We start from the raw sequence: 72,089 nt of genomic DNA on the forward strand, positions 1-72,089 counted from the left end.
GATTTTCTATTCCTTTCCCAGCCGGTTGACACTGAGCCAATGATAACCGCTCATTAACTGTGCAGCTCCCAATCACTTGTGTGACCCAGACTGTGTTTCCAGTCCCTTGATGACTCTATCAGGCAGGGCGGAATCATAAGCCTTGCGAAAGTCGTGAGAGATGCTGTTTGTTGGTTTCCCAGAGCTCCTTCCTTTGAAAGATGTGGAGAAGTTTTTGCTGTAGTCAATCCAGATCTTGAAGAAAACTTTTATTGAGAACAGGTTTCTGTAAAATGGAACTTGAAGACCCTGTAAAAGTAAAACTTATAGACACATTTTCCTTTTCTGGTCACTTTGAGCTCATTCTGTGGCCGTATCTGATATAGGAAAATGTTCTCTAGTTGTGAGTTTCTTCTCAAGCTCTCAGGAGCATATAGATTCAATTTTTGGTAATTTTAAGTTATTTACATTTTATTAAACCATGGCTGATACATCAGTAAACTGGTTTGAGTGAAGCATTAGCCTGTGGCCCAGCAGAGTGAGAATTTCCATCAGTCAATACAAAGATGCTGATAGGTTGTCAGGATAGCCGGTCCTGTTGTCAGTTGCACCTAGAGCTGGTTCCACATTCCCCGGCAAGATCGTTTACCTCTATCTCAATGTCATCACCTGAAAAGTGAAGATAACGACACCGATTTTACCTAATGCGACGGGTTTTCCAGAATCAAATGAGGTAAAATATATATAGGTTGTTTTAATACCCTGAAACACCTAACTATATCAATGTAAGATATTTTACAGTGATAATAAACTAAACAGTTTCGCTTTTCAGATTCTGAAAATTATAATTTCTACTTTGTAGTTGATTAATATATTGTGAGCTATATTGCCAATAAATTAAGATTGCTTTTCATGGATATAAATTGGATCATGGAGAAATGAAAGCACTTATTTTGATAATTCAAGATAAAAAGTACCTCCATCCAAATTCTCCAAATTTCTTGTATTTGAAATCGTCTTGGAGGACCGAAGAACTGTCGTTTTGGTGTTACACTTCTGTTAAGAATACATATGTGAAGTTAAATGTTTTCGTATTATTAAATCGTACTGTGAAGAAATTTTAAATTTGTATTATTTTTTGGTCCAGTTAATGGGTGTGTGTAGCTATACCCAGAGAAACAATTTTCCTTTGAAGTGATCAGGAGGCATAAATTAATGTTATTGCTCAGATCTCATTTATTTCCCAACATCACCTTGGAAGAAACTACTCTTAGAATAGGTGAAAAGCAAATGGGGGGTGGTGGAATTAAATTTTTACTTTCTTATGACCTTTCCTACTTTTTCCTTTATATCTCATATTGCCTAAACAAGCTGAAGGGTGATAGGAATTATTTTGGGGGGAGGGGAGAGGTGGAGGTGTGGGGGACTTTAACAATGTCATCCATTAAGTGTATTACCCACTTTAAAAATGCAAAATCAGACTTTCCTAAAACTCTCAGAAATCCACATATGCTGAAAAAATATGCCTGACATCAACCTGGGATTTTTTTTCTATATAACACATCGTTGCAGTCAGACCACTGAGGAGTCAGTAATCTCAAAAATGATAGAACTTTACAGATTATTAAAATTGTTTTCCTTCTATTTTAGAGAAATAATTGATGATTTCAAATCAAAGTATTTAGTGAACAGAATAATATCTATAGCAATATGAAACTCTATGATGCTGCCTCGCGAGGGCCTTTCAGCGAACATGTTACTCATAGTGCTTCTTTGAATTTTTTGGTGGAACTTTCATAATTTAGTGTTATATATGGCAGAACAGAAATGAGACAGACAAGCACCTTCTTCCTGTTCCGTGAAATTTATTCCTCATCCCATCCTAGCAGCACTGTGGGTGAATATGTTTACAGTAATTATAAACATCAAATAATCTGAAGCAATTTTAAAGATTTAGAGATTTCCTGAGCATCCAGAAGCATGTTCTGATAGTGTATGATATTCTAGGTGATATAGAAATGTATGTAAGCAGATAAACTTATCTTTGCACCTGGAACTTTATAATTTCAAGTGGCAGGGAGAAAAGAGTCAGGTAGGTGACAGGAAAACAGAACATTTACATTGAATGTATTTCCTCATAGATGTGTCAGGGTAAACACGTTTTTCTTTCATTTTTAGGGAGTGGAGAAGATTGTGGGCAGACAGGAAGGCTGGTCAGGGGGCGGACACACCCTCAGTCCTAGAGCTATCCCCGCCATCGCTAAGCAAAGGGAGGCAATACTCGGATTATGGATGTTTCTGCTAGTTGTTTTTAAAAGTATTTTTTTTCTAATTACTACCTGAATAATTAGAGGGAAAATAAGTTTCTCTTGGTCTCCTCCCAGATTCTGAGGCTGGTCACTACATAGGGTGCTGAGAGCTGGATGCAGGATCTAACAGCTGTCACACTGGACCCAACTTCGCCCTCCTTGGCTGCAGTACTCAGATTCCCACGTGTCACCAGCCAGGGAAAACTGGGATTGCCAATTGGAGAGGCTACACGTGGCCTCTCCATCTGACTTGGCTTCCTCACTGGGTGGCAGCTACAGGGTAGTTGAACTTCTTGTATCATCGCCCACTGCTCCAAGTGTAAGTGTTCCAATTACAAGGAGGAAGTCGCATCTCCTTTTCTGACTTAGTCTTGGGAGTTGGGTGATGTCATTTCCACCACATTTGTTTGGTTGTGAGTCACAGGCCCACCCGGATTCAAGAAGAGGGGAAGTAGAGTCCACTTCTTAAAGAGACACATTGTACATGAGCAAGTGGGATGGGAAATGTTGTTATGACCATCTTTGGAAAATATAATCTACTGCAGAGCTTACGTAACTTTTTCTCTTCTTTATATGCACTCACTTTTGAGGTAATCTCTTTCAGTCCTATAAATTTAATTATAAAGTGGTGACTCTCAAATTTATATCTCCAGTCTTGACTTCTACCTTGAGCTGTACATATGATTATTCAACCATCTACTTAACATCTCCACTGGATCAACTATCTACCTGACATCTTCCTGGCCTCTACCTACTGGATGCCAGTAGCATCCCCTGCCCTCTCACCTATCGTGATAATCAAAAATGTCTCCACATATTGCCAAATGTCCCTTGGGGGCAAAATTGTCTCCAGTTGAGAACCATTGGTCTAAAGTGATTTTGATTGACTGGTAATGATGTTCTACTCACTAATAATAAAAAATTTTAACAGCAATTCACTTGCCCTGCTTAAAGTTTGTTTTTTGGGTTGTTTCAAATCCAGAAACGCACTCATGGATAACTGATTTTAGAGAGTCCTGTTAGTAACGATTGTTTTTAAAAATGGAGGCCGCCAGCATGATTTTCCTCGCTAGTGTGAATGAAGCTGCTGGGTAAGAGAAAGACATACATGTGCACTGTTACAATTAGTGTGTCTGTTTTAGGCTGCATATCAATTTACAGAGCCTTGACCCATGTGTATTGAAAATAAGAGAAAGACTTACTTTAGGAACAAGAATTCAGCAATGAATTGTAGGATATTTTTGTCAAGGTAAATTAATCCTTCTTTTGCACTAATCCTTTTGTTTCAATACATTCTCCTTGAGCTTTCATAGAAAATGTCCTACATGTTTGGATTATCCCTACTATCTTCTTTTACTGTAAAATCCATAAACTAAAGGGAATCAGTTTTCATGCTGTCTTTCAAAACCCCAGGCACCATGGTTCAGAATTATTTTTGTTGCTTCTCTGATGATAATGATGACACCACATAACCACAGGCCAGATATAAACAGTGAAGTGACAATTATATTCTGCATACAATAGAATGGGTCACTGGCTGCTTTTGGCTTCACTGGAGGCCTCCGTAGTCATATAAGAGTGTGCACAGAGGGTGCCCTGTGAAGCCACTTGCAGAGTTTCTGGAAAGAGTTGTACTTTTCCAAGGGATAGAAGCAGAAGGAAGTCCTCGCTCATTATTCTTAAGTATGCTTCCTCCTTCCATGTCAAAGGAGAAATAGAATTGTTTTAATTTGATGATTCTTTCAGCGGTTTGTTGGGGCAGAGTTCCCATTTCTTTCTGCAGCAAAAATTAAAAAAGCAAATCTCAAGGCAGGTATGGTGGTGTAGTGGTGAAGTTCACATGCTCGGCTTTGGAACTAGGGTTCTCGGGTTGGGTTCCAGGGTGTGGACCTAGCACTGCTCTTCAACCCATGCTGTGGCGGCATCGCCATACAAAATGGAGGAATATTGCCACAGATGTTAGCTCAGTGACGATCTTCCTTACCAAAAAAAACAAAGCAATTCTCTGTTATGTACTTTACATATGAATATGAATTATATATACACACGCATAATATACATAACTGATATACTATATATATATGTAATTTTTTTTCCTTATTAGGTGTATGTGTCTTTAGTCAAGTTAATCTTTTACATATCTCAGTTTGCTTATCTGTAAAATAGAGATCATGATGAGATTTACCTCATATAGTTGTTTTGAGTGTGGCATGATATAATATATAGATACTCAGAATATTACACACAGTCTATGCACTCAGTAAGCCAAGCTATTGTTAATATTACAGTTTCTCTCTCTCTCTCTCTCTCTCACATATACAAACATGTAACTATCATACTTTTTATTTCTACAACAAGTCTTACTTATGTGCCAGAATTACACAAGTTGGCATTAGACAAGTCAGCCTTGGTCCTGCTCTCAGGGAGCACACATTCCAATGAGGAAGACTGACCAAAACCAATTTCACAGACAAATCAAAATAACTGCAATTCATAATAAGAGCCAAGAAGGAAATTGGTAGGTAAGCAGGGTAGAGAATAAGAAGGGGGGTTGGGGAGAGGCACCTGCAGGTGGGCGGTGAGGGAATGCCTCTCTGGAAAGGTGGTGCTGGGACGGGACTGCAGGCTGGTGAGGTTTAGCCCCAGGAAGTGAGGGAAGAGCACAGGTAAGATAGATGTGCCTGTCGGAAGGCAGGTGACATGTCTTCCTTTGCCTTGATTCTCCATATCCCTTTTTCCAACACACGAGGACATGGGACTTCCAAACGTATGCTGCCGCTCTTTACTGCTTGACTTAATTAGGGACGAACTGTAGGTGGTGAGCACCTCCAGACCACAGGTTTTTACTTAGGTTTTGAGTCAGTTTGAGTTAAGGTTCCTGAAAGTCATTTGGGGTATGAAAATGAAATCAGGTATCTGTAATAACAAAACCAGTAATTTAGAAATATGCTAAGCCCGACAAAATTCTCTCCTGGCTGGCAGCTGCAGCCACCTGGGTCTCTAGAGGCATATCTTACTTACTGAAGTGTGATTTTTAATTTTAAACCAAGAAAAACAAAACAACTCCAATGACTTTGAGTTTTCAAAAGAAAAGGTTGTGGTTTTTTTTGAATAAAAATAAAAGTAAATGTATGCATAAAGAGTACAGAAATTTATGAGAACAAAAACTCACCCTCCCTTTTCACACCACCACTTCTGTCTCCAGTACTCTCTTCAACAGGAACCATTCAGCTTCTTATATTTTTTTGTAAAAAAATATAATTGCATCTATCAGTACAGACATCATGTGCTTGTATATGTATGTATATATATATTTTTCGAAGTTTTCACAAATGGGGTTGTTTTATAAACACTGATATATACCTTGCTTTTTCTCTGAATCAAGTGGCTTAAAGACCTGTTTGAGTTCATAGGAATGTACTTTTTAAAAAAATGACTGCATAATGTCCTGTATGATGAGAATATCACAATACTGTTTACCATACTCTTACAGACTTTGGATTATTTTCCTGCATATTCTTGCTATATATAATTCTATAAAGAACACTCTAATCAGTGGCAACATTATTTTTGCAGTAGTATCAATTCCTAATAGTGGAATTGCTGAGTCAAAAGATGTTTGTTTATTGTTGATTTTGATCATTATTACTAAATTACACTAAAAACAATTTAAAACAATTCAAATTTCCATCAATAGAGTCAGAACTCCTTATAATCTATCTCTCCACGGTGGCATTAACACTGGGTATGTTAAACCTTAAGAATTTTGTCAGTCTGGTAGATGAAAACACGCGAGTTGCATTTCTTTAATTATGAGTCAGATTGAGAATCTTTCTGCAGATTATTGGCCACTTTGTCCTTATATCTGTGAATCTCCCATTTACATCGATTGCTCATTTTTCTATTAGTTTTTTTTTGTTTTTTTCTTGCTAATTTATACAAACATTAGGTAAATTAGAAAGTTAGCTTTTTGACTACCAAAATATGGTGCAATTGTTTCTTCTTTTTACCATTGATCTGTTAACTTTATTTATATTTTTTGGCATTTTCCTTAACAGTTTCTCAGTTTTGCGTCATGTTTAGGAAGGCCTTTCACATTACAAAATTAAACAAATATTTCCCCATGTTTTCTCTTAATACTTTTATGGTTTCATTTTATAATTTGAAATCTTTGATCCATCTGGAATTTATTTTGACATAAAGAGTCATTTTCTTTTCAAAATGTTGAGGCAGTTGTCACCACACTATTTATTAAATAATATGTAAATGAGTCATTTTTATTCTAGTAAAGTGTATTGGCTCAGATTTTGGCATCAGAATAAATGAATCCTAACCCTGGTGTGCCCGCCCTCTCCTCGTCTGCAATACGGGGCTAATACTGCACAGCCGCCTGTCTTCTCTGACACCACGGCTGCCATGCTGTTTCACTAGAGGACTCAGCATGTTCAGTGTCTCTACCTGCCTCCCAGGGTTGAATCTACTTATTGGGGGGCTTACAGGGTGCCACGACACCGTGGTTGTCATCTCTTCCTGTTGGCACCCACCAAGACACCCAGATTTTATCAGGTTTCTGATTGTTGACCTACTTAGATCCTTTTCAAGCCTGAATGGTCTTCCTTCTCTCACATACTGTCGGCTCTCCCTCTCTCAGCTACTTTTGAATCCCTCTCCTTGAGCAGGACAAACTTCTCTGCTCTCCTGAGCCTCTCGGGCAGGACCATGGGGAACTTCCTGCTGCTATCTCAGGCTCCTTTTGCCCAGAACTTCTGTGCAACCATCTTTGTTGTGGTGTCCTCTGACAAGTTGGGGCCTGGGAACACTCTGTGAGGCTCTCTGGCTCCCTGACCTCTACCCCAGAAGCACCCCCTCTCAGATCCACTAAACCTGTCAGGAGGCTCCCGCATTATCAACCCTCCTCCTGTTCAGATGCCCAGAGCAACTCAAACACCATTGTCTCCTCTTGCACTCTCCTCTTCTCTCCCTCAAAGTGGCAAACTGCATCTAGTTTGGGGTGGGTGGGTCAGAAAAACTGGTTCTGACTGAAAAATACTTATCATTCCAGATCTTTTTGTCCTCTGCCCGGATCACAGACTTTGAAACTCCAAAGCCAAGGATTTGACTCTTTTGTTCTCTTCTCCAAAAATCAACCCTGCCCTACGGCGATGGATATCTCAAAGTCTTTGAATAGGGAAGGGACACAGATTAAGAAAGAATTACTGAGGAGAAAGCACATTAGTTGATATATTAGAATACTATTGCTCTATGCCACTATTGTGTTCAATACTATAGAGAAAACCAGCTATCAAGACTTAGAAGTAAAAGATTAAACAAAGCAAAATTTATTGCTTTTCCAGGTTCAACAAAACAATTTTAGGGGTTTCATAATCACCAGTATAGAAAACATCAACATAGAAAGTTTGCCAAACTAGATGGAGGTTAGCCAATTGGTGGATGTTATTATACACACTGCTAAGTAGCTTCATTAACAGCAGTTCCTACTCTGTCTCGCCTCCCAAAAAGTTATGAATTCCTAACTATCACTTGGTCCACAGAAAATCTCTACCAGATCTAGTAGAAAAGCCCCCAGATATCCCATTTGCATGATCTAGTCCTCCTTTCCCCAAAATTGTATAAAAAAATGTTAACATCTGGGTCTAAATTTCTATTAAATTAGAGCTAATTTCTGAACTAATAGAAGTACCCCTCCCCCCATAATTTCATGCAACTCTGGAACTCTCCCAACATTTAAGATATTATGGTCTCTCATAGTCCAAATTTTTTACTGGGAGAAAGCAATTGAAGGACTGCCTTAATTATTCACATTTATTTTTCCTTTCATATTTTGAAGATTCTAGATTCTGGCAGTAACGAATTTCACTTGAGCTGGGTTATCAAAATAATTTGCAAGAACAAATTAGGGCCATAAAATTCAATAAAAAGTATTTAAAATTATTTTGTAGTTCATCAAGGATTTTCACTTAGAATTATTCTGCGTTATGAAAGTAACAACTTTTAACTGTTTGAAAATATCTCAGTCACTAGAAGTAAGGTTTATTTTAGGTTTCCCAAAGCCAAGAAAACATTAGCATGATGTTCCACCCATAATTTTGGGAGTAGGTCTATATAATTTTTGAATTTAAATGTGGATCCCTAACTACAGTTAGAGCTACTAAACTGGTCCTGAGTGGGTTGAGTTAGTATTCAAACGGTACCCTAGAGGAGGACGCTTTTATCTCTGAGCTGTCATAGATAAGCAACAAATCAAAGCGCTCTTCCTGATGAAAATTTATTTTTAACTTGAAAGAACATATCATACTGGCCACTCACTCACCGACTGAGTTTTGCTGGTTCGTGGAATCCTTGCTACAAAATTAACCAAATTACTCTTGCTCAGAATACAGGGTAAGTTGAGTCCATTTTGGACTTAGTCCAAGGAAATTTATTTAGTGTGAATACCAGAGAAAAACCTCTTTGAAAACTTTTCACCTATATGTGGTGTCTTAGTAGACAGGGCTCCACAGGATAGTGTCACAGAAAGTTTCCAGTGAGGTAATTTGATTTGTTAAATTAAATCATTAAATTTATTCCTCTTGCGCCTTGGGGCAGTAAGGATGGAGGTGGGGACATGGAGAAAAAAGAACATAGTCAATTTTAGTGCTTATTTTAAAGTCTGATGGATGAGGCTTTAGCCACAGATCTTAGATTTATCCAAGTGGCTTTTGCAATTCAAGAAAACTATCAGAGAGAGAGGACTCATTGTCACTGCAGATTCATTCATGTTGTCACAGAAAAGGACATTGTATGAAGTTTTGGTTTGGAGGAACCAGTATGAAAATCATGCTACCGGTTATCTGTAATCAGATTGTGCTGTTCTTATAAAGTGATGACACTACTCACTCAAATGACAATGCTTAAGAGTTCACTAAGTTTTCCCAGATGGCAGGGAACACACACATGTTATAGAAAAGTTTCCATGAAAACTCTAAATTGATTCTTTGTGTCCCATTTATCCTTAACAAGTTGAAAGGATTTCTAGATATTTATGCCTAGAAAAAAACATTTAAGCTTAAAAAAATTCAACTCTGTCAAATGAGAATTGCTCAATTCCCATAATTCAGTGAAGGAACTCAGGAAATGAAAACGCAGAATGTGTCGAGTAGGGTTGGTGTTTCACGGAGTTTCTAAGTAATAACCGTATAAATTCTGTTCGCAAAAATGGAAAAGCTAATGGTGAGAAATAGACGGATGACTGCATTACATATTTTTTAGTCTTCTGTAATATTTTTAGTTTGTTTTCAAAAACTCATATTGTTCAGTACAAAATACATTTATAGAGTCAGGAAGATGACAAACTTCATAACAAATTTATGATGAAAAGTAACAGTAGCCCAACTATTTCAAATCTTCAGTAATTTTGCTGTTGTCGCTATGATTGTGACAAAGAAAGTACCAAAGTACACAGAAAGTACCAAATCCCATTAGTCACCTAGTCCTCTGCTACTTTTTAAAAACGCTTTTGGCTGATGCACAAGTCCCAATTCTGATACAAAAATTACATCAATTAGCAGGTTTGCTAGCTTTTTGTAGAAATTATGATCATTTTTTTCCCTAATTCATCCTTTTTTAAACCACAAAATAATAGACTTGATTTATATTGTACAATATATTTTTTGAGAGATTTAAGTGTTGAATGTAACTTATTTATCTGTGGCTATTATGAAGGGCGGGGAAGAGAAATCATAAAAAAAGTTTATTGGCAATCAAGCTGAGGACACGGGCGGGACACGTCTGGGCCCGAGTCACATCCTGTGTAATTCACTGTGAGAATTCCCGTCGAGTTCCGTGGGGCAGCAATTAGACACAGGGAAACAGATCAGTGCCTTCCGAACTTAACATTTCTATAGTCATTTCTCCCACCACACACACTCTTTTGAGTAGTTATTTGCAGGTTTACCAGTGAGAACTTTAATTATTTGAATACGTTAAATTAAATATTCGGTTAAGATAGTTAATACTAAATAAAGCTGTTGAGGTCTGCCTTACATGCGTGACTCCTTTTCTGACTTTCATAACCATTCAGAAGACTCTTGCTCATTCAAAGAACTTTCACTGTCTAAAATTTAGTTTGCTATGTAAAATACAGAAAAATCTTAAAAATGGAGTAAGTTTAGGAAGACAAACAGGAAGAGTGTAGGCAAAGAAACCTCCCTCTGCCTACTTGAATGAAAGAATGAACGAGCTAGTACATCATCTTGATTGACCGGGTCTGTCAGGTGCTGTGCAAGGTACCAGATACTACCAGCCCTCAAGGATCCCGCAGTCGAATAAGATACAGCAGCGTAAACAACGAATATTTATGCTAGGTGAAAAAATAGAGGTATTAATAAAGTGCTATGAGAACATGAAATGGGAGTGATAATTCTGACTTTGTGATGCTTAGGTTTGGGTTTGGATCTGAGAAGGTCAGAGTAGGTAACATTTTAGCTAATTTTGAAGGATGAGTAGAATTTTCCAGAAAGAATGTTTGAGGAAGAGCATTCCTGGCAGAGGGAAGCAGATGAGCAAATGGATAGTGGCAGGAAAGTTCATAGTGTGTGTAGGGGGATTCTCATTGGTGTGGCCATTTAGAGGCTCAAGTATGAAGTGTGGAGGGAGTGAGAGAGGAATAGAACACTGAGGCATGGGTGCTGTAGGGCCTGAAAGGCAGGTGGAGGCCAGATGAGGAGGTTCTATGCTGAGCAGTTTTTCCTCTATTCTCTAAGCACTTTTCCTATTTTGGGTCATGGATTTCTTTGAGCAGCAGTTTGCAAACTTTATTGCATATTAGCATCATACCCCATAGGACCTCTGGGAATGAGACTCAGGCCTCCATATTTTTATAAAGTCTCCAGATGCTTTCAAAGTAAAACAGCGATTCTCAAAGTGTGGTCCCAGGATCAGCACCACTGGTATCAACTGGGAGCGTCCTAGAAATGCAAATTCTCAGCCCCAAATCCAGACTTACTAAATTCGAAACTATGGTGGGACCCAGAAACCTGTGTTTTAATAAACTCTCCAGGAGATTTTGTTGTGTGCTAAAGTTTGAGAATCACTCCTATAGGAAATCTAATGAAAGCTGTTAATGTGCGTTCCAGGAAAATGCACTGCATATTTAATTTTACATGTAATTTTAGATGGTGTATGGAAATCCCCACCTGTCTCATTCCATTTTCTACCCCCTCCCCCCACCCCAGCCCCCGCCTGGAGTCCAGATTAAGAATTCCTCCCCTGGACAGTGAGAGACACTGACAATGTTTAAGTAAAAGAAGAACAAGATGAACTTTGGTTGTAGAATGATGGCTGCTGTAGCAGAAAAGATGGAGTGGAATGGGAGAAGCTGCAGAGGGGAGGCCTCAAAGGGAAGGTTTGGAGGCAAATTGTGATGATTACTGGACACATATAGGAAGATATACCAAAATAGGTCTGGAATTTAGTTGAGGGGTGTAGGCTAACGGCTCTATAAAAGGTAGGTGTAGATCAAGGTTTCTTATCCTCTCACTATTGACATTTTGGGCTGGCTGATTGTTCATTTTGGAGGGCTGTCCTGTCTACTGTAGGATGTTTAAAGGCATAACCGTCCTCTACCCACTAGATGCCAGTAGCCAACATCCCCTGCAGTTGTCACAACCAAAAATCCCTCCAGACATAGCTTCATGTCTCCTGGCAGCAAAATCACACCCTACTGAGAACTGCTGGTATAGATGAAAGCTGGAGAGTGGATGAGATCATTATTGACTGAGTGGAGGCGCTGGTGGTGGAAGAGGAGGACCCAGCAAGAGATTGAGAAAATGTTCATAAAGATTGAGAGAAAATGGCATCAAAAGAGCCTCGAAAGGGCTGAGCTCCCAGAAAGTGGTTGGATGCCAAACACTACCCAGGAGAATGAGAATGGAGAAGTCTTTGGATTTGGTGATGCAGCGTATGGTGAAACAGACCCAAAAGAGCCATTGAAGACTGGAAAGCGACGTTGTAGGCTGTGAAGGGTAAACAAGACAAAGGGAGACTGATCTAGATTACTTCTTTAAAGGATTGGCTAGGGAGGCATAGAGAGGAGAGAGAGGCAAAAAGGATGGAGAGACGGCTTATTGTAGGACAGGAGATATTTGCAAACACAGCGGACAAGACAGGAAAGTGTCAGTAATTCCCAATAAATACAGAACTTCAGGCGGACCCAGAATCTTTTCTTCACTAAGTGCTCAAAATACAGAGAATATTAATTACAAAGGTGAGCATGAGACTATAAATCATAGCAGCAACACACTGAATAATTGCAACAAGTACAGGTGTCCCCTATTTTACGATAATGGTATATATATTAATTGTTACAAGACAAAATTAGTAAATTGGGGAGTGCATTTCATCTATAATACAAAGACGTCATGTTTATGTGATTTTGCCTCTGGATTGGGTCGCTTAAATAGTGGCGATGAATTTCTTTTCTCTTTTCTGGCTGTTCCCTTCACCCCTTTCTTTTGCTTCTCCAGAGCAAGCATGGGGGCAGGAGACTCACACACCACCGGGAACAAGCTTTATTTGGTTTGCCTTGGGACGGGAATCACTTTACAGTAACGCATCTCTTCAAAGGAATTCAAGGGAGAGAAAGGCTTTACAATAGTGTATTATTTTGCCAGTAACTTCCTTGCTGCACAAACAGTATCTACAAATCAAGAAATCATTCTTCTAAACATTTTAACTTATGTGCGTCTGTGTGTGTGTGTGTGTGTTGCTTCAGCTTCTGGGTTCCCGTGATGACTGTATACCTTGGCTGTATGGCCTTGGGCATCTTATTTATTCTTCCTAGATTTCAAGCCCATCATTTGCACAATGAGCAGGTGGGACGCAATAAGCTCTGAGATTGTTTCTGGCTTTAAAATTCTATAATTATCTGATTTCCTTTCTGCATTATCTTTGTTTGGTAAGAGCTTGCCTTAATCTGATCCATTCCTGAGCAAAATCTCTCAGATTGACTTGAAGCTCCAATTTTTACTTTGGTTCTCATACCTTTTTATTTATTAGGTCGTAAGTAGTGAGCCCTGAATGCTTGAGAACTTGCCCAAGTTCATGCAGGTAGCTGTCGGGTGTAGACAGAGTGAACAGGAGAATTCAGGCTTCCCAATTCTCCACTGCAGACTAAATCCAGGAGAACAAGTCACCTGTGGAAATGGAGAATCTTGGCATGCCTGCCCTTTCTTCAAAAGACCTCAAAGCGTTTTCCAAATGTGTTGAATGAATCCTTTCCTTTGGAGTCCCATTTGTAAACAACTGGATTGGTAGGTTTTAAGCACATTAATGGAGAGTAACATGCAAGTTTCTTCTACCGCTGGATACTGTAGCTGTGACAAAAGGAATCCACCATTTACAGCAGTAAATTGATTGCCCAGAGATTGCGTTTAAATGTATTAGTATGTCTGTGTCAACAATCTTAACTTTTAAACATCCACTGTGTTTGTTGAGCTCAGAGATTTGAAGGTTGGAAAGTGTAACAGTAAACTCATCTGGAATTCCCTCGTGCTTGTGACTGATCCTCAGCGTGGGGGTAGGACTATCACAGGGGAGTGACTGGCTGGACAATGGGTTGCCCTACAGACTGTAGGTTTTCTTGGGATTAGGAGTGGACAAAGTTTCACTTCTGTGTTGGAACTTTAATTTAAACGGGACCTTTTTTTTTCAACCTGAGATATAAACTGCATTCCTACACCAAGTTGCACCTAGCAAGGAAGGGCCTCACTGATTTTTTAAGGTAATGGTTATCATTCTTTGTATGCCAGTCCATCCACTGAAACTGAGTGAACTGTTTTTAGTTATATGACTTTGTTCCTCATAGCACACTGGCTCTTAGGTATTATAGCTGTGCAAACTGAGTCCAAGGCCTTAGCCGGCTTATGTTCCCATGGCAAATGAGAAGTAGGATTGCTTTGAGATAGAAAACAAGTTGTGACACTGTTCTCCACTCTGTCCTTTGAACGTGGCTGGGAAGGGGAAAGCAGGAGAAAATAGGACAGAGGGATGAAGAAAGCTATGTAGGTGGCTAAGGGGGACCAAAGAGGTGTTTGCTTTTGCTGAGAAATGGTGATATAAAGGTGCCAGAGAAGACCTGGAGAAGTGTCCTGCTCATCAACCTCTCAAGCAGGACCAGGACTTGAGTGACTGCTATTCCAGCGCTGCCTTTTATGGCCTTTGGTCAGTTCTGTTGCTATGACTTATCAACACTGGCTGGAGTCAGAATTTTGGAGAACTACGTAACTATTTTGCGTGAATGTTATCATCTGGAAAATCTGGGATGTTCTGATGTCTGGGGGATGAACTAACATAACCACAGCTTCATACCCTCTCTGCTGTGTCAAAGGGATGGGCGTGCCCTTTATTCTAGTCAGCAAACTTTCTTCACCTTCTTATTTATCATTTTTTTTCTGCTTTTTTTTAATCCGAAATAATTTTTCTTATGCGAACCCCACATTTTCTTCAAAACACAGTTCCAGATCTTTATTCTACATAAAGCCTTTGATGACTGAAGAGAATGCCCAGATCTCTTTATTTTTTACCTCTCCAGCCCTGATGTCGTTAGTTCATACCAGCGAGTTATCGTTGTCTTCCGGCTGTCTACTGTGTCACGAAAATATCTTCTGATTCCCCAAGTGGGGCCTGATCTTTCTGCTTCTCGTTCATCTCCTATAATATCCAGCATGGTGCTGGGCCCCAAATACTTCCGGAATGAATCATTCCATGCTGAAGACTGTGAAAAGATACAAAGAAAATCACCCTGAAGCTCCTCTGGCGAAAGGTCAATTGGAATTTATGACAAACGTCAGTACCCGAGGACGAGATACGACTGTTGTTCCCAGATACAAAAGGGAGATGACACCAGCACAGAGAAATGTGCAGCAATTGTTCTGTATTCTTAACAGCCCGTGTATAATCCTAAATGATACACACGGGTTGGCACAGTGTGCTCAGTCTGATTCCAGGGATATCTCGGGCTTATTTAACAATGCTCCTCTTAGAACAACATTAGCATACTAATCTATATCCCTGGCCCTGAACCACATTCCTAGGTATCTTTTAACTAGATGGATTGAGACTATGGCCCTAGATAACCAGGATAATATTTAGCATGATGGCCTAGGATGTTAAGAGGGTAGTATCAGAGGGAAAACTCACGGATTTAAATCATTTTTCCTTTTTTAGGGTTCTTACCAACAACACACACAGTGAAAAATCCTCTGAAGTTGAAATATCTCTTTCTTTTCCCTTGCTCGTGCTGCGTTATCACTCCTGTGCACTTCACTGAGCTCGAAAATTGCAAAAGAAAGACACAGCTTCCCCACCCCCAGCTCCTAAACTACTCTGTTTATAGTTGGTTTGCCTCCCTGGATCTTATGTTTTAACACATGCTCTAGCGTTCAGATTGCAAACACAGCGGAGGGATGTTTAAATCCTAAAAACAAACTGTTTTCATTGCAATGTGCAAAACAGCATTCCACGAAGACATTTCAATTAATATTAGCTGAGTGAGGGGAGTCCTCGCTCCGTGGCCTGTTCAGTGTTTGGCCTCTCTGCTGAGACTGCCAACCAGGGTGCTGCCAATTAATGCCAGCTGTGATCTATTGTTTGCTTCTGACACCTGGGAAGTCCCAGATCATCAGGATCCTGCAAACAGCAGCTGGCTTCACGGAGGCTGCCAGACTTCAGGGATTCTGAGATCTCTCAGCGAAGGTAGGGGGCCGTCTTGTTTTAGTTAAGGGAATAGTCCGGAATAGCCAGCTTAAAATCCAAGATGACTTACATTGAACAACCCCCAAATTTGAGGAGAATCAGCCCAAGCCTGTAAGCCTGATATCTTACTCTGGGTCCCCACAGGGCAGTCTTTTAAAAAGTAAACAAATGTTCCTAATCCTTTCTTATAAAGTCCCAACAAGTCCCTGTGATGCTGTAAATGTATTTTCAGGACTCCGTCTATCTCCAGGAGGTGCTCGACTTGGGCCGGTTGCGCTATAATTTAATTTTACGTCTTGAAAAATGTGTATGTCCTCCCTTTGTCGAAAATGCTTTCCATTACTAGGTTTCCTCTGATTTTCTTACTGATAAAACCCAAGAACCAACATTTATTGAGGGCTTATTACGTGCTAGGCACTAAACCCTTTACAACTTTTATCCTTTCATTTCATTTATCTCTAACAAGCATGCTTCAATGCAGCAGTTACGTAGGTCAAGCGGAGGAAAAGTCAGTCAGGTGCGAGGGTTTCTTTTTTAACCTTCACGTACTGTTGTTCTTAAACGATAATCACGTTTTACTCTGAACTTGGGTTCACTTCGACAGGGAACTTCAGCCGGTGACTCTGCCTGACTGTATTTCACTGTCATAGGCCGTTTGGGGAGTTGTCTCTCCTCCTCCTCATTTGGTGGTTTAGGGAGGGTTCTGATATTTCCTCTTAGGCCTTTTGAATTATACATGTCTGAAGGGCAGAAACTGCCTGTCTGTCTCCTATCTGTGCCTGCCCCACAGTTTGTAAACCTTAACAAAGCCCTGTAGGAATAGCAGACAACACTGGAGACGACTGCTGGGAGAGAGAATGATGAGAGGGCTGGTAACCGGACAGGTACCGCAGACCCCAAAATAGGACTAGGGATTTTGTCTCCTGATGCCCTCTTTTCATATGGATGAAAAGATCCTGAATCCTTTCACATGGATGCCCTTCAAAGCTGGCTGGTAGCCCTCCTTCTGTTCTGGGCTCCTAGGCCACCATGCTGAAGCCTGCTTATTGTGTTAAATACAGTTACTTTCTAGTTTGGATCATTGGAGGCTCAGATGAAGCCATTTGCACTTGATTTATTCAGTACATGATTCCATGTCTCAAGAAGTGAAAATCCAGTGAAATAAGCCACTGCTCCTGCTCTCATTAACAATTTGATCCAAATCCACTCAAAATGCTCACTCTTAAAGTCTTCAGATGATGATGATAACATGATTTGTTTGCTGAGGTCTGTTAGTTCAATTGGGTAATTATAAATAGAATTTAGAAACTCTTTCCAAATAATACTCTATTTGTTATAAATCAGTCTAAAATTTCCAAAGGAGTTGAAACTTACTTTACATTAAGGAAATATACAAATAATATAAATAGGAGAGCACTTCTGGGTTCAATGTGCAAAATTGCAGAGTCATTGCATGTATTTCTTTGAAATAAGGTGTGTAAAATCAAGAAAATGGGAAAGAAAAATTAGGAAAAGTTAGCCTAGATTATTTCTTCCAGACAGTTTAATTTCTGTGAGGTATTTGATACATTTCATCTTGACCAGCTTGTCTGGAAATCTAGAACAACGCCCTCTCCGGTCCAGACTCGGTGGACTATCTGAACGGAAGAATAGGTGTTGGCAGTGAGCTATGTCACTTTGGTCAGGGTTTGATCCAAGGCAGAATTAAAACCATACTTTGCTCTACCCCCCATACAGTCATCAGTACTGGAAGTATGCTTCTATAAACAACAGGCCGTCGTCACTTCTTCCTTTGTTCTTTAGATCTTTGGAAATCAAGTCAATTCTCAGAGGCCCTGTATAATTTTTATAGCCTAAAGAACAAATCAGAAGTGTCTCTACTATCCCTATCCAGCTTTGACGCTGTTAGATCCAGAAGAGGCCTCAGCATCACATAACATCCGTACCAGAAAACTCTCCTTACATTAACTATAATTGTTCTAAGTGTCGATGTTTTTCTTCTGCTGTATTTTATCGCATGAAGTGGAACACTAGGATTTTAAACAAACCAAGTAGCCACTGTGTTAAGGTAAATGTGGCTTGATGCACATTCTTCTGGTGAAAGATCTATTGAGGGGTAGAATAATGTTTCGGGATGCTAGCCAAGCCAAATCTTAAGACCTTTCTGGTTTTGACCACTGCTGGCGAGCTGATGGCTTCTTGAAATAAAACAAAAGTGTTTTATACCTGATAGGAATTACTGAGCATGTCAAGCATGGGTTCAAAAGGTATTTTCACTTCAACTGAAAAAAGTTGTGCAGGGAACATAGGCAAGCCTCGAATATGGCTATTTTTAACAGAAAATGCTCTGACTTTCTTTTTGAAGATGCTGATACAACGTCTGACACTGTTGGTGATGAGTGGTGTGTAACAGCCGTTTCAGCGCGGAGCTATCAAATAGTGAAAGGGAATCTTCTGAATACAAGTCCCAGGACCCCAGAGCAGCTCTTCACAGCCCCCCTTCCCGAGGCAGTGGGAGATGAGGAACTGAAAGGTCTGGGGAGAAGTGACTGTCTGAACAGTGAGGGAGGAGAGAGGCCCCAAAGAAGGCAATTGAGGGTTCAAGTCACATGGTTGGAATTTGATACAACGTGAGGAATGCCAGCTTAATTCTAATTTAGACTAATTTCTCCTAACAGCCTTTTTCTTTCGCACAGAGTTCGGTTTGGATAAAGGAAGCATGGCTCTGAGGATGCAGTTTCTCAGTGAGTCTAAAAGGCAAGTTCTGTAATCAAAAAGAGGATGTCAGCAGGGAGGCCTAATAAGACGTTTTCTTAAACCAAACTCCCTTTTTCCTTTTCATTAGGCTTTCTTGAGGCATTCGGCTAATTAATGATAATAAATAGTTATTGAGCACCACTAATATTCTAAATCCTTCAGTGTCATGCATTTGGAAGGAAAAGGGACCAATAGATAGATAAATGTAGGAAGTGTGCATGTGTGCATGTGTGTGTATGCACAGCAATATGCCCTAACACCAGGAATGATGGTTGTAAGCTAGCAGACCCACGTAAAAGATGGCATGGCTTAAGTCACAGACAGATGGAACCTTCACTCCGTGTGATTGTGGAGAGATCTCCTCACACAGAATAGGTGTAAGAATAATCATTTCCACATCTGTATTTGGACTTTGGTCCCATCCCTTAAATCAGAGTTATAAATCCTGTGAAGCTGGATTAATCTTATTTTATGGATGGTTGTAAAGAGAAAGGCTGTCCTTCAGTTTTACTTATGGAAAAACAAGAGACCTTTGCAAAATGGAGATGTGAGAAGGGATGTTCAGAGGGCATGGTACCCCAGAGACACCCTGGGTTTGCTCTTGTTATCTAGAGCGTAGAATGAAGGAGTCTCATGGAAGCAGGGGGTAATAACAACAGCTTAGCCTTTGGGGTCAGGCAGCTCTGAACTTGGATTCTGGCTTTACACTAACTAGCTTTGTGACTTTGGGCACACTACTCAACCTCTCTGAGCCCCAGGTTTCATTTGTAAAAATGGAGATAATACCCAGATTAGAGAATTGTTTTGGGAATTAGGGATGATTATGTCAAGTACATAGTATTTGGCATTTAATAATTGGTAGCAGTTATTATTGGTATTATTGTTCAATTGCAAAGCTGAACAGGCCTCAGAAACCACAACTAGACAGCTCACATGAGATCATGATGGAGCACTCTCTTTTGAAAAAGCACCTACTGATTAAAGCCTGTGAGAGGAATTATGGATGAATGTTTTGTAATGGCACAGGGCCTAACTTCTCCCAGATTAAACTTCATTTGGTGGCTCTCATTGGTACGTGTTGGTTGCACTTTAACGTTCTTCCTTTTCCCAGGGGAGAATCTTACCTCTGGAATATAACTTACCTGCATTTATTAAAAAGGCACATGCTTCAAGTTTTGCATGTGGTCACTTGCAAAGTTCCCTTTTGCTTTGTGACTCTCTTCCTGACTTACTGGGAGATCTCTCTCAGATTCTCTCAGACCACAGGGAAACCTGCTAATTTAAAAGTAACCTCAAAACTAAAGGTTTGAAGATCTGATGTATAACGTGGTGTCTATAGTTGATAACACTGTATTGGATACTTGAAATTTGCTGAGTAGAACTTAAATGTTCTCACCAAAAAAAACCAGTGAATATGTGAGGTGATGAATGTGTTAATTAACTCGATGAGGGGAGTCCTTTTACAATGTGTAAGTATGTCAGATCATCACGCTGTACACTTTAAGTATCTTACAGTTTTATTCATCAATCATACCTGAATAAAGCTAGGGGAAAAAACCAAATTCATGATGTAAAGCCTAATGCAAAGAGGCAGACACATGTCTATTAGAGAATGCTGGGCACAATAGATTCACACTTGTGTGGTTGTAACATTTTCGCTAATTTTTTTCTCCAAGCAGCCTCAAAAAGCATGTTAACAAGACTACTTGAAATAAATACTCTGCTATTAGAGTCTACGCAGACAGGCTCCCTCCCTTCCTTTCCACTGGCTCGCTCTCTTCCTTTCCACCGAGCTGGAGCTGCGCGCTGGAGTTCCTCGAAGACGCGATGCGCTCCCTCCTTAACCAGTACCATCCCTCAAATCATTGCCACTGGCGGCAGGCCAGGGCAACTTCTCCTGGACTTCTTAGAAGATCTTGTGCTGTGTTTTGCTTTTATTAGTTCTTACCACTCTAATTTCTCTCACCGTCACATTTTCATTGGTTTAAGCTCTCAGTAGTCTTGCTTTCTTGCCAACTTAAAAAAATAAATAAATAAAACCAAGCTAGTGTAGGGGTGGGTTTTCTCCAACTCACGGCACTAATTATATAATCACCACTCAAAACTCAATGCAGTAAGTCTAATTTGTTTTTAAACACAGGCAACTCCTGAGCCTTTGCATTTGGAAATGTCTTTCTGTCCGTTTGTTGGATTTAGAACAAACTACCTATGCAAATGAGGAGGGAGCCTGGTGCCCTTAGCCTTCAGCTGCCCACACCCTCAACTGCCTCTCAACAATTCAACCCTAGAGTTCTTGTGAAGAAGCCTGCTGTGAAAGTTAATGGTTATAAAAAGCACTTATTTACATCTGTTTCAGTGTAGCCCTGAAGAGTGCAATTAATTAAGAAGTTTCTGGTGTGGTAAGAATAATCATAGAGGAGGAATGCAAACACATGATTTCCAAAGAGAATTTTATTCCATATGGAATTTTTCCCCTAACTAAGAATTAATTGCAACTTTAAAGAAGGTTTGATTGTGTCTATGAAAAACATTTTAACTACTGAGGAATTCTAAATGACTTCAATTTAAAATTTTCTTTCTTTACATTGTTAGAGTTAAGAGCGGAGTGCTTTGATCAAGCTCTGAGTTAGAGAATTTATAGAGAAGAGGGAAGAGGCTAACCTTCAGATGTCTTCTGTGGTGAAATGCTGAAGTTAAAAATTTTAAATGTTTGCAGACTAAAGACATATTCATCTGTGAGGCCTGAAAGGATAAACAAAATGTGACATGTTTTATTTTGTTACTTAACCCTTGTTTAAAAAAGCACAACAAAAAATGTATATAAATCATATTTTTATGCCTTTCTGAAAACATGGACATGGATTTTTGGTGATTATCCTCCCTGGAGTGGCATCACGCCGTATGGTATGGAATGGTTAGTATATATTCAAATAGCTTTAATTTCGGTATGGCAGTTTCTTAAAGCTGAAAGCATTTAAATACATACAACGTAAATTCGGTGAAGGGATATCCTTTCTTTCTGCTGCCATGTGCTACACATTCCAATACTTTGCTGTAGCCCAGAAATGAATAATGCAAAGAGAGGGAGAGGGAAAAACAAAAGGCACGGCTGAAAGCAAGCTCGGCTGGGAAACGATGCCCATTGCTGCGTAGGAGCGGAATAAGAACGTGACACCTTGGAGAAGGGAAAGGAATACAAGCAAGTCGGGTGCAAGCAGAGAACCTATTTGGATCAAATGCAGTTACAACAGTTGCTGGAAAAAACATTTCAATCAATAACAAAGAGCTCTTATCACATGCAACTTTAATTTGATTGGCACAGCATTTCCATTCTATGCTAATGAATTACGGATGATGAGAAGGGCTGTTGCCTTCTGAGTGTGATTGAACATTCGGCAATCAGTTACTTAAATGCCAGACTGTCTGAAATATTAAAGGAAGTTGTTGCTATTTTGGAAATGAAAGTAAACAAACTGGAAATCTTGAATTAATTGAGAAAAGGATACACGTTGATAAGTAGGATTTGGCAAGTTATTACTTCTCTGAGGGGCTGTCAGGGCAGGTAGCCCATTCTCTGGGGAATCAGAGCGTCCCTGCAAAGCTAACTGAAGAACACGTTCTCTTAAGTGAATCCTGTCTTTCTGTTGACTAGCGTTATACAATTATTGACTATTACTCTTGGGGAAAAAAAAGCTGGTCCTAGAATGTAATTAGATCACTCTCAAGTATGCAACACTTTGGCAATACATGTTTAAAGGGAGATAACCATCTACTAAAATATTGGAAATAATCCTCAAAGTAGCAGCTACATTCAAATGATTACGACTGAGTACGGTACTCAAGTCATTGCAAAACAAAAATACCAAAGAAAAAAACGCAAAACACCTGCTAGGAAGTTACTGAATTTTCACATTTTTCTCATTAAAAAGACAAACTATTTGGAGCTTCAGAATTTTGACTAAGTTTCTCTTGGGTCTCCAGCCACCTAAAGATTTCTAAGTTTATGTTTTATCTTCCTTTCCATTTTTCTTTTACTTGTCCTTAGCATTTTCTTCCAGACATTTTTTTTCTTTAATTTTAGAACATTATGTCTAAAATATCTGATCTTTGAAAAAAACACAAATTCTGTTCTGATGCTTGCTGAGACATGGTCAGCTTGGGTACTTAGGTAACGGCAGAGACTATCAATTTCCAAATATTTTTTATGCTGTAAAAATTGATTTGTTAACACCACCTCACACCTATTAGGATGGCTACTATCACAGAAACAGAAAATCACAGGCATTGGGGAGGCTGTAGAGAAATAGGGACCCTTGTGCACTGTTGATGGGAATGTAAAATGGTGCAGCCATTGTGGACAGCAGTATGACAGTTCCTCAAAAATTTAAAAATAGAATTACCATATGATCCAGAAAATCCCCTTCTGGGTATCCACCAAAAAGAGTTGAAAGCAGAATCTTAAACAGATATTTGTACATCCATGTTCATAGTAGCATTACGTCCAATAGCCAAAAGATGTAAGCAACACCTGTGTCCATTGGTTGAAGGATAAACAAAATGTGGTATATACATATAATGAAATACGATCAGCCTTAAAAAGGAAAGAAATTCTGACACATGCTACAATGTGAATGAACCTTGAGGACGTTATGCTAAATGAAATAGTCACAAAAGGACAAATATTGTATGATTCCACTTATATGTGGTACCTAGGGTAGTGAAATTCATAGGCAGAAAGCAGAATGGTGGTTGCCAGGGGCTTCGGGGAGAGGGGAATGAGGAGTTATTGTTTTTGGGTGAAAAGTTTCAATTTGGGAAGAGGAAAAATGTCCTGGAGATGGATGATGGTGATGGTTGCACAACATTGTGGATATACTTAATGCCATTGAACTGTGCACTTAAAAATGGTTATGATGATAAATTTTATCTTTTATAGTTTACCACAATTAAAAATAAAATTTAAACAAAGGTGTAAAAAAAATGATTTATTACTATGTTGCATATGACTAGGTTTGCTGATTAAAGCGATGCCTGCTGTACTTCTTAGAATGGTGTTACTGGATCAACACAGTTTGTTGAGAATTATTAGGCACTTCCACAACATCCACAGAGAAAGCGTCAAATAGATTTAGATTCCTCTGTTGGAACAGAGGTGGCAGTAAATGCCCAAAGTCTATTAACATGAGGGTGCCTCTTCTTAAAACACAGACCAGTAAATTCTAAGTAAATTCTGCAGGGTAATTGAGAGTGAGAGCAAAAGCCTGGAGTGTTTCAGGAGTAGCCAGCGGACTGGGGGCTGGAGCAGGGTGAAGGGGGAGGGAGGAGAGTATTTAAGATGAAGTCAGAGTGAACTGGGGACCTTGGCTGGTTCTTTGCATGATATGGGGTGGGGGTCATCTCAGGGCTTTGAGCAGAGGAGCATCATGTATGTTAAATGTACACAAACTGTTCTCTGTGGGAGATGAAATGGACATGCAGAAATGGAATTTCACAGGAGGTGCCAGATTACTTTTAGTTGGGGAAATCATGGAACAAAGACCTAATGCAAAGCTACAGAGGAAAAGTAAATCTATTCCTTTTCACATTGGAGCGTGCTTGAGAAATCTCTAAATGGCAAAAACTGAAACAAGAGATTCTCTGCCAGTATTACTCTGTACTATTAATTTGTTTGTAGATGTTGGTAAATCAACCTTCATTTACTGAGTCCTGTGTGAGCGCAGAGTCTTTCAGCACTTACGGGTCTGCAGTGACCCCAGAGGTGGATCTCAGCATGCCTGGGACGCCTGTGCACAGGTTTCCCCTGTAATGTTTGAAGCGCCTTGGAATTTATCTGAAAAAGAAGAGAGTTTCCCTAAAGAGTTCGAGATAAAATTACTGGCCATAGCCTTTTGTAGTTCAGCGTTTAACTTTTAGAATAATTAATTTGATGATTGATATTAAAACACTGAGCCTTTGCTGCTTAATGGTTTAGGTCCCTTTAAGGAGACATCTCATTATGTGCCCTCAGTTGTCACATGAGACATGGTTCTACTTTTGAGCCTAGGAGACAGCTTATGTGACCACAGATGACACACTTGGTCCCCTGACGGATGGGACTGAATGTGGTCAAACAAATGATGTAAATGGCTTGGGCCTAAAGATTCTAGAGTTCTTGAAAGAGCAGAATCAATCCTGCCTTCTATCTCCTTAAGAAAAATTTCTATATTTATAATAATGCTTTCCTCAAACTAAGCTGACTGTAGAGAGTGGCGGAGTAGCATAATGTATCAAATAAAGCATGCATGCAAGAGTGAGCGCATACACAATAAGAACAACAAATAAATTCTAAACACGAGCCTCAAGTAAGCTAAAATTCGTAATATGGTAAAAAATCAACCACTTTCAAATTTGAAATGCCTTGTCAATGATGTTTTTTCTTTAACCCCCAAATGTTCACATAAGATGTTCTGCCACAAAGTGAAAGTTTTATGAGTAGACAGGAGTAGAACTTAATTGTATATTTCATTGCTATATTCAAATAGCTTCTTTGACACTTATATCATGCTTTTCTATGCATGGCTAACATAACTGAAAATATGCTAGCTCTGGTGGATAAATTGAGTTAAACTTTCTTAAATATTGGAAAATTTTTTCAAAACTTTCCAACTATTAACTGTTCCGTCCTCTCCCTTCCTGAATGTAAAATCTCTACTTGGTGCAAATTTAGTGTTTAAATATATATGCTAATTTTGTGTTTTAATTGAAACATTTTCTCTTTGGAAAAAAAAAAATACTTGGTTAGTGATTGACTAATTGTAAAAGTATGTCCCAAAATAGAAATAACCCAAGTTTTGGACATTTAAGGAAGATAGGCTTTGTCTCTTCACCCTAAACATAATTCTATTATTTTTCCTGAAGTTTTCTTTGTGCATTTCTATGGATTAAATCTATTTTGTTTAAAAATTTATCTGAAAAATTCTAAAAGCCACAACAATAAAAACTACCCAGGATTACACAGTTTAAGAAACAACATAAATTTACAAGTGAAAGCCTCCTGCCCTGCCCCCCATTCCTCTGCTTTGCTAATTCTGCGCACACAGGTGACTCGCTGTTGAGCGATGCTTTTCCACCTTTTCCTATGTGTTTATGAACATTTCTGTGTATCCGTGTCTACCAAACAGGTAATCGTGCCATTCGTTGGTCCAGCAACTTACTTTTTTCTCCATATAAACTGCGTCATTGGCTCTCTTTCTAGATCAGTGCATTTAATACTATTCCAGATGTCAAAGTCTGGAGGCCTGCTGAGGAAAATGATCTGAAGATGGATTTTGTTTGGTCTGAGCCATATTATGTGTTTGAAAAAAATTGAATCTGAATCTTTTTTGGTGACAGATCCCTGTTCCTATTAGGTGTACTCAACTCTGCATTATCATATCTGTTTAGTGATCTGAAGCATTTACATTTGTGATTCTCAAATGTTATTCTATTATATTGTTGTCTCTCATTGATTTAACCCTCCCCGTGATGGAACTTTAAGTTGGCCCCCAACATTTGTTTTTATGAAAAGCAATGCTTCTCTCACCATCTTTAAGTATCTATTCTGTTACTTCTTTAGTATGGAGTTTTAGAAGTGAGACTGCTGGCCTGAGGAGTATTGCACATTTCAATCTTCCATAGACACTACAAACAGCCCTATAACAAAAAAGCCCCAGTGTGTGCTCCCAGGAAAAGTCCATAAGAGTCAAATTTCCCCACAGTCTTCACTAATGAGTTGTATCAACTTGGTAATTTTTTTCCAATCTGAAAGGTGAAAAAATTATGGTTTTAATTAATATTTCTTAAACTACGAGTGAAGTTGACTGTGCATATGGTTATTGATGTGCGTATATATATTCTGTGAATTACATATTCCTATGCTACACCTGTATTTCATTTGGATTGTTTGAAATGTGAAAAATTAACTCTTTGCTGAAGTATTGAAGATATCTTCTCTTAGTTCCTTTGGCATAAAAAAGATTGAAGTTTTTGGCATATAAGAGCTTAAAATTTTTATGTAATTTAATTTCTCATGTTGCTTTAAAAAAACTTCTTTGTCTTAGCAAACTTGAAGGGGAATTCATATTCACATACGTTGTTGTTGGGAATGTAAATAATAGTAAATGTAAGCAATGGTAAAAAGTTTGACCAAAAAACCCATCCCACCATATATATGTATACAGCAGTGTTTGCTGCAGCATTAGGTATAAGAAAAACCACAAGATGTTTGCTTCTTCAGTATTCAGCAAACATTTATCCAACACTTTTCTGTGTGCAAAGCACATTTTAAAGTTTGAAACTGACCATCCAAATTTTCCCTAAGATAGCCTTAATAAATATCATGTGTCATGGAAGCTAGTATTCTTTAGGAATTTTCATTTTCAGTGTGTTTTCTGGAAACAACAGAAAACATACCATAACATCACCTCTCCTGCTGCATTGTCGTATTCGGCAACGTTGGGATTCAGAGTCGCTTGCTGAGGATTAGAGAGAATGCAAATTAAATCTCCTTCTCTCTCTTTTTGCGTCTCCTACTTTTACACATTTGACCTATGACTAGAACTGATTTTGTTTAATTCTACTTTTTAGTTTGTGGTAAAATTTTCAATATTAGTTTACCTAAACTAGCTATCTTATTTGTAATTGAAATTTCAACCACTGTAAATAATACGATGTGGCTTTATTTCGAGGATGACACAATGGCCTAGATTAATATAGCAATGGTTACAGAAGTTTTGCTGAGTTTTCAGCTTGGGAAACTTTATAAATCTTGCTCCAAATGATTATGGAGGTCGTTGTGGGTTTGAGGTGGTGCTCGTTCGTCTCCGCTGGGAATTCTGACCCATGGAGCCCACACATAAAGAATCAAATGTACAAAAAGCACCACTTTTAAGTATACGGTCGAGTCCTCTCTACCTTGCAATCCAGGACTCTCTTGACATACTGGATTTGGGATTTCCTGTCTTGACCTTCGGACCCACACGCTCAGGTTTGCCTTTTGAGGTCTTGCAGCCTATAACACAGACTCTGAAACTGTGTGCTGAACTGGCTGCATGGAGAGGACTGAAGGCTAAACTCACATGCTCTGTCTGAGCAGAGCAGAGAGGCAGAGCTGTGCCCACCAAAGCAGGCCTTCTTCCTCCAGAGAGACGTGAAGGACAGGGGGGCCCCATGCCCGAGTGCAGGAACGGAGAGAATCCGGAAGATCGGCTCCTGGGTGTGCAGGAAGTTAAAGAAGCAGCCAGGCTGCCCCGTTCCTGCTTTGGAGGCACATAGCCCTGCCCATTGGTAAAGAACCCAGGAAATAGAAGGCTCTCGGCAACTGGATTAGCAACTCATCCTTGTGAATATAGGAATGAATAGGAGAGTAGAGTGGGTCTGAGAGAAACTGGAAATGCCCTGTCAGTGATCATCCATGTGGACGGAGAGGGTAGAAGCCTTATTTCTCTGAGCTGAAGCTGATCCGTATGGAGAAGAGTGGAGATATTTGCTTTCACAGCATCTGCAAGGATGTCATACTCTTTACATTCATATTTTACACTTTCAGTTGAACACTGACACAATTAGCAAGCGAGATAGTAATCTACAAGTATCTCTGGAACGCTCTACTAAAGTTTTACCATGTTGACTCTTACACTTTGCAAATTGTTTTCAATTGCCTTAATAGAGAGAACGAATGTGGAAATCTTGACTGTATATTTTAATTAACTGGCAATTGTGTATTTCTTACTGCATGCAGGTAATTATATGCTAGAGGCACTGGGGACAAAATTGGAGTATGACTGGGCTCTGGCTGGATAGAGGTCACAGTGGAATATGATGGTTAATTGTGAAGTTTTCACATTATACTGCCTGTCTGCTGATTCTCCCACTTCGTGTCTCTAAGCATCAGTTTCTTTGCTGTGAAATGGAACAATAATAAAGTTATATAACGATGAAATTAGGTAGTGCAGATAAAGCATTTGGCATAGCACCTGGAACTGGGTAAGTGCTCACTAACTGTTTGCAATTACCGTCACTGTTATGACCCTGACTACTGTACGACTACTGCTATTCCTGTCCAATAGAGTAACTAACTGCTCGTTAACCTCCAGCTCACCCTCCTGAGAAATACAGTCAGAGCTGTCAACTGCTGTAAAAGTTGCCACGTGACCCTGCAATCCCGACCGCAACTGATTGAACCAGGAATTGCTACCCATAGCCAATACTTCTGAATTGTTATCTTTATGACTTACTTTTGAAAAGTAGAGCTTTTGCCAGCCTGAAGAGACTGAAGTCCATTCACAGTTACGGCATTGAGGACTTGGTTGCCTAGAGCACCACGTGGCTATGTAATTATTTGCTACACTGATCCCACCCACATGCTCAGGGTTCATGGTTCTGACACTGAACTGAAGCTAGTGTATGCCTTCCTCACAGGAACTTACGCCCAGCGTACCCCATGTCCAACCCACCAGTTCAATGACCTATCTCCCAGGCTTTGCCTTAATAGATATATTCCTTAGTTTTGTGAGAGTGTGACGCACATGGGGTGGCGGTGATGGGATTATGGCCTATCATTTGAGAACTACCTCCTTTGCCTAGGAAAGCCAGGTAGAACAGTGGATTCCAATGTTTGCGTATGTGCAGGGGAGATGGCACAGAGAATAAATGTATCAGAATTACCTCCGCTCCCAAGAAGACATCCTGAAAATATCACTTAGATAGAAAGCCAGTGAACTACTCAGTTGAGTCGCTTTACACTCCTCCTTATTAAAGTTTAAGATTTCTTCCAACATGGGAAGTATAATTGTACTGACGTAGTGAGTTATGAGTCTTTATTATTTAGGATAAAGCTAGGCCGCTGAAATATAGAGATCCTATAATGCAGTGGCTTAAAAACGAGGAATTTTATTTATTCCTCACATAAGAGTTCTAGCATGGCAGGAAAGCTCTGCTCCTCATATTCACTCAAGGACGCGGGTTCTCTCAACGTCATTTTTATGATGGCTCCCAGGGCACTGTCGTCATCTGCATGGTCTATGCTGGATCACTCAACATCCCTGTTTAGGCTGGTGGCAAGGGGAATAAGAACATGGAGGAGGCAGCTCAATGCCTTAAGGACCAGTTCCATAAGTGGCACAGATCACTTCTCTTTAATTCCATTGGTGAGAACTTAGTACATGGCTCTTCTTAACTGCAAGAGAGGCTGGAAAATGTAATCTACCTGGGCAGTCATGTGTCTAAAATGAAGGGGAGACGGAATTTTTGGTGGACAACTAGCAATCTCACCATTGAGTCCTTCTTGAGAAACATGAGGTATCCATTATCATGTCTGTGACCAAAACACTGTCTCTGGCCAAACCACTGTCACAAAAATTGAGCTATCATCGAGTTCTTAGATAACAAAAGTTTATGATTTATTAAGATCAGAACTTTATACTCCATTTGTTTATATAAATATTCTCATAAATATATCTTGATTAAATTCTCAGAGTGATATTGCAATAAACATGTTGTAAGAATGGAACATGATGTGAGAAAGAATAACAGTTGGCTTTTAGGCAATTGTTAGTACGAGGCATGTAGGTCTCTGATTTGTGATCCTTGGGATTTTGTGCCAGCACTGCTGTTATCTGCATGACTTTGTCCAGTGCATTTAACCTTTTTGGACTGCATTCTCCAATTTCTCTAAAGTTTTAACACTGCAGTGCTGTCCTATTAATTCTACCTTCAAAATATATCTTAAAACCATCTACTCCCATTTCGTAACCACCTTGGTCCCATCTCCTTCCAGAGTCTATCAGTCCAATTCGCTTTCCTTCTCCAGCTGCACCTCAGGTTGTCCTTCTCGGATTTATCCCCACTGATGTTTTTCCAGTTCCAAGAACACTCTAAGCTCCTCTTTCTCAGAACCTCTGCATCCATTGCTCCCTCCGGCTGTATCTCTCTCCTCTGTCCTTTGCACCATATCCTCCTCATCTTTCTGGGCTCAGCTTTGATGTCACCTCTTTAGAGAGGTGCCCTTGATCATTCTGTCTAAAGCAGATTTCTTTCAACTTTATTTAGTTCAAGCGCAATTTAGTTTCTTCAATCATATCTGGTCATTATCTTCTTTAGTCATTTGTTTATTTATTTTCTTTCTGTTTCTCTTGTTGTACCATCAGCTTTCACTAAACTGTTAGCTCTATTAAGAGAAGGGAAATGTCTGTAATATCCATCCTTTTAACTCCATCACCTAGCACACTGCCCTGCGCCTGGTAGGTCCTCAAGAAATATTTGTGGAATAAATGAATACAGGATTTTACAAATGTATGATCTGACAATTAGTTAATTAAAACATAATTTAGTGTAATTAAAAAATAAATTTATACTTTAAATTTTATAGGGAAGATATTTTAAAGAATATGTCAGTAAGCCCTATTTTAAGAAAAAAATTATTTCACAATAAGAATTCCCTTTTTTAATTTTGTCTACTTTGTTATTTCACGTTTACTCTTCTATCTATCTTTAAATATTCTGTGATTCAAGTACTTTCTCAATCCAGTTGAGAAGGGGGATTTTGGGGAGGGGATTCATTATTCTTAGTCCTTCATTTTGTTTTGTATAATTTTAATCATGACAGTCTTTATCAAATCCATGCTTATTTAAATATTTATTTCCTTTTGCATATGTTGGGATTGAATATGTTGTTTTAATTAGCGGCATGGCTTTCTTGTTGCTAGATGTATTGCTTTGGCATTTGACCAAAAGCAAAACAGAATCAGTGCAGTGTAATCTATGGTGAGGGAGCTGAATCTCGTTGGGCAATGGCGTCTCATCAGTTTAGGCTAAGGGGTGGCCTAGTCAGCACAGTGTGTGTCGTAGCAAATGCAACTGTGTGCTCCCTAGCAGTCAGAGCTGCCGTTTCTGCTTCTCAGAAGAAACTTTTTTGCTTGGCTTTCAATCATACTTTAAGTAGATGACAGTGAAATAAAGTTGGAGGGAAAAAGAACAACTGTCAAAGGAACACACTACTTTAACAAGTTTCTCTTCTGAATGCTTTATAAGTGGAATATCAAACTTCTCAGGCTCTGTAATGAGAGTTCATCACATAAATGCACAGAGAGAATAAATGAATCATGCAGTTGCCATGTAGGAAAAATGGCAAATGTCATGAGAGTTGACTGGGAATGGTAGTTCATGTATATGGCTGGCTCATTTTATCATGGTAAATTCTCATTGTATTTTATTTATTAACTTACTATTTCACACTTAGATGCTGATTTCCCTTTAACAAATTCCTTATCTATTGAGTTCTCTCTATGCCCAAGACGTAATGGAGATTCTTTTTCAAATAGGCAATAATGTCAGTTACATTCTTGTGACAGATACGAATACCATATTATAATCTTTAAAAGGAAGTTCTGAATCTGTAATATAAATAATGTCTTTAAAGCCAACTTTGTGTCTATAAACCGTTTACCTCAATTTTTTTCTTCAGTATTCTGGTCTTTTCTTTGGTTTTATTTTTTGGGCCTCTTTTTAAAGTAAGGCAGTTGAAAGCTGAGAGGTGAGAGGAAAAGGCGGAATTACCTCATCAGGGCTCAAACACAACTCAACCTTTACCCAGCAATGAGATTCTATTGGTTTGACTTGGTAGGAAAATATATCCATATAAAAGGGCAAAAGGTACACCAGAACCTCATCATAACGCTCTTCTCCCTAGGGTGTAATTTAGTGCAAGGTGTGGTCCTGCAAAGCTTCCTGCTAACACTGTACCAAAATGTCATTTGGCACGGAGTCCCACAGATATGAAACACCCCCGAAGGCAAGGAAGCCTCACCACAGCCATTTATAGATTTACCCTAAACTTTAGATTTTGGGGAGATATTTTTTAGTACCTATGTGCATATCACTAAACGGTCTATATGTTACGTGAGAAACATTCTTACTCAGGAAATTTGTTAAAAGCAGATTAATTTTTATAAGACAATGGCCTTAGGTTTCTATATGTAATGTGTCTACAGACCTTTTCTGTTAAAGTCCCTGCTTTGTTTCCTTCTGAGTAATGTGACAGAAGGGTCTATTGTAAAACTTTTTGCAAATGTGAAAGTCATGGATTTCACCACAGATTTAGGAAGGGAGCTTACTTTAAGTTTTTAAGGCATAAAGGGCTTTTTTTCTGTTTTAAAAAACATATCTAGGAAAGAAAAGAAGGAGATTAGTGCCTAGGACACAAAAATCACTTAAGGTTTTAGGCTTCAAAATAAAACGGTAAAACAAAATTATTAAAAATAGCTTATTGGCAAACTCAGCTAAGATTTACCACCCCACCCTACATCATCATAGTATACATCTGGGTAATTGTAACATTCTTTTCATATGGAAAGAAAATCAACCACATTGGAGAGTAAGTCTAATTGAAAAATATTTCAGGACAATATGTTTATTATTTATTATTCGTTTACAATAGCAATTACAGCCCACATTTATAAACGTGTAGCTTGCAAAATGCCATTTGGATGTAACATGGTGAAATTTAAAAACCACAAAATCCTTTGCTTTGTAACACATTCACAGTAACTACAAAGCTAAACTATGGCTTAGGGTGTCCCACTGTCACCAATGTGTGAGAAAATACGAGGTCTGGGAAATCTTTAGGCAACAAATCCAGTGAGTTCAATTTTTATTGAGGATGGCATTTTTTCCCTAAAACTTTCATAGTAAAACAACTGTTACTATCTTAGTGATTGTTTTTCTAAGTGTTGAGAATTTGGGCTGAGAGAGTTTGAAGACAACTGTAGGACGTTTCCTCCTCTCAGATGGTGCTTAATTGTGTGAATTTTTGGTCCATTTTTACTGTATAAAATATATGTACATATTTGTGTAATTAATATAAATTCTATAATTATATTTTTATTTAAATTATAATGTAATCGTATGTATATTTAACTTCTCTTTCTCGTGTTTACATACATAAGTGAATATTACAGTTGCTCTTCTGAATCACTTCCTCTTTATTGACTAGTTGGTACGCTTGGGCCTCCTAATAAACGGAGAAAGGAGGAATAATCCTCCCCAAGTCAAGCGGCATTCGAGGACAGCCTGTAGCTCTCCGCACTCACCCACACCATCATGCCGATGTTAACTGTGCAGCTACTGCCTGCGTTGCTGCATCGTGTGTAACTTCCGGGACTCTACAGTTGTTCAACAAGCACATCCCCACAGCCTGACATAAAGAGTACACACCCCACAGTATAAGGACGTTCAGAGACAATGGGAAGAATTGAACTGGAACTCCACAGACTGGCATTGTGGATACTCTTGGGTGGTAACTGAGCAACCGTGAAAAGTATTTCATGGTTAGTCAGGGTGAGGCCAGGAGGAGCTTGTCACTGCCTTTGAGTTTGTCAAGAAAAGCTTCAGGAACAGACAGACATTTAGGGAGGGAGTGGAGTCACTAAGTTTGCAGAGAGAGGTGTAAGGCATGTGGTCAAGAGAATGGCTTATTGATGTAAGAGAAAGAAGATGAGACAAAACAGGCAAGAAATAGGTTTGCTTCCTGAGAGGCGCATGCTACCAGCACGGGGAGTCTTCTCTCTGAGCTGCTCTGGGCAAAAGAGACTGTTGACAGAAAAATAACCTCAGCAGGGCTGTCAAGGACCAGAGAGAAGTGTACCTAGACGGGAAAGGGCCCATTGATACAATCTAGTTCATACGACTGGAAGGAGGAGATAGTCAAGATGTGGAGAAAGATGGGAAAGGCTTTAGAAAAGACCAGAAGAGCATTGAAGTAGTTTGAACACCAAACAAGTAACGCAGGAGCCAAAGCTCAAGGGAGAAAAAGGTGTATTCAGATGCTCCTTTTACAAGGAGAAAGTGATTTTATTTTTCATCAGAACGTGTGTGAACTCTCGTGATTTGGGCTTTGAGGAGTTAATTGGAAAGAACTGCTAACATGTTGTCCTTGTGATTCAGGATAGGCCACAGGGAGTCTATAATGCCTCTAGAAGCTGTAATCTGCTTAACTGAGTAAGGACTACCTGCCTGAGGGCCATAGCTGTTATCAGAGCCAAAAACACATCTGAGGGCCCACTGGCCGATTGGCCCAGGTCTAGGTACTATGCAGCCAAGTTTTTAGGACGCACTTTTCAAAATCATATCAACATCTTTCTGAGGCATAGCAATCATCTAATCTGCCTGCAGAATTATGTTACTGTGAAAAGTGATGTCTTAAAACCCATAAATTTGCGACATTAGAATAAGTCGTTTTTGATATCCTTTACAAGCTAAAAAGTACTCAGGCCTGTTGACAAAGCAAAGAAATGGTGTCAAAAATAATTTTAAAACCTTTTGACCTATAAGGTTTAAAAGAATTAGGCACAGATTCTTTGCTTTAAGCCTCTTGGTGACAAGAAATATGGTACTCTGCCAGACTATTTGATTGACAGTAGCGTTTGTAGTTTCAGCTGCTAATACAGTATGCTTCTTGTATATTCTGAGTGGGTAAATATAGAAGGCTATTTGTCACCTGGGTTGATGGATTACAAATAAGTGAGACAATGTGGTTAGAGTTCTGAAACACAAATGGAAAGTCAAAAACCTTATATTATTTACAATGTAATGCCCATAATTTAAGATTTGTTATTCCTCTTACATCAATAGAAATGGTTGGGTTTTTAAATAAATGTGTTACTCATTTTTAATCATCTCTTTCCATTACATAGTTATTTGCTACAAGAATGCATCAATTAAGTGTACCAAAAAACTGATTAGAATGAAGGACTTATTATAGATAGCTGCATTTATTTTTAAATATCATGATTCAAGTATCTTAAAATTTTTCCACTCGTAAGACCTATGACTAATGACATGTTTCTCCACCCAAATAAAGCTTGTTGTTTTCAGACCTAATTAGTGTTTGAGCTTGTTGTATGCACTTATGCTTAGAATAGAGGTGTTTCTGAAAAATCTTTCTTGGTCAATAGCCCTCTAATAATATTGATTTCTCTTTGTACAACATTTTGAATTTGCTAAAGTGTTACAAGTGGTATAACTTAATTTCAAAATGGTATCATGAATGGTTCAGTAATTAATATTTTCAAAGAATCGTGCTCCTCAAGATGAAAAGACTATTAAGGTGATATTACTGAGTCTTTGGACTTAGAAAAGAAAATTTGCTTTGGAAAGCACACTATTACCTTTCAAGACAAGAAGCAAAATTGGCATTTTTAGCATGCTACTCTTATCTTTATTTGCTGATAAAGAAAGAATCCAGAGTTTTTCAAAACTTTAAATGAAAGGCTATGGTGCAGTTCACATTACCCAATCTTAAAAGAAAAAAACTGTACGTAGACGGGAACAAAATAGAAACAATAGTTCTGACATTTTATTTTAGAACTTTAAAAAAATATTACTATTCTAAACAAAACACAACATATGAAGTCTATTTGTTTTCATCTATGTAATTAACACAGTATTATATTGAAGGTCATGAAAGTGTAACAGTTAATGTTCTATAACTACAGCTTCGTGTCACGATACTACTGTTTCATAATGGAGATTCAGCTTATTTTTGAGTTGGTGATTCTTTTGATGTCTATATTTAAAGACCATTTGTATTAAATGGGAGGGAAAACACTCAGTTCTTATTCGGTTCAATCCATGCAACTTGTGGTTTGGTTTAAAGAACTATGTGAAGGCAAAGATACCATTTTTCTTGAATTTCCATAATAATGTATTTGCTGCTCAAAACTACCTGCATCTGACAGTAAGTGCTGTCAGAATAATGGGAGAATTGGGCTTAAATTTTATAGTAAATTATAATTCAATACTTTGAATTATACGGTATTTAAAAAATCAGTACTATATCATCTAGAACTCTATATCAATAATATACACTTGGTAAAATAAAATAGTTAAGAATTTTTTAAACATGATTTTATCCTGTATTTATAAATTATTTTTATGTGCTACAAAATTTCCTTTATATTCTTGTCCCACAAGCACAGCATCATAATCCAGACAAGGATAGTTAATTGCTGCATTACTTGGGTATCAGTTTGGTTTCTCAGCTCTTCAGAGAAGTGCTAGATTCGTTTATGAGTTTAAGTTGGATGGCTGACATTAAATGTACTATACGTCTTATTGAACCTTGAAATCAGAGACTATGTGTTGTATCCTGGAATTTCAAGCAAATGAGGGCAAACCAGTAGATAGTAAAACTCAGGTATGAATTTATTATTTTGTTTTCTAGAAAAATCAATCATTGGATGTTAGAGTTTTAAATATATTGCAGTCCAGTCTCCTCATTTTAGGGATGAAGAAATGGAAGTGTGAGGTCAGGAAGTACTGCAATAAAGGTCACGTAATAGTAAGTCGGGTAACGGACCCTGACAGCAGCCCTGGTTTACTCCATAGCCTGGTTAGAACGGACCAGGATAATTTAACCCAGCCTTTCCTGGAACTCTGTAGTCAAGATTTCCTGATTCACTTCACAGAAATACTACATTCTGCGTTGCTTTCAGATATTAATTTTTTGGATACCTTTAACAACAACAAAAAGGAGGAATAAACTTTTAATAGAGCACAAATTGTAGCTCTTTAACGGACACAGAGTTGTGGATGCCAAAGGAGCCACCTCATCTTCTGCTCAGGACACATCTATGGTATAAAACACGGAGGGAGTTACGGGACGTTTGCATCTGTGTTGACTCTAAAGTTTGAGGAGATTAGAGCACAAAATATTTCTCCTTTTATTTTTGCCCATGGAGGATGCATTTAAGAAGCTAAGAATTGAGCATGTCTCATATTTATATAGAGCTGGTGTCTAAATAATTTGAAGGTACTTAAGCATCATTTAATTTAACAGTTTCCAATAATTTGGCACAGCTCTTCAGAGAAATAATATCAGCAGCCCAACCACTCTGGGGATGAAAGCCTACAGAATAGACTTTTCCAATTGAGATAAAAATTTAACCATCCAGGAATTAAGAAATGGAGCAAAAGTCCAATGGTACGAGGCATAAATTAAAGCCTGTGTGCCCGGTTAGGAAAGACTTTGTTAGTACAGAAATTCCCATTGCTTTACTCGTGGTTTTTTTTTTTTTTTGCTTGAATTTAGATGTGTTCATTATTAAAACATTATGAAATGCAAAATATTATTACACAAATGTAAATGGTTGTAATTTTAATATACTATTTAAAAAATACTGTCAGGTAGGATTAATTATTCCCTTGGGGTTAGTGGTAAATCTAAGAGCCAGCCTGTACCTCTAGATTTCTAGCTGATTGTCCTCTTCACTAAGTTCCAGGTATAGGTGCATTTTGTGACACACACAGAAATAAGGAGACATTTCTAGGTCTAGAGTCTGAAGGAAATGCGAAGACATTACATGAAATGTTAATAAGGATATGAATAAGAATGTAAAGAGTCAGTCAAGAGTTCCGATGCTGAATTCATCGAGGCCACTGATACACATCGTCATTAATGGCAACCCTGGCATTATAAAAACTGTTTTTATGTGTGAGGACAACTGTCACAAATTTTCAGGCAAGTTTTGAAATTATAATTGTATGAAGTCTCCCATGTCTGACGTTTTAGTTTTCGGTTAAAGAATTATTTCAGAAGAACATAGGACAATTCAATTACTGGATTGTTCCTCAGACTACTGAATGGACTCAATATTCTTCATGCACAATCTCAATCCAGAAGAACACTCCTTCTGTGTCTATCGGGAGCCTGGTAAACAAGGCCAAAATCAGTGAGCAAATCGAAGTTAAGTCAAAATCAAATCAAAGTTAGAACACAAGTTAAGTCCAATTTAAACAGGGATTTATTTATTGCTTTTAGTAAGTACAATTAAATGTGATAATTTATGTCAGTTTATTGAAGTAGTCTGACATATGAGCCACTAGTAAGTGTACTCAATTTAATGTGAGAAATTCAAGGTTTTAGGGACTAGCAAAGTAAGACTTTTAAGGAATATATCATGATTAGACAAATATTCCTTAGGTGAGGAGTGATCACAAGAGTACAGGAAACCCCTGTTGATTGTTGACAAAATCAAGTTGGCCATGGTTGATTTTAATGTGCCCTTGTCATGTATGATGTGCTATACAGATGACCGCTGTGTTTTAGATAAATAAAGTGAAGGGACTTATGTGGATCCAACATCCTGAGTGATGCCCGTGAAGGTTCCTTACATAACCGCTGGATTCAGACCTCCAAGAACAGCCCTGTGAAATACAGAATTTTTCTATTAACTACATTCTGGAAGCGAGGAAGTTAAAGCAAAGGTAAGATAAGTAACCTTTCCAAGCTTCTTAGATTGCGTTCAAAGCCAGGAGTTGGATTCCAATTCCCTTTTCTTACTACTACATCACACAGTTGTTGTTGCAACTCATTTTCTATAACATAATGAAGGAAACATGACAGACTTTGAACCCCTCCCATCCACAAATTGTGTGGTACTAAGGTCTTTTTAGCGATATGTTGATTAATGAATTCTCTGGGAACAAAATTCTTTCATAACAATAACATGCTTTTAAAAACCCTCCTTGAAGTTTTTGGAGTGTGATACAGCTGTGTGTGACAGAAATACCTCCCTGCGCGGGTCCTATTTGCCTCTGCCGCCGAAGAGAAACAGGGCCAGCTGTTGCTGGAGCTGAGAGCCTATGAAAGCGATTTTCCCCTTTTAATCTTCCACAGACTGAGCTGTCACTTTGTGCCAGTGAGTGTGTTAGGTACTGTGCATTCGTGCTTTAAAAGAGTGTAGCTTTATTATCTCCTGTTTTTACCTCCCCTCCAACTCCACATCAGGCTGACTGCTCTCTCACTGCTCAGTCAGGGTGGAGTCCTACAACAGGCAAGTGTGTTTGTTGACTGAGAGACAAATGCACTTCATTTTGAAGATGGTTCTCAGTGTCACCTCAGTCAGTGTTTATATTTTTAAACCCCTGGTCAGTGTCCGTCAGAGTTGCTGGTGAACCTGTAAAAAGGCATATTCCTGGGCTCCACCTAGATATTTTAAATCATGACATTTTTAATTAGCATCCCAGTCTACTGTACTTCAAGAATCCTTGCCTCTTGGTGGGAAAGGCTGCTTCTCTGTGTTCAGAATCTAGAGATCAGTTAGGGAGCCTGGTGGAGGTAGTTATGCGGAACAGAAGCCTCCCGAGAGTCGTGATTTTGTAGGCTATGCAGCCACAGATTTATGCTTTTCTTCTTTCCTTCCGTCATCTATTCATTTATTCACTCACTTATTTTCAGGCATTTCTGGTTTACTGGCAACAATGGATTGAGAAGCGGTGTCTGCTCACGAAGAGCTCACAGTCTAACAGGAAGCCATGCCTATCACTCAACTAGAGTTTGCCTCCCCTTTTAGACCACACAGCGGACCTGGAATTGTCTGCACTGTCCTCTTTCCTGAGTCCATTGCCTGCACTGTGCTACTGGTGTGCCCACACCAAGGCTGGAGAGATGGCTGGTCCCAGGGTAGCTGTTTGCAGGGGTAATAGACAGGACTTGGGCAGGGCTGGGATGTCCGCATGTGCACATGTGAAGTGACTGCAGTGTGGAAGGAGGTTTGAGGAGGGAGTTGGTTAAGAAGAGAGGTTGGTATGTCCTGGGGCTGGGGCAGGTCTCCCAATGTGCCGAGTTCTCGCTCAGAACTATGAGACTTCCAACTTTGAACCCAACCATCTAGAAGATACATTTCTCAGGGCAGGAGGAAAGAGTATATTTTATTTAAGTTTGTCAGCTTGATTTATAACTTTAAATCTTTGGGAATATAACATGTGGGTTTCCATTTGTACTCTTGCCCTGGGACCTGTGAGCATTAGAAGAGAGCTGCATTTGCATTTGGGATTAAGAGAACCCTGAGAAGAGAGTCACCCTTGTGGGTGACTTAGGTAACACACGAGCTGGACGTTGAACAATATTTAGGAGCTATTTAGGCAACAGGATGCATGGAGGCTGAGGGGGAAGACAGGGCAGGACGCGGAATGCACAAGTGCATTGAACGCTTGAGCAAAGGTGAGGAGGCAGCACACTGCCTGGAGTGTGTTTGGAACGTAGGTGAGCTTGTTGGAACTTAAAGCGGAAGTAGAGCAGAATTTACGGGAGAGCTAGTGAAGTTCGGCGCTCGGTTCCTCAGCTGAACAGTCCCTGACGAGCTCCGGGGGTTGGCGGGAGTTGTGGAGGTTTTCGTTGGAAAGAGGAGGCCAGGTTGCAATGTGGAATCCTTTCTTTGTAAACATTTCTGCTTAATTGCCTAAAGAGATCTCAGAGAAAGAGACCTGTATTTTCAGGTTTCAACATTTATTGTGATTTCTTTTTTTATTCTAGATAAGTGTTTACTTTTGTATCTAATTTTGTATTCTTTTTCTTAAAGAAGCTTTGTTCCCCACCTTAGAGGTGTCTCAGGCCTGGCCAAACCTGGGTCTGCCCTTGAGTTCGGTGCATCTTGGAGAGATGAGGTTAAAGAAGTTGCAGAGGACGAGCCTGGATTCTTTGCAGGCCACGGGAGCCACGCAGGGTTTAGGCGGGGAAGTGACCTCGCATTTCTGCATTGCATCTTTTCCAAATGATGGACCATTTGGAAACAGTGGCTGGATTGGAGACTTTTAGCGATCCCACTTGAGTGAGGTTGTGTTCCTAGACTAGGGCAATGGAAGAAAAAATATTTATTGAATAAAATTAGTAAGACTTCATGTTTGCTTAGAAATGTGTAGTGGAAAGAGTCAAAGATGAGTTTGAGGTTTCTAATTTAGGGGTCTTAACGGGTATAGCACTGGTTTGGTGAGAAAAAAACACGTTCAGTTTTAGATGTATTGAGATAATATCTGCATAGGATATGTAGGTAGAGATCTCCAGCAGCTGGTTAAATATGTGATTCTAACCTAGAGAAGACAGCTGGGCCTGGCTGGGATGTCTATGGATATCTGTGGGTTTCTGTTTGGTGTGTGTGTACTGACACACATTCATACACACACGCACATACCTATGTACAGTTGTGTGCACACTTATGCATACATACATATGCCTGTGAGCACAAACATATATTTAGCAGTTATTAACATTAGTTGAAAGCACCAGAATGAATGAGGTCAATCAAGGAAAGCATTTAAAATGAGTACACCTAGGAGCTGACGACAGGACCCTGGGAAACACAGATGTTTCAGTGGTAAATAGAGGAAAAGGAGGACAAAAAAAGAGAGAAAAGTTAAGAGGTTACTCAGGATCTTAGAAATCACAGAAGGGCCGTTTTTCCAAGCAAAGAATAATTGGCAGTGTCCATTAAGCAATGGTAAAAGTGGTAAAAAGTATCCACTGATTTGGCAACTAAGGAGATTTTCTAGAGTAGAGTTTAAGTGGAGATAGAAAGCAGCTTAGGTGGGTTGAAGTGAACTGGAAATGAGGAATGGAGATTGTCCCTTTAAGAGCACAGTTACTGTTGAAACTCAAGTTATAGAGATGAAGACAAAGAGTACTGTACTCTGAGGGAACGGAGAATCAAGTGAGTTCTACCATCTATCATGTACCTCTAATCTATCTATCATCAATCTGTTCATCTATTTACCTATCTCTATCATCTATCTATCTATCAATATCATCTATCTTCTATCTCTAATCTATCATATATATATATCATATCAATCTATCAATCATCTATCTATCTTTATCATCTATCTATATTATCTATCTATCTATCTATCTATGCATCCATCCATCTGTCACCCATCCATCCACTCTATCTTCAGTCTGAGAGAGGTTTGGACATGCTCATGATGGCTCATGGAGTAAGATCCCAGGGAGCCCATGGGTAGGTATGAATCAAGAATCTTAGTGGAATTCATTATTCGCTGTGCCTGCAAGAAATGAGAGAAGATGGGTGATCACAGTCAGGTAAAAGTGTTGGTAACCGGTGAGACAGTATGAATGCAGTGAGTGCAACAGGTCACCCTGGTGTGACTTCCTCAGAGACATCATTTCTCTGCACAGATAATATCTATTTGAGTTTGCTGTTCCACTGGGAGGCACAATGGAAGTTCATGGATGCAAGTGATGGAGAGCTCTGGAGGTGAGAAAATAGCTGGTCAGCCATAAACAATGAGGAATGAGGTTGGGCCGCGGAGAGAGAGAAAGCAGGAGAGGGCGGACAGTCTCCAAGGGGGTCAGGGCTTTGAGGAAGTTAACAGAGAAGTGGGGATAGAGAAGACGGTGAGGGAAGTGGGAGGTCGAGCACGGTGCTTAGAGAGAGTAACTAGAGTTAGCGTGCAAGGCAAATGATAGCAGGGTTGAGAATCTAGGGGAAGTTTTTGAAGTATATGGCCAAAGTTTGATTGGAAGTAAAAATTATTCAATTTAAAAAGGTCTAGGACTTCAAACAGGGAGCAAAAACTTCCAGACTTCCTAAGATAAACTTTTAAGAAAGAAAGAATTTGAAAAAAGAGACAGAAAGTTTCATTAATTTCCTTTATATTTTGTCATTAAATTTTAAAATGATTATTAATCTATTTAATAAATCTATTAATAAATTCTTTCAATAATTTAATTATTATGAAAACAATGAATAACAATTTAATAACAATTAATAATTGTTAAATAACAATTAAAGAAGATTTAATAATTAATTTGATACAATTCTTGTTAGTTTATTATTATTGGATGCTAATGATAATATTGATGCTTCATTTAGAGTGTCTTAAGCCTTCTTGTTTTAAAACACTTTTAGTATATATGCTGGAAGTAGAGAAGGATTTAGAATTGGAAGACCTGATTTAATTCCCATTTCTAGTACTTGCTAGTTGCGTGACCTTGAGCCAGCCATCTGCACTCTGTGGGCCTCAGTTTCTTAATCCATAAAAGGGAATATCTATGCATATCTATCCTCAGGGTGGTTAGCGGTGATCAAACGCATGTACAAATGCATTTTTTCGTAAATTGCCAAGTGCTAGGCAAGACTTAACTGATGTGGTTGTTTCATTACTACTTGGAGACGTTGAAAACAGCAAAGTTCCAGCATTCTCTCTGAACTGGAGCTCCAGCATGCCTTGGAGCCTTCACTTGGCTTGTTGGGTAAGCCATACACTTAAATTCACTTATTAGACAAAGATCCTTTAAAAATGAAATTTAATAAACTATTAATTTTTGTATGTATAAACATACAAAATTGTGGCTATTAGATTTTGTGATGAAAAGACTTTTATCTCTGCTTAAAAATTTTTATAAAGTTCACAGTTGAAATATTTAAAAAAACTGGTTATTTTTGAATACATCTTTTTAGAAGTAGACAGACATTTAAAAAGATAATTCTGTATCATAAATAGGCTGTGTGCTAGATATATGTTCTCATACGTAATTAAGTGTTAATCAGATGAGTGATTATTAATTATGAGAGTAAGAGGTTTCATACATTTCTGTGACATTGCTTTGCAGCAGAAAAGAACTCCTCCTTCCCCGTTTCTCTTCAAAAGGGTGTTGAGGAAGCTGGCACTGGAGAGAAGGAAAATAAGAATGGCCAACTGGAGCTTTCCCTTGTTTGAAGGGTGGCAGATACAGTTAGAAAAGGCCAATGGGAAAACTGAGTTCCGGGTATGTGTCAGCCTGCTGGGCACTCCCCGTATGTCGTCCTGTGTAATCCTTGCAACAGCGTACTGAAGGAGACATACACGTCCCCATTTTATAGACAAGGATGTTGAGAAACAAAGAGGTTAAGGGAGCTGAACCCACTGATTGTTAGAAGAAAAAACTCTGTAAACTTTGACACCAAGTGGAGCTGGAGAAGCTGGGAAGCGAGCTCATGGTAAACAAGTTTATGTACGATATCATGTGGAGGTCATCACTAGTAAATGATCAACGTCTTTTAAATTGCAGAGATCACATTCAAATCCCAGTTCAGCTGTTTAATACCTGTGTGATCTCGGGCAGGTTACCAAACCACTCTGCACCCGGATTTCCTCACCTATAAGGAAGGGACGGGGCACAGGGCCTCCTGCGTAGAGCTGTGGTGAGAAGGAAATGAAGCTGTGTGGGTAGTAGCTTGTATTGCAGGCCCTGGAAGATAATAGAAAGTTCAAGCATATTAGTCAAATTTTGTGGCATTTTTTGTTTATTTGTTCTTGGTGGTAAACTTGTATTTAGGGTTCAAAAAATCTGGTACTAAAATTTGTTTCAAGCAGATATATACTGTTGTTAAGTTTAACTGTATTATCAGTGGCCTTATTTTTTTGATTTTTAGAAAAGGGATCTTATATTTGTAAGTTTTTCTGGGAACTCAGAAAACATCTATGGTAATTTGTCCTTTGGGCCCGTGGACCACATATGCTTACCAGGTAGGTGACAGTTAATCCTAATTGCGAGCAAACCAATTATGAGGAAATAAATGTTCCTAATGATGTTCAACTTTTTTTCAACTTGCAAATTTAATTTGATAAAAGACAGTCACAGCATATAACCAATGTTAATAGTGAATCCAGTATATGAACAAATGAAGGCAGTAACTGGATTTTAACAAGGCCAGGAAGACAAAGCCGGTCACCCGCAGCCTCCTGTGCTGTTTCATTTACCACATCCTGACACTATGTACAATTTTATGGTTTTTATATCATGCACTCTTTTGGAATAGTGATTGCACTTTTCCATGAAATGCCTCAATCCCCCAGAGAAAGACAGCAGTTGCTTTAAGAAAAAGCAAATAACATAACATTTTACCAGCTGGAAATAAAATAAACACAAAAGATTCCTGCTCACTGGAATGAATGAAATACCACGTGGCTGACAACATTAAATTCATTGTTTAATATTAATGGTAAGCTTAGGTATGTAAAGAAAGGCCTTTTATTATTCCTACATGAATGCATTCGAATCAGACATAAGTGAATCTCAGAAGAAGAGGAATTTGGTTCATTTTCCATAAGCACCCAGAAATTCGATGCTTATGTAAAGCTTATCTGAGCTACCGAAACACAGTTAAGTCTGCAGATCTTAGCAGAGCAGGATCGCATGTGAGATTGTCAGCATTTATGCTGCCAACTCAGACACAAATCTTGAGAAAGGAGACTTTTGCTGGCGTGCTGTGTTATTTCTAGATCTAACTGTTATTGCCAAACTAAAAATGAGAAAAATAAAATTCTTTATTCCAACTCGGGATTTGAGTGAGAGTCCGTTCATTCCTGGTTCCCCAGGATGATAATCAACTTAGTACATATTGACAATGAATTATTGCCTTTAGATGTGTGTTTGAGAAATAGTCAATGTTTTAAAAAGCTAACTGTGTGTATAAGCACAAAGGAGCAGTGTCTTAACAGCTTCCCAAGTCTCTGTATCTATCCTTTGAGACATAGGTTGGCGAGTTCATTGAGATCACTCTGATTATATTCACACGGGCTTCCCCTCGTCACCTTCCAAGTGTTGTTCCTTTGCAGTGCAACTGACACATCGTGACTGATGGCAACAGCAGGAAGGCCTAGCTATCTGGAATGATTCTGTAAGGTTCAGAAAAGAGCAACAGACCCCCAAATAAAGCTACGTAAGTTTGTTAACCATTTCTGGACATGCGTGATGCTCTCAAAATCCTGTCTCAAATCTGTATTTAGATGATCAAATCTTATCACTCCAGGAGCATTGTTTTTACTCCAAAGGTAAAGAATTTCTGGACTGGGCATGGAACAGTGAAAGGAGCACCATTAAGATGTACTGACTTACTGCAAACTGTGAATGGAGTAGGGCGATCAGGCACGATAGGGACAGCATACAGAGCCTCCAGTCTTTTCAGAGCCTATGAATTGTTTGATATCTAAGAAGAACCCTTCATTTAATCCTAAATTGGAGAAGGAATTACAAAATTGAGATTAATATTCAATAAAATATCTGCCCTTCATTAATTTTTAATTTTATTATTTATAAAAGTTCTTACATTTGAAAATTATTTGTAGGTGACATTTTTATCCCCTTTGGAAGAATCTTGAAATCTGCATGGTAATTGCTGAGAAATCATAGCCAGCTGTGACTTAAATTAGTTTTTTGTGGCCAAATAATATCCAATGGCAGATTATAACACTCCTAAAAAAAGATTTATAGAAAAGTTATATTTAATGTGATTAGGTCTCTAAAAATAAGAGGACTAAAGACCTGGGTGTTCTGCTTTGGAAAAAAGTCGAGGAATCCTGATTTGAGAAGGAGGCATTCTAGATGCGTGGAAATGTACTGGAGGAGTTTGTTTGGATGTTTATGTGCTTAGGAGCTACAAGGGTCTGAACTGCTGCGGCACAAACAACAAACTGTGAGTGTTGGTCCGGGAAGGAGAGTATGACTCTGAGTATATCTAATTAGTGTTGGGTTTAAAGTTTGTGGCTAATGTATATTTCTTATTTCTTTTCATTTTTTTGTATAATGTTTCCATGCCTTTCTTCAGACTTGTATATACGGGTGTAAATAACTCTTCCTTGTTTATGTTATCCAATAACGATTTTTCTCAAAAGGGAACATATAGAAAGGTACACATCATTCATTTTGGAATGTCTTTAGTGCACTGAGTCTTTGCTGTTAGGAAGAGGCATGGATTGGATTAAATCAGTAGTGAATTATATCATAAAGTCTGCAAGGTAATTAAATATGTAGTACATGACAATGACTTGTGGTGATATGTTAAAGCTGTCCTAACTTTGCCTAGTTGTTAGAATCATTTTAGATTTTTGTTAAAAGGAAAAGTTCTCAGATCCCACCCCTGATCTACTTAATCTGACTCTTTAGAGGAAAAGTCTAGTAATGGAATGCCATTGGGTGATTCTTCTGATCAGACATGTTTGATAAACATGGCATTAACCTAAGATTCTCAGAGAATGTTGTTATTTGGTCTGAAACTGAAAAGGCTCATGATGATGAAATGTGTTCTGAGTCACTGTTGAATTGGTCAGCTTTGCTGGTTAGAGCATGTTGGCTATGTGGTTGAGGGCCAGTTACATCCTGCCCCACAGCTGTGGATTAGATCCCAGCCCTGATTTGTCATTTTCTACCCAAGTGGAAAAGATAAGATAAGGAGGAGAGAATGAAAGACCTAATCAACAAAAATGGGGAGAGAAAACCTCATTAAAGTGTAGAAACCCCAATAATTTCAACTCAAAGCTTGTGCCATCTTATCAGAGGGTCATTGTTACTCTCATGCATGACAACGATAAATTAAAGATAGAACTTCAATTCCCAAGAGTAGGGAGCTTATATATCTATATTGTAAAGTGAAGTTGGCAATATTTCTGAATTCCAAATAGAAAGTGAGTCTGAAAATTAATTGCTTAAAAGGGAAAGAAGAAACTTAAAACATGTAACAATCATCTCCCTGGTGGGATGATTATTATACGGGCCAATATAAGATTAAAGAATGAAGTCAAAACCTATAATAAAAGAAATAGATATTGAGAAGGAGGAAGAAGAGGCAGGGTGTAAAAAAAAAAAAACCCAAAGGAAAGCAAATATAATAATTGGCTCAATTTTTGCATTAATCAATCTTATATGCAAGATACCACTATGTTAAGTAGATATGAAGACGTCGTTCCATCTTCTGAGCTCTTGTAGAACATTACATGGACTTTTATTGTTGCATCCATCACCTTTGGTATAGTTATTTACATATCTTCCTTATTGGGCTCCTTAAGACAAAGACATGTTTTATCAAATTCTTTTATCCTCAGATACTAACATTAGCTAATAATCCAATAAATACTTGACAGATTGAATCAAAGAAAATATGATTCTTATCCACAAGGCTACTCAGTATAGACCCAACCAGAACAATAATTATTCTGCGTTACTCAAGTTAACTCTATTGCTTAAGTTGTGGGCAATGAATGGTTCAAGAGCAATCATTTTTTTCCCGGACCAAATTTATTCAATAAGGTGTAGCAGTCATTACAAAAATATTTAAAGACCTCAACCATTGAATTTTTAAACTTGGGAGCAGTTGAGTGTCATCAGAAAGAATTATGGAATATTGGACTTGAAGATGGTGTAGCTTCATGATTTCTGCTTGGAGGCCTCCAGCACTCAGTTCCTTGGAGCCAAATCTGTTGGACTCTCAGAACGTATTTTTACAGAGAATTTCCTGATCTTGAGCCGAAATATCTCCTCTTCTATCTACCAGCCACTGTTCTACTCTGTGTGATCTGCACAGCAAGCCTACCCTCTCTTGTATGTCAGTGGCCTTATAAAAGTTTAAGGAAAATGTCCATATACCTGCAAGTTTTCTCATTCTCACTTTTTTCTGTATTAGAAAAAACACATTGTTCAAAATCAGAATTGTTCATGTGTACAGTGCTATTTGTTGTTGTCACTACTATCCCTGTAAGCACAGACTAAGAAAACGAGCAAAGATCCAGGAATAGTTCCGGGAGGCTGCCTATAGCACAGCTAAACAGGGGAAGTTCCTTCGGCCTGAAAAAAAAAGAGGATAAGAGTAAATATTGTTCTCATGTGAGGTACATACAAAACTTTAAAAATAGGGGCTGTTTCTGAAAGACGAAATTTCAAGATAAATAAACAAGAATAGTATTTATACAATGATTATAAAACTTATGGTGAGAATCTTCTGAGAAGAGAATTATCAATAGAATCAAGAACAATTTAGATGCACTTGTTGGCAGCAGTACATGCATTAGTGGTCAAGAAAATGCTTTACGGATTTGGAAGTTTGGGCTAAAATTCCAGCCTCATCATTTATTAGCTATACAACATTACTGACACGCTCAAAATTTTAATTTCCTTACTTAAAAATGGGACAGACTATAATACGTATATCATAGTATTATGGCAAGGTTTAAAGGAATATAAATACATGTACATGTTGAATGTATATTGAACATTTGTGAAGCTTATCAAGGTGATTGGCACATACCAGAGACTACAGATATTGGCTATCACACTCTCTGTTGCTGCTATTGTTGCCTTTACAGTTGCACACGATGAAGGAAAAGCAGACGTTTGGGCGAGACGTGCCAAGATGGATTTTAGAGAAATACAAAATGCCCTTTCTCCCCTGACGCGTAGTCCCAGTGCCACACTGGAGGACTCTGCGTCTAGGGACTAGCCTCTAGTTGTTATTTCAACAACTCTCCTTGCCGGGTCACCTCGTCTAAAATTTTAGGAACCCCAGTTTGTGAAACAGTCAATTTTACTGAAAATAATCTGGGGTTAATAAGCAGGAATATAAGAAACTGCTTTTTTGAGGCTTTTACTTCTTCATAAAAACATCGTAGAAGTTTGAATGAAAAATTAAAGAGAGAAGTTAGATTTTCACCAGCCAAGAAAGAACAACTGACTGCTTCTCAAGAGCCAACAAAAGTGGTGTGGTCTTGGTCTGTCACCCTTCCTGGCTGACTCGGAAACTTCATCGTCCGGGAGCAGGTCAAGTTCAGCGATCCCGATTCATGCTAACAGAGCTTACACAACACTAACATGTGAAAGCAGAAGACCAGTGTGCGGTTTTACGGTGAATCGACACATCTACATCAGGGCCTTTTCTATCCTGGGCTTTGGTGACTGTCCTAACTCCTATTTGACTGACTCCTCCCATTTAGATCTAATACTTCTGCTAGGTTACAATCAAGTCCTGTTGGCCATCTCCCCTCCAATCCATTTTCTATTTCTTACATACTCTCTCTGCCAGGGTGCAGACTTCTCGCCAAGTTCTCGGTGCGGGGCAGAGTAGTGGTTGTGTTCCAGATAGTTATCTTATTGTTAACTCTTTCCTGTTATCTGTAGGCAGCTCTGACAAATGGGTGTGAAGGTGCTTCAAATATAACTCGATGTCAAATTAGGTGCAAAGCTCTAAGAGATCAAGTGGACAAATCACATAAGAAACGAGTAAAAAGAGAATTGAATAGTGACATCTACTTGTAGTTTTTCTTAGCAAATGCTGTTGGCAGACGTAAATCATCCCATATTGACCATATCGGGGAATGCAGTACTTTTCACATAGGTTGAATTTTTCGGGTGATATGATTTATATTAGCTCTGCTTCAACTCTTTTGCGGAGTAAGATAGCAAATTATTAAAAAATACACAAATATAGTCATTTAAAAAGCCTCTGTTAACGACTGCCATGCATGCCTTTTCATGCTGATGAAACTAAGGCTGTGGCATGTGGTGCTCTGGTCAAGTATTACATTTGGGTCGAACTAGGATTTGGGTACCATGACAAAAGTGTTAACAGATTTGGTCATTAAAAGCAGGTCAAGTTTCCTTTTCATGTTTGAGCTGGGCCTGGAAGATAAAGGAGAGGGCAATAATTTGTTGAATTACTAAGTGTGTACCGTGGCAAATACGTATGGCATTTCAAGTTGTAAACTTGGACGATCGTGTCCGTGCCATCCTTCAACATATAAATTTCAGTTTTGGTGACTTGAATTCAAATAATAACTATGTTGTGAATATAATGAGTGCTCTGTACTTAATCATCTCTCATAATAAAAACATTTTAAGTATGATTAAGGGCCCCAGATTAAGAGAGGTCCATTATTAGCAGGTTTTCACACTGCTAAATTATACCTAGAATGCATGCCACTTCTCCCAAGAAACTTCAGCTGTGAAATAGAAAATATATTGACAGCAGAGGCTGCTGCATTTTAAATATTAATGCAATGACTTACCTATTAAATACACCACATAAAGCAAAATATTGTTTTGTAAATCACAAATTTTGGTGAATTTTGCTCTTCTTTTCTAGACAGATGCTAAGTGTCTATGAAACCCAACTTCTGACTTTTAGTACATCCTTTTCTCTCTTAGGAAATGTATAAACTTTTAGCAAATAATAAAACATAAAAATATTTGTCACTTATGAAAGCTATCTATCTCTTTGTTTTATCAAGCCTCATAAGAAAACAGATGTAACTAGAATTGCAAGACAACTGAAAATTTCCATCAAGTTCTAGGATCTCAAAGGCCTTGTTGCTTGTGTGACATTGGGTTTCATGTTTCAAATAATTGAGATGCTTGAGTGGGATGAGATGACTTTACTGAAATAAGTTTCTTAATCAACAAAGCTTTATTTGGCTGCTGGTTATATTCATTTGCAAATATTCGTTCACATTTTTTCTCTTTCACTATAAACATTTCTCAAATGAGAGTGAAGTTAATTTGTTTGTGAAATGAGGGAATCTCCTTGAAAAAACTGTGTGTTTGTATGTTATAGCAGCTTGTTCAGATCTAAAAAGTGATGGATTTGTGGTTTAAGAGTGAAAGATAGCAAATGTGAGGGCCACAAGAGCATCTAATATTTGTTGAGTGTTTTTGCCTTTTAGAAAATAATGCCACATAGAGTATCTCTCTCATCTTCAGTGATCTTATGAAGCTGGTTTTATCCTCGTTTTACAGATAATGAAACAGATCGCTCAGAGAAGTTGGACAACTTCTTCCCTTTTTTGTTGATATCTTAAAACAGATACACTCGGCAGCGTTTTAAGGCTTTTTCTATCTCCCCCAGATAACAATCCTACACTCCCTCTACCTTAACTCCTTAAGTTCAGTTTAGCCCACCAAATATTTACTTTATTTTCTTAACTAAGACTTATCACCCCATAAAATTAGATTGTATTTTTAGTAGTTTGAACATCTACTTTCATCTGAATGTAAACTCTATAAGGGCGAGAAATTTGTCAGCTCTGTTCAGTGCTGTATTTCAGCCCGTAGAATAATGCCTGATATATGGGAGATTCTCAATAAATATTTATTGACTGAAAGAATAAAGGAATGAACACCAAGCAGGTGTGCTGACTCATCTGGGAAATGGGGCTGTGAGGTGAACGAGACATGGCTCCCTCTCCAGGAACTCACGGCTTACCGTACCCTAGATGACCTTCACTCTGCTAAGTCGATGGAAGATGCTTTATGTCTAATCCATTATCTCTTCAACTTGTAATTCTTCATTTCTCCCTTCCTCCGCACCTCCTATCTCTGTGCCACCCTTGCCATTAGGGTCTTTCTTTTCTTTCTGGTTGCACGGCCCTGAGCCCAGCAAACCTTGCCTATGTGGTATACACAGCCTCTTCGATTGCGGGGTCTCTTTGGTTAGTGCTGTTTTCTGCTACGTGCAGCACCATCCTTCTAGATTTCGAAAACAGAAACAGAGAAATTTACTCTGATTCCAATAATGATTTAGCATTGAGCATATAGGCCAGGGTGCCCCTGTCCTGAGGCTGCCCTGTTGCCTTCACTGAACCACCCCCGTGGGGCTTAGGACACCCAGAACACACAGTATCATCCACGGTGATGTTCTTTGTGTTCCGTTGTTCTAGGAGAGACAAACGTCTCTTTAGAATTTATGTGTGTCCTAAATTACTGGAAGTGAGGTGGGGGCATTGGTGTCTGCTCAATGTCACAGTGACTCTTAGGTGTGTGACAATTGGGAAGATCAGGTAAAGAACTTCTCTTTTTGCTAAATGAGATGATATATTTATATTTTTTACACACGTTTATGGAAAAGACAATATTGTCCTGGCTGAATTGACCAATTGATGATAATAGAATGGGCTTAAACTTTCTTAATCATTGGTTGCTAATAGCCCAGTGCTTTTTGGTGAACTTCATAGACTCCCTGAACCTCCGTTTCCTCACATGTGAGGCAGGGATATAAGTGCACCTACTCCACGTTATTGCTGGAAGGATTAAATGGAACAATGAGTGTGATCAGACACCTCAACACACCACTTCAGATCCCAGCGCCGCTCACCCTCTTCCTGTTCAGCTGTGATCACTCCTGTGCAGGTGCAGCAGCCGGAAGGGAATCGACTTCACACAGGCTCACCTGGTCAGCGCCTCGCCCTGTGCCTGCACCAGGTGCATTTGTTGCCTGCCCTGCTCTCCCTCTTGATGCTGAGGACAGGGAGCTGTGGGACCCTGCTCAGGGCCCACACATGCACAGCCCAGAAATGAGGGGGAAGTCATGAGCTCTGAGGCAATCTTCGATAATTGAAAGATGGGGGCTAGGATGAAATCTTTCTTTCTTCTCCCTCTGGAAAGACTGTCTGAGATACAATTACGAAGCTTTCGGGAGGATGATGTAGTAAGATGAAGCAATCAGTTACACTTAGAGGTGAACAGCCAGGTGATACATCCTCATTGGCTTTCTCTCCTTAAGCCCTCTTTGCCTTGGCCCCTCACTGTTGCTCCCTGGGATTGCCCTCCTTAAGAAAAGAACAGCCCATGAGCTTGTGCCTCAGGCTTTGCCTTCTAAAGGCAGTCTTCAGACAGTCTAAGACAGAATGTAAGGTTGGCTCAAAATAAGTTCTGAATGTTTGTTATGATTATTATAAGCTAAGACTAATACGTGAGTGATTGCTGATGTCAATGAAAATAGGTACAGGTAGGATTTTGTTTAGCTAGGTAATTTTCATTTTCCAAACTCTATGATAACTTTCAGGAGACAATATACAATCTCAGATAGCAAAGGATGTCCTTATCTAATGCTTTATACCTAGATAAAATTTATGTCCAATAGGAAACTGTTGATGGCATTTTAGAAGTGACACCTTGTACCTGACTCCTGGTATTTTCAGTCAAAGCAGATCAGAAACCATTACTCACCATCGTCACAGTCCTCCAAAGACGCCATGCCAGTAAAAAATATTTTTTTTGAAGCATCTCAAGTGGAATACTCCCCACCCCCATTAACGTTCTGTATTAGAATGATATGTGCATTCATGCCTGAACTACCAAAGTGTGAAACCAAGAGAAATGCTCGTCACTAATGCTAATTGATAAGTCTACACTCGTGGCTACTAAATGAGAACCAGTATATCTCCCTTAAGCACTGACTCATCAGTAGGAGAATTCCAGGTTGAAGTTTATAAACGAAAATGATTCCTTGTGTTCTATCCAATCCTAAATCCCTTCTTTCAAGACTCTTTAAATTTAAGATCTCTTCTTTCAAGACTCCGTTTTTAATTAAAGTTTATTCATATCTCCTTAGCATAACTTGTTTCATTCTTTGTGCTGTAAAGTTCTTGTTTTTTTTCGAGACTCTTAATTTATGTGGACAACCTTATATTTGTCCTGAATATTACTAGTAGGGGACTACTCTGGGCTAAGAAAGTCATTTGGAAACAAATATAAGACCCAAGTTTCTACTTGTACCTTGTGATACCTGGAGTTTCTTCCATTGTGCTTACATGTTTACTAGCTTTTTCCTCTGTTGCATATTCTTTCCATTTAAAATACATACAGCCTTTCTCTAAACTGAAATGAATTTCTTTTTTTACAATTCTATATTCGGTTGGTAATGTGTTGCTCATTCTCATTAACGGCTTCGCAAAGATTCTCCAGTTCTCTTACAGGCCCGTGTTTGGAGGTTTCTAACAACGCTCTTTAACGACAGGGGTCAGATCATTTCTTTCTGTGTCCCACATACGGCCCAGGGTAGTGTCTTCCGTAAGCGGATCAGAGTCATTTATTTTTACGAAGGTCTAAGGAAGACCTTTTTGTTTTTCTAAATGAATGAGCTGACTCATGTCTTGGTATTTCCCTTACACAGGAGACATAATTGACTGCATTCCATGCTAAACAAATATTAGCTATTTTGGGGAGGATAGTGATCCTTCTTTGAAGTCATGTTACAAAGCGCAAAGATGACTGTCAAGCGGAGCAGTAGGAGCTGTGTGCTGTCAGTAATTGTAAAGGAATAAAGCCCTGCCAGTGCAGGCATCAGAAAAGCTGCCAAAGCTGAGAAGTACCTGGCTAGGTTTTAAAGGGCAGGAATACAATACTCTTACTAAGACACACTTTATAGAGTCCAATTCACAGCCAAGGAAAACAGCTTTTGGAGCTTTTGGGTGTCCATAAACAGCTAGATGAATGCAAGGAAGCCAAACCCGGGATGAGTCGAGTATTTAAGCGCTCAGCTTGCTCAGCTGCCAGTGTTCTCCCTGCACACCAATGCACTGGCACAAAGAGAACCAAGGAACGCCCTACGTGCTGGTGATTTATGGAAAATCTACGCATGGGGGCAGATAGAGAACGCTAATGAAATTCTCGGTTGTTATGTTGTAAATTATGAAAAAATATCTGGTTTGTTTTCTCAAGGTGATCATAAAACATGAGGCTAGAGAAAGAGGGAGGACAGTCCAAGAGTGACCCTCAGATAATGTCTTGTGGTCACTCAAGTCCTAGGCGACAATTGCCCGTTGATAAGCCAGTTCAAGCGTTTCTTAGCCAAGACACTTCATAAACCTTGCCAAGAGAAAAGGGCATGTGGCAGTAAGTTGTAAAGTGATAAAAAGCAGACATGGGTGGAAAATATTTTATCAAGAAAGATAAAATAAAGAAATTATATGAATATGATAACAGCACAACAAAGAATATTTTATAGAAAAAATTTTGTAGTGTTGCCAACTACTAAGGCAAAATGAATGAAGAGCAAATGGGTTGTATTTCAAACACATACCATTACACTGAGCAACAGTCACATTTTACTACCCGAGTCACATTTTTTGACTGATGCAATAAAATTTGCAAAATACAAAGAAAAACATAGGATTTATACCTCTTTTTTTAACTTCAAATTTAAGATGGATTTTATGGTTGCCCATACCATAAAAAAGTTTTTGAAATGTTTTGAATCATGTTATAGTTCTGAGGAAGCAACACACTGTTTACAACCAGGACAGAAATATGGAGTTTCCTATGGTTGTTAGACTACTAAGTAATCCTAGCACGTTTTTAAAGGAGAGATTTTATGCTATAATACTTCAATAATTATTGTTATTTAAACGGTTCGTAGTGATTAGGATAGCCTAGTAGGGCTTCACGGATTATAAACTGGGAATGCTTTTTATGATTCTTAGAATTTCCTCTACATAGGATGAGTGGGTCTTCTTTTCAATTATTTCATTTGTTTCAACTTCTGTTGGTGGAACCTCGGATTGGAGATAAGATTCATGAAATATGAGACAAAAAATATTTTTTCTAAGTCTCTCCTGTGTCTTTATCTTTTGTTAGCTTTAGGCTGTTTTGGTCTAAGAACTCGGCAAAAAAGAACTTGGGTTTGGGTTAGTAAGTAGAACTTTTTTTAAAGCAGTCATTAACTAAAAACTTGTACACCAATCCCACTAGCAAATGTAAACCCCCGAAACTCAAAGGATCGTTACATTTCCCCTGCTATTAGAACACTTTCGTTTTATTGAATATAATCATCTGTTCAGAAGGGGAAAATTTCTTCCCTCTCTTTCACTCTATTGCGTGCTGAGAGGTAGAGAGATAAAAAATTAATTTTTAAAAAACGGAATTCTAAAGTGTCTTTGGAAATGTTTCCTGACTTCAAATTTTGTCTTTGCTTTGGGAATAATAATGCTGTTTCCTGCATTATCTAACCAATAATTATTCTGTTAAATGGAATATTATAATAGAATATGCCCTGAAAGTTGCCTCACACACTCGTAATTCCAGACAGTTCTCTAAGAACTCCTCAGGCGGAACCCAGCACATCAACTCAGCCTGTCTCTCTGTGTGTATTTCTTGTGCTGCAGAGTTGCTCTGAAACAAAAGCCAAAGCCCACGGTCAATGGGTCTACAATCATGTACCTTCAAAGAAGTTGTACTTTCACTCGAACATGTTTTAAAACTCTGTCTTCCCAATGAACTGAGTGGAATAATACGGATTTGCAATTCATATAGTTTGAAGAGATGTGTGTGTGGGGAACAAAAGATTTGTGTTGATTTACAAAATTGACTGAGGCCACACGAGGGTTATTCTGCTTTTATTAGACTTGGGGAGAATATAGTATTCTCTTCTAACATGGGGTAAATTGCTTTAAACTATACAGGCAGTGAAATTTCATATAATATGTAAGATGGAAATTTAAGAATTCCCGGAAATTCCTGAAGTTCAATGCATAGTGTACTTGGTGCCAAAAGCAGTGTGCATTGGTGTATTTTATAATTTCCTTCCAGACTTTTGCAGTCCCTGTATTGCTTTCTGATTCTTTCGGCACCATTAGCTGGCCTGGTTCTCCGAGGGAGCCACGAATTCACTGGTGCCGCTGCCCTAGCCACCGCTGTCCTTAGGAGGCTGGGAGTAAGAGAGGCTGCTCGAGGTGCGTGACCTCAGGCACTTTCTTCGCCTGGCTGCACCTTGGTGTCCTCATCTGAGTGGCAAGTGAGCTAATCAGAAATATTTCCAAGAAAGAGGGTTTTTAAATGCCATGGCTGTCTCTGAAACAGGAAGATAAATACAAGAGCAGACTTGGCTACTCAGCCAGCACTGGCTATGCCAGAGATTAGTCTCTTTAAAAATGAAATCTTGATAATGTTACAGCTGTGTTTAAAGCAAAGAAATAAATGTCGAAAAGGTCCTTTTGAAGTCTTTGCCCTCTTTTTTTCTCAGCTTTAGAACCAAGAAATATGTGAAGGATGCTAGCAGTGAAGTCATATTTGAAGCTGGGATGAAAGACACGCTCTGCTTTTTATTAGTAGTGACTTTTTTGGTGTTCCTTCCTCAATGGTACCTAGTTACTAGGATTTTTGTTGTTTGTTCTGTTTTCTGGAATGGCCTCCTATCCAATTCTCACCAGTTCTTGCTTGGAGCCCTCTTCCCATATGGAGCTTCTTCAGGCTCCTTCACAAAAGTGACCGGAATTATCTTCTTTCTAAGAACCTCTCTCTCCATTGTCTTCTGCCAATCATTCGACAGTTTATCATCTTCTACCTTATGATTATTATTGCAGTTGAATTTTATCTTTCTCCATGCTTTTGTTCCCAAACCAAAATAAAGGGTCTCTGTAGGGGTAGTGGTTATGACCTCAGCTTCTGGAGCCCAAATTCCAGAACTAAAATTCTGTCTTGACTCTCCTCTTGTTATAGGACCTCAGACAAGTAATCCCACCCACCTCCCAAGTGTAACTTTCTCATTTCTAAAACGGGGATAAGAGTAGAATCCACCTCTGCTGCTTGAAGGATTTGGGTGATAAATCACGTAACGTACCTCGCCAAATGCTTGGTGCACAGGAAACACTCAGTCGTGAGTTGCACTCTTGGAAGGAGGGGATGGACTTTGGGGCTCTGTGTGGGTCTGCGGTACCTGCCGCAATCCCGCACATCCTGCAGGTTCTCGGTTCACATCTGTTGGCTCTTTATTTTGTTGGTATCTTTTCAGATGTTTGTTTTTATATGTAACTTCGCTTCTCAAGTCATTCGAGTTTGGCTGGAGTCAGGGATTGGGAGGATGGTGCACAGAAAAGGGCTTGAATAAAAATAGACTGAGCCCCCGCCAGAGGAGTCTGTGGGTCACCTTCCCCTCAAATTCCTTCCAACTGAAAGAGGCAACGAGAGCTACCTGGTTCCTCTGAAGGGACGTCAGTCTCTCTGCCCCAAGATCTCTGCCTTCTCTGATTCCCATGGAAGTGTGGGCTCCTAGTTACTGGCTGACTATTTCCTCATTCTTCAGGTTTGTGACTAGCTTTTGAAATTACTCTTCTTGACTTGGCCACTCCCAAGGCTGGTAATGTTGAGCAGGTCACTCCCCTGCAGTAGACAATTCTCACTAAGGCATTTGGCTCTCATCAGGGTGAGTTTCCTCCCTTATTTAGGACAGTGTCTTAGCTTTTTGTCAGTCATGGTAGGCTAGGTTGTGTTGAAGTAACACACAACCTCCAAATGTCAGAAGCTTACAATAAAAAAAATGTGCATCTTTTGCTCACATGATGGGTCATCACGGGTCACCTGAGGTCTCTGCCCCACAGCATCATTTTCCCCACTTCAAAGCACCAGCTTAAAACACCAGCTCAGAACTTTGGCCAGAGCCATGAAAGAGGGAGAAAGTAAGTTGGTGCTACATGCAGAGGCTGTTAAAGCTGCTACCCAGAAGTGACCCCATATTGCTTCTGTTCATGTTTCATTGGCCAAAGCAAGTCAGGTGGCCACCTTTGACTTCAGTGTGATGGGGAAGTATAATCTTCCTGCTGGGAGAGGGACCAGGTATTGGTGAAGAGTGATGCATTCTACAACAGAGGCTAAAGGATGGCCACTGTTTTTCTCTTTTTTACTCTCCTCCATTATTTGGTAAAGAAACCCAGTCGAGGCAACTAGGCACCAGCTCCAATCTGCATTCTTTTTTGGGAAACCTCTGAAGATTTTTCTATATGTATAGCCCTCCGTTGCTCACCATTGGCCTCCCGCTTGACCTATGCCAGTTCCCATGGTCATTGTACAGAAGAGACTCTTTTTGGGACTCTTGCTACAAACACACTTTTGATTACATGGGATATAGACAACTGTGCCCTGTTTCCCTTTTAATTAACAATAACAACAATGTTAATAGCAAACACTTGTTACGTGCCATGGATGGTCCTAAGTGCATTATATAAACTAACACATTTAATTTAGCCTTCACAAATATCCTATGAGGGTAGCTGCTATTATTATCACCATTTTACAGACAGGAAAATTGAGTGACAGAGAGGTTAAGCAAGTTGCATGAGGTTGTTCAGCCAGAAGGTGAAAACACTGACATTTGAGCCCTGTGGAGTCTTCGTCCAGAGTGTGCACGCTTAGCCATTTTGCTTCATTGTCCCTTAAACCAAATGGTGGAAGTCAAATGCTTAGCACCATAACTGGGATATACTAAGTTCCCGACACATGATCACTGCTGCTGCCGATGCTCCCATCTACTGATGCTCAGCCTTTTCCTTCTTTAAAGGATTGGGATGTATGTTTTGTATAATAACTCTTCAGTCCTCACGGAATTACTGTGAGGTAGGTATGAGCCAGGCAACGCTACTGCCATTTAACAGGCGATAGTTAAAACACAGTGATTATACACTTAGGCTTGTGTGTTCTCTTTTCTGCTATCGATCCGCTGACATCGTGCCATATCCAAAATGTAATGGGGACCTTACCCAGAAAGGATATAGTTCAATCGGAGTGGGCTTATCTCAGTGTGCTACTGCCCTGGCTATACAGGAAGACAAAGCTAATTTGTAGGTGATATTATATTTTCATCTCATGCTTTATATGCAACCTCTATCCATGTTAATGGGAATTTTTTTGTGCTTACTCTAGGGAAAAATTGATTCCAATTATTGAGTATAATTTATTCCAACCCCTTGATGGAATAATTTATACTCTTGAGATACTCTTGAAATGTGTAACCAATAGGGAACTCTATTTATACATAAGTTTTTACACATCTTTCAATTAAATAAGAAATCCTAGTGCAAAACCCATCACTCAAGGAAAGCATATGAGCTTGTAACACTCCCGAGAGGTTTTCTGGTCCATAAACCAATAAATGGATTACACTTACGGGGCAGAATTCTCCTCTCAGGTCCCCTGTGGAGCTCCTATTGACTTACCTGTGAGGCAGCTCACGGTGGGGCGAGGTACTCTAGGCTGCAAGGACAGGAATGGTCATTTTTCCATATAACCAATTTTAAGGCTCCAATATTGATTGTGATAAAGAATATATTTATCAGGATACAACCTATTGCATGTTTAAATACACATTTATTTGTTGATAAATCCTATAGACAATTGGCATTTTGGCAAGGAAAAGTGAGCGCACGTTTGTAACATAAAGGACAGTGGGTTTATGCGTCTTCATGTATATACATGACATGAGATCATTTCATTTATGTGAATTTTATTGTAGTAGTCATATCAGCACACTTTTAATGTGAGATAAGAGACATTATAGATTTTCCTTGCCTCAACATTTCTGGAATTTCATAAAAAACTAAAATGAAACTTTCTTGTACTAAGCATTGCAAATTATTTATTTTTTTTACTTAAATTGTATTGTTTATAATAAACATTATCAGTGGGAAAAATGGTGTTAATATAGATCCCAGTCTATTTAACATAATTTTTGTTTTGAGGTGGCTGCCCTGGAGTGAAGAGGTGTATAAACCCATATTACTATGTTTTGTAGTAAAATTCTAGCGTACTATTTGTTTGGAGAGAAAAGAAAAACATCCATTTTAAATGGTCACTGTTTTACAGAGAGATCTGGGAGTTATGTAGCTCTCTGATCCTCAGAATAGCCAAGTATGTTTGTTGAGAGTTTCAAAACCTACAAAGCAATTTACAAATATGTGGGGTTGTTGTTGAATGTCAATTTGTGCTTGAATGTGACCCAAATATTTCTTACAAGTCTTGAACACTCAATACCACAAGATGCCAATACTCCAACTCATAGTTTGTGAGTTAAAACTATGGTTCCTAACTCAAGACTTTGCCAAGACAAATGAGAACGGTTATCTTATTAAAAGAATACTTTCAAATTTTATAAAAATTTGTATTTTCTAGTATAGAAATATTTCCCTGGTCTTTGGGAGACAGAAAACCTTACCTCCTGAGTGGTAAATATTTAGGTAAGCATATATGACACATTTTTTAATGTAGATGAGGATATTTAATATATTAGTAACAGTGACTCTACTCTCTTTATAACACTTAAAAAATCTTTGTTTCTGGAATATGAAAGATTTAATGTGTAAAGCCAAAGATGATCTTCTGACCCATTTGTCCTGCCACTTGGTGAAGTCAACAGGGGCTGTGTTTGGCTATTGTTAATAGATATGGTCAGATAATTTGTTCAGACTTCATGGTTTGATCAGCTGACTTTATCCTTCTTGGCCAGTCCTTATTCTTGCAAAACTCTCAGTGGATTCTCACTGTCATCTGCTCCTTCAATATAAAAAAATGATTTCAGCATTAGCGAAATATGTTTGAAACTGAGGGCATAATCCACACTGGCATCTACAGACAGGGGAGCGCCCCACACACTCCTGGACACACGTCACAGCGGCATACAAGACCATTGTCTCATTTCTTCCCAAGCCCTGGAAATGCGCTACCCTCCCCCTGGTCCTGATAAAGCAGAGGGGCCCTGGAATTTTCCTGCCCACAGCCTACTGTGTGGCCCTCTCTCTGTGACTCCCATTTGGACTTTTAATGGAATGTCCAGCTGATGGTTCTGTGATGTTGACAGAAGCAGAACACAGGAATCCGCTCACCATCTACTGTATTGCCCTGGCCTCTTCTTTGCCAAGAGCATTTGGTTTCTTTTTCTCAGTATCAGAGAAGTCCTGGGCAAGCTGACCTGTAAAACTGCCTGAATGAGAGAGAGCAGTGTCTAAAGAGGCACACACACACAGACAGGCATCCTTTTGGTTCACTGAATGTAGTTGAATGCCCCCAAATTTCTTGTAATGGTAAGTAAGAAATGCCAGGCTTTTCTTTGTCCTTGTAAAACAGACCGGGAAAAGATACTCTTTTAATAATATGTTTTGGATGTTAACCAGTGGCCTCTTAAGTTATGAGAAACCAAATGCCATGAATTTTACTGTCTTAGGAAGGACATCAGATTTAGGCTTGCATTAAATAATTAACTTTTAAAGTCATCTTAATATTTGAAGAAATCAAACAGTAATTTTAGTTTTATATTTTTAGGTTCAAGGAAATATTTTTCTCAACAGCAAAATTTCCATTTAAATTTATTTAATCAATAATATCCAAGTGCTAAAACGTGAGTCACTGTGTCACAACAAACCTTCATGGCCAGATTCATCCAGTTTCTTGTCGAAGGTCACACAAATGGTTGGTGGTAAAGTCAGGGCTGAGATCCCGAGTTTGTGATGCTCAGTCTCGAATTCCTTCCATCCCAGCCAGAAACAAGCTCAAATGTGGCTAAAAGTCTAGAAACCACCTCCAGGGGCCTGGCACCAACTACTTTATTTTTCAGTAACGAGATTTAAGTAATATAAGCCAACGACTGTGCAAAAGAAGGACTTGAGATAAGTAGTTCAGTCATCCAAGTATGGAAGGAGTGATAGCCCAGAAAGACTGAAAAGCTTTGGTCGAAGGAGGCAGGGAGCTCAGCCGTTCTGGGCACTGGCCTGGGGATCAGGTAGGTTTCTTTGCAAGCCCTGGTTTGCTACTTAAAAATTTTGGGGACCTGAGTAAATGATGGAATTTCTGTTTCTTCCTCTGTACAGTAGGGATAATGACAGTATCCGTCTCACAGAGTGGTGGGGAGGATGCTATGAGATGCGGCTCAGAATTGTGCTTGGCCAGAGTAGACCCTTAACATCTGTTGTTGTTGATGTTGTTTTAAATTACTGTTGTTACAATTATTACAATTTGTAACTACATTGAAAGAGAAAATAAATGACCCACACAGGTACATACTTGAAAGTCATCTTATTAGATACATATGAGAATTCACATGCTGAAATATACATTGTAATAGTTGAGAATGCTCATTTTCTTTTAAACGAACATTTATAGAGCATTTACTATGTGCCAGGCACTATCTTAACCTCTTTACAAACATTAACTTACTTATCTTCACAACATCTCTAGTAAGTAAGTGACCTTATCCTCTTTATTTCAGGATGGGTAAGCTGAGGAAGGAAGGCAGAGGCTGTAGGTGAAGGAGGCAGAATTCAAAGCCAGGCTCTTTGGTTGAGTGTCTGCGTGCCTACCCACCACCCGCCCTGCCTGGTGTGGAAGGACCAGCTCGCAGTGTGGCTCTGTTATGCTTATTTGTGGGCACATGACATTCCAAAACAAGAAGAACTTGGATTTAAAAGCGATGTAGAAATAGAACCCTAATTACATAAATATCTTTGAAGCACTAGTGTAAACAATCTACTATTTCAAAAGAAAAATAGCACAGTTGAAAAATTGTGTCTATTGAGACAGAATAAAATAAATCATTAGGAGAAGGAGATTAGAGAGAGTATGTATAGGGACATAGTGTATATTCTCTGTGTATAAATATTTACAAACTTGTCCCGTCTCTTGGCTCCACTCTTGTGTAGATGTATATTTGTAACATCACATGCAAATGTGAGAGGGTTTAACATCTGGCTAAAATAGCTATTGGATGTTTTTACCTTTAGTCTTTTGTACGATTTTAACAAATTAATTTCTATAAGCAATTGTTATGGCAATGGGACAACATGGAATGTTTTTTCTGAGCCAAAATATTAGCAAGTATGATGAGTTTGGAAATACATATTATATGCAGGAATCCTTACATTTAATTATACAACATCTCAGTTGCATTCTAGTAAATGTGGTTAATCATTACTTGGAAATAAAACATGTTATTGAGAATGATAAAGTTTATATTAGTGAAATAATTCAGCTAAAAATCCTTTCATGTCATTAAAATGATCAGTTTGAAGCTCTCAGAGCAGAGATCTTTCTCTATATGAAATAGTAGTTTGTTACTTTTTGGTAATAATTTGGACTAAGTAGAAATAGCTCAGTTTAAAAAATGAAATCTTTGTTGTCTAATGAAGTACTGAAAAATACTACTGAAATTTTTCTCACTAAACATAACTGGCAATATACACTCAGGCATGTACGATGGGTCATTCAAACATAAATTATTCACTTTATTATTCATTTGTGCTGGTAATGAGTAACTGATAGTTTTAGCTAAAACCTCAACTTTATTGCAGATGCCCCGGTAGCTGTTTACAAACATCAAGAATTAGGTTGGAAGAAAAAGAAAAAAGTGTCAATGTCCTCTGAATGAAGACCAATGGTAAGCGTTGCTCGCATTTCCAAGTATTTATCACTGCTTACTATCATTTTTCTCTCAGAGCAAATGAATCATCTTAAATAGAAGCAAACTGATCCTCCTATTAGCAAGTCTAAATCAGGAGAGCAGCATCTATTTTCAGAATCTTTGTAGCTATAAAGAGATCTTTACAGTTTGCTACGCTTTGCCCTGTCCCAAAATGACAGCATTCTGTTACAAATAGATGATTCGGGCCCTGGTGCCAGCGTCTCTATTGTGGAACCTTTGGTTGGGAAAGCCGACAGCTGGGAGGAGTCCAGCGTTTTGAAGGTTATGATCACAGCAGTTTCATAAGTGCTTTATTTCAGTTCTCTTCTGGCTGCCGAAGGGACAGGTGCCGTCCGGTTCTGATTTCACTGGTCTTAATTTCTTATCTGACCTGGTAGTCAATCAAGGGCATGGGAGAAAGAGAAGGAGGGAGAGTGAGATGGGTGGGAGAAGGGAGCTGGGGGCCGCTGGCTGCAGGGGGAGGGGCGCGTGCGTCTGCCAGGGACAGCGCCTGCGCGTGTGCGCGCACTTGCGTGTGTGTGTGTGTGTGTGTGTGTGTCTGTGTGTCTGTGTGCACGCGCGCGAGCGCGCGCGCGCGTGTGTGTGTGTACCGCTAACCGTCTGACTTTTCTCATCGAGGAACTGGCAGCTCTGCCTGTCATTCCGTACTTCTGTGTGTACGAATGCTGCCCTGTGCAAAATGGATTTCTGAGTGTTAACCATCATGTTCTTCTTTTCCAAAGGGTCTTCTGTAGGATTTCATTTGCAGAGCACAGAGGGCAATATCTAGGGTAATTCCAGGGCTTAGTGGCTGTGATCTTTTGTCAACTCTCCTTGTGAGAGAAATTAAACTCGGTCTGAGCACCCACAGTCGCAGCAGTGCAACGCCATTCCCGGCGATGGGTGAGAAATCACACGCCCGACAAGTATTTATGAGAGGGGAAAATGAGATGTCATAATATAACAAGAATATATTCATTAAAACTTTCAATTTCTCAGAAACAGAGAATTCCCACTTCAGTAAAAGGCTTTGAGCAGATTTATCAAGTCTGGTTTTCTTACTTTTATGAGATTTGACTCTCTATGCTAAAATGAGGTATGTTTAAAAGGAGGACAGCCCTGACAAAGGAGGAAAACTACTAAAAAGGTGAAGTTAATATAACACTAGCCACTGTTCTTTTGATGGAATACTGGATAATGCCCACAATATGCATTGAAAAAATCTGAGCACAAACACGAGGACTGAAATAAATTATGCCTTTGAATGCGTGGAAAGAATATGCTGACCTATTTCATGCTTTCTAAAACAGTAGCCCAGACAGTTTTATAGCCTCTTATAATTGTCAAGCAATTTCATTGCATTTCAATACAATCAAACAATAACAGCTTGCCCTTAAGATATTTGCTAGAAATACAGCTTTCATAACTGTGCTGTGTCTACGGATGGATTTTCTGCAGGATGTCCCGCGTGTGACCCAAGTGTATGTTGGGGCGCAAGCACACTGGCCTTCCCCCATCCACACCACCCTCTGTGTTTTGATCTCTGAGACCTGCATGGGTGTCTAAAGATAGGGACAGCTCTACTCATGGTAGGTAGTCAAGAACAGAATTTCCTAAATCTGCTTGTCTCAGATCAGGCCAAGGAGTAAAAGGGAGAATGTTTTTAGTGGGGGGTAAAACTGGGCCTTCCTTCAGTTTGAATATCTTAGAATCGAGCCAATATTTGGACATCCTCCAACGCGGGAAGCACATTGGAGCGACTTTCCACAGCAACATGTTACACTCTTGACCTTGGAGATAAACAGCCTCTGAAACCAGTCTTGAGTCTTCGGTTATGACTGTGATTGTGATCCGATCGGTATTCATGCTGAGATGCTGTGTGGTCTCTAAGAAGGCCGTGCATACCTTTAGGAAAGTACAAGTGGTCGGCATGTTTGAGGGAAAGAGTCAAATTTGTGACCTTTCGTCTAGATTCAGATCAAAGAGTGAAACTTCAGTGGGCAAAATTCAGTATTAATTCATATTCTGAATCATTCACAATATTGACTGTGTGGTGATTAGAGTTATTCTAATACGCTGAGCTGCAGGAGTGCATCTTAGAATGAAAATATCTACAATTCGTTTTTATATTTTGTATGAGATTTTAAAAAGTGTTAATTATCAAACACCAAAATCTAGTTTTAGGTGACTTAAATATGGCCCTTTCTTTGTGGTCTTGAAAGAAAAAGAAGTTCCCTCTGAGAATGGGAACACGGAGACAACTCCATAAAACCAGGGACTGTTTGCAGCCAGAGCATGGTAACGTAAACCAGAAAGCCTTGCTTCAGATAACAATTCTAAGTCTAAGGCGGGAAGAGCGGAAGAACCAAACATGCTTAATCCCAAACATAATTTAGAAAAGTGTGTTCCACCTCTTATTTCGCTTCTTATTTCTAAAGAAATAGTATACCCTATTTTCTGAAGAAGTATACGCTTCTTGTTTCTAAACTGTCAGCCTGTGTCAGCCCAATGAGTCCGTGTTGGTCAGCCCAGTGTACGGTGGGCCCTCTGCACACGCGGCAGAGACTGTGTCTCCCTCACCTTTGGGCCCCTCAGCCTCCGGCAGCGCTGAGTGCACACAGGAGGCATTCAGGAGTACTTCCTGCAGGCACGTTGTTTGATGGGAAAGGAAAGTTTTTCCTTTACTAGTTGAATATCCACTATCAAATACTGCCAAATCTTCTGTCACATTCCAATTTCCTTTTCTTTGTTGGCATTGTTGATGATTGTTTATATGCCTGTCTGCTCCTCTAGACTAAAATCTCCCCTTCTCTACAGCAAAGGCCCAAGATCACATATTCAATTTTCTATTTCATGGCTAACTTATCCCTTTACACTGACTGCCATTTACCACTCGTGCAACCTTAGACAAACTATTTACATCCCTGAACCTCAGGTGCCTTATCTGTAAAATAGAAATGCTAATAATACTTATGTAGCAGAGTTTTTATGAGAGTCAAATTGGTTAATATAGTGCTTCATATATTATTACTGAGGTAGCACTCAGTAAATATCAGTTATTAAGTATAGTGGTATTAACATCTTCATAATTGACTAGCACGGTCCCTGGCATCAGATACCTATTTTACATGTTTAAATGACATTAAAGAAGCATGAATCACAGAAATCACTAATAAAAAGTTGTTTTTCCATCATACAAAGAGAAAGTTTTGTAGCTGAATTGCTAACTTGCTGCAAAATCGTAGGCAATTCACTTTTTCTTCCCCTGCCTCAGTTTCCTGCCTGTTGAAAATAGCAAAATATCATTTCTGTCTCTACTCTGTGGTAGTAAAATCATGAATGACAGTATTACCTAATTTTATCCTGGCAAAGGCATGTAAGATTTGAGTGTAATAAAGTCCATTTATATTCAGTTTTAGTTCATAAATATGACTGATTTATTTTCCCAGCCCTCCTACATCAAATAAGCATCTAACGTAAGTGCAACCTGGAAGTTGCTGTTATTAAAAATAAAGCATAAGCAGGTTTTTTCTGAGCTAAAGTAGCCCAAGTTACAGGCAAAGTATGTTTAGGCAAGGTAAGTTGTGGGCAAAGTATGCGGTAGGAAGAAGGAAGTAGTTTGATTACCTTGAGCACTTTGTGGTCGTTCTGGTGGCTGTTCATGCCATATGTCCCCTTCTCTGGCCAGATGCAGTGTCTGTCTCACTTAATTAACAGGACAGTCTGTTACATATGGGGTTTGGAAGAATGAAAGTTTTCCCAAGGGCTCTCTGCCTAAGGTATTTTGGAATGCTGTTATTTGCAGATGGATCTGACAACTTGTAATTCTCTTTGTGTTCCTGGCATGGTTATGGTGTAGACAAAGAACTTCAATTCCATAGACTGACTGAACACCATAGAACAACTCGACTCTGATAATAAGATGGAAGATGATGAGGATCGGGGACGGAGATTGACTTCTTGCTTTCCTAGATTAGCTGTACATTCCACAGAAGCATGTTCTATGGCCCTTTTCCTTTTAAAAGTTTCTTGCTTTGTAATTGAATCCTCTCAACACTTTAGTGGCTCTCTTCCTTGAGTATTTTCTGTTTGATTGGTACTTTTTTTCTTCTTACATGTTATTAGGAGTCTATTATATGCCATGTTGTCACTCTACTCAACATCTTTTTGTCTGATGAAGTTTGGGAAACATGCTAAACTCTGGAAAATTTGGTGCTATAAAATGAAAAGAGAAGAAAAACCAAAAATTAAGAATGACTTTTAAGAAAAAACTTATCCATATACTTTTTTGATTTGTTTAAGTTTTTGTTATGGAAAATTTCAAACATATATGCATGGATGGAATAATATAATGAAGTGCCATGTACCCATTACTGAGCTCCAAAGAATTTTCAACTCGTGGCTAATCTTGTGTCATTTATTACCTTCCCCCTTACCTACATATTATTATTATTATTAATTATTATTATTATTTTTAAGATTGGCCCTGAGCTAACATCTGTTGCCAATCTTTTTTTTCTTCTTCTCCCCAAAGCCCCCCAGTACATAGTTGTATATTCCAGTTTAGATCCTTCTAGTTCTACTATGTGGGACGCCACCTCAGCATGGCTTGATGAGTGGTGCTAGGTCCGTGCCCAGGATCCGAACTGGCAAAATCCTGGGCTGCCGAAGTGGGGCACGTGAACTTAACCACTCGGCCACGAGGCCAGCCCTGTTACCTACACGTTGTTTTGAAGCAAAGCCAAGACATCATTTTATTTCATTTGTAAATATTTTACCAATTATCCCTAAGAGATAAATATCTTTTTAACATAGCCACAATATTATTATCATACCTAAAATATTTGCAATAATTCCTTAACATCATTAAATACTTAGGCATTGTTTAAATTTTCAATTGTCTCACAAAAAATAATTTTTATGGTTTGTTTTTGAACTGCGTTGAAAAAGTGTCCACACATCACAGTTGGTTAATATAGCCTTTAAGACTCTTTAAATCAATAGGCTTTTTCTTTCATCTCTTTCTTTTTTCTCCCTGTAGTTTATTTGTTCAAGAAACTATGTATTTTTCCTATGGAGTTTGAACTTTGCTAATTACATCGCTGTAATGTCTTTTAACATGTTCTTCTCTCCTGTGTACTTAAAAAATGATAGTTGAGTCAGGTTAAGATTTTTTTCTCATATTATCTCACTTGTTTGTATTATATTCTAATTTATATCCACAGTACGCCAATGTAGTTTCTTTCGTGGACCATTTAAAGTACTTTGAAAGCCTTAACCATTGTTATTAGACCAGTGGTTCTCAAAGTGTGTTCCCTGGATCAGAATCATTAGCAGCACCAGAGAACCTATTAGATATGCAATTTTCAGACCCCACCCTAGACCTGCTAATTCAGAATCCCTGGGGTAGGACCCAGCAATCCGTGTTTTAACAAGCCATCCGGGTGATTCTGATGCAAATTATAGTTTGAAAATTACTATTACAAATCATTGGTAATCCTTGGCTAATTGTATTTTTCAAAATTCAAAATTATTGGCACTTGCAAAGAAGTAATTGCGTAAATTATTCCTTACATAAATTTCCAAATAAATTATTGTTTTAATAATAATAATAGTACTATTGTCTTATGAAATAAGGCTTGTCCCTTCTCACCCTTCCTCCTTCTAACCCAATGTATGGCCGCAACTCTTCTATCATTTACCCCAGGGAAAGAAAGATAGAAAAGCCAGTACGGAATTGGTATCACTAATTTGTCAGCATTCTGTTAACTTGCCAACACCCTCTTTAATGTGAATGCTGTTGTTAACTCTTGGTGCTGCTCCTTTTCACTATGTCATGACCTAACTTAACACCTAACTTCCCATTATTCCTGGAGCAAATCCAAGATCTGCACTCCGGACTTCAGAGACCTACACCCTTGTGTCCCACTTCCGTCAATGCCTGCATAGAACTATTAACCCTTCTGCTCTACTTATCTTTTATTGGCTTCCCTTTAGAAGAGCTCCCTTTTCTTGAATTGTTCCTATTGCCCAAGTACCTAAGATTTATATAACCCATACTATCCCATATCCAGGCTTTTAAAAAGTCTTCCTAGATTAACCATATAGTCTGAAAGGGGAACTCGTTCTTGGCTGATCTAGTATTTTCTAGCAGCCTCATACTCCTAGGCCTATACTAGTGGCAGTGCATGAATTCAGGAACAAGAGGCAGTAGTGTAAAAAGCACGGATCCCAGGATTTGAATCCTCTCCTGGCTATGTTGGCCTTAATTTCTTCATCTCTAACCTGAGGACAATAATAGTATCAACCTCATTGTGCTGTTGTGAGGATTAAATAATTTACTACTTAAATAGCAGTAAATTGTAATTCTGCTTTTAAGATGTTCTTCTCTCTTATGCTTTGAAGGATGCCTAAAACACAGTTATCTTTCATTCTCTTAATATTCTATTCGATCACATTAATTTTGGTTCATGGGTCTCCATGAGTATTGTCTACTCTAGAAGATTCTTGCAGGTTAGGAATTATGCCATTCTATTTCTATCAACAAAATGTTTAACTCAGTGCCACCTGCAGCCAGGTGCTTCTTGAGCTTACTAATATTCAAAAGGCAAATACTTGAAATACAATCTTAGAAAAATATAATTCAGAGTAATGTACAGGACCTAAATAAAAATTTCGTAGTCACGTATCAAAGGAAAAGAAAATATTGTAGCTAGCACATATAATATAATATAATAAATATAATGTAATA

The sequence above is a fragment of the Equus quagga genome, chromosome 3 (assembly GCF_021613505.1).
Source record: "Equus quagga isolate Etosha38 chromosome 3, UCLA_HA_Equagga_1.0, whole genome shotgun sequence".
NCBI lineage: Eukaryota > Metazoa > Chordata > Mammalia > Perissodactyla > Equidae > Equus > Equus quagga.